This window comes from Chiloscyllium punctatum, chromosome 17 (assembly GCF_047496795.1).
Source record: "Chiloscyllium punctatum isolate Juve2018m chromosome 17, sChiPun1.3, whole genome shotgun sequence".
In the NCBI taxonomy this organism is placed as follows: domain Eukaryota; kingdom Metazoa; phylum Chordata; class Chondrichthyes; order Orectolobiformes; family Hemiscylliidae; genus Chiloscyllium; species Chiloscyllium punctatum.
In genome coordinates, this window is record NC_092755.1 from 45,697,004 (window position 1) to 45,769,092 (window position 72,089).

The 72,089-nt window shown below is 46.8% G+C and overlaps 1 protein-coding gene across 2 annotated transcripts; it reads right to left on the reverse strand.

The window, feature by feature from the left end:
- Positions 1 to 10,810: 10,810 nt before the first annotated feature.
- Positions 10,811 to 55,345, reverse strand: LOC140487786 (serine/threonine-protein phosphatase 4 catalytic subunit-like). Of its 2 annotated transcripts, none has more exons than XM_072587041.1 (10): positions 55,238 to 55,345; positions 50,610 to 50,669; positions 36,531 to 36,669; positions 33,860 to 33,911; positions 30,832 to 30,882; positions 29,089 to 29,190; positions 22,219 to 22,392; positions 19,797 to 19,923; positions 16,559 to 16,748; positions 10,811 to 13,820 (listed from the first exon to the last, which is right to left on the reverse strand). In XM_072587041.1, exons 3-10 carry the CDS (start codon positions 36,626 to 36,628, stop codon positions 13,691 to 13,693), a joined length of 924 nt encoding a protein of 307 aa, XP_072443142.1. In that variant the 5' UTR covers positions 36,629 to 36,669; positions 50,610 to 50,669; positions 55,238 to 55,345; the 3' UTR covers positions 10,811 to 13,690. The 2 variants fall into 2 exon arrangements, with proteins under 2 accessions (XP_072443142.1, XP_072443143.1); XM_072587042.1 differs by lacking the exon at positions 55,238 to 55,345 and adding an exon at positions 55,168 to 55,210.
- Between the last annotated feature and the right edge of the window lie 16,744 nt (positions 55,346 to 72,089).

Sequence of the window (72,089 nt, forward strand, 5' to 3'; positions counted from 1 at the left end):
GTAGTGTCTTGCAGTTCAGGGTAGAATAACTGTTGTGAGGCATCCAGATACGATGCATCTGTCCTCACAAGGCCCGCAATATTTCCTCAAACATTCCTGTGGAACAGTAATTACCGTGTCCTGTTTCAGTCTAATCAAAACCACCAAACCACAAGTTTATCAGCAAGGTTCAAGCCCAGGGGATGAAAAGAGAGGGCAGCAACATGGATATAAAATTAGTTGAGTGACAGGAAACGGAGGTTAACGGTTGACAGGGAAGGTTTAGATTGGAATTCCCCAGAGGTCACGGATAGGGATTCCTGCTCTTCCTGATGATTATTAATGATCCAGATTTTAGCGCAGAGGCCACCATTTACAAACCTCCAGATGATACTAAACATGTCCGCATTGTGAACAGTGACAAGGATGGTTTAGATAGAACATAGTACAGCACGGAACAGGCCCTTTGGCCCACAATGTTATGCTGAGGATTAATCCTAATCTAAAATAAAATAAAATAAAATAAAATAAAATAAAATAACTTAACCTACGCACCCCTCAACTCACTGCTTTCTATGTGCGTGTCCAGCAGTCACTTAAATGTCCCTAATGACTCTGCTTCCACCACCACTGCTGGGAACGCATTCCATGCATTCACAACTCTCTGTATAAAGAACCTACCTCTAACGTCTCCTCTATATCTTCCTCCTAATATCTTAAAACTATGACCCCTCGAGCCAGTCAATCCTGCCCTGGGGAAAAGTCTCTGGCTATTGACTCTATCCATGCCTCACATTACCTTGTATACCTCGATCGGGGTTCACCTCTCTTCCTCCTTCCCTCCAAAAGTCCAAGCTTAGTCAACCTCTTTTTGTCAGATTTTTGAGGGGTCATTGGCAGGTCAGGTAGATGCAGCAGGATCTGAATTATTGTCCGAAAAGGAAAAGGCAAGGGGAAGAGAGAAGAGATGACTAGCTCCTCCAGCACAAGTTTACCTGACTGCATGACCTCCTTCGGTGGTGTAACCATTCTGTCATTCTGCACTCACTGCTCACGTAACTTCAGCATCCTTCCACTCCCACCTCTTTGAGACAGGTATCTGGTTTCTTTCTCAAAGCCAATACTCCCCCATCTGGCCTTGCTCAACCAATCAACTCTTTCAGTCCTCTGCTCTTTCACAGTCCTTCCTGGCGTTCTCCCTCCGAACCCTTCCCGATTTCACTTCCTGGACACCTCTTCCACCTCAAACGTGTTCCGATTCTACTGTAACCTACCCCATCATAAACTCTGCCCCTCTCTCTGCCCAAACGCTTCCAGATCCGATGGGTAAGAGAGGGGAAGGAAACTCATAGTGAGCCCATCCAGCCTGTCTGTAAGGATCAGCTGATAGGTGCAGAAGAACCCCCTCCCTGGTGGTAATAATAACCTGCTGGTGGATTCACGGTGAGTGAATGGGCAAGTGCCAGGCAGATGCACTATAATGTGGACAAAGGTGAGGTTATCCACTTTGGGAGGAAAGACAGGAAGATGAATGGCGATAGATTGGGAAAGGGGAAGGTGCATTGAGACCTGGGTGTCCATATACACCAGTCACTCAAAGCCAGCACTGCCGGTGCACCTGGCGATGAAGAAGGCAAATGATATGTTGGCCCTCCTAGTGAGAGGATTCCAGTGTGAGAGTAAGGATGTCTTGCTGCAATTGTACAGGATCGAAAAGTGTGGCGCTGGAAAAGCACAGCAAGTCAGGCAACATGCGAGCAGCAGGAGAATCAACAATTCAGGCATAAGCCCTTCAGCAGCCCTCCACATTCCTGATGAAGGGCTTATGCCTGAAATGTCGATTCTCTGCTCCTCGGGTACTGCCTGACTGGCTGTGCCTTCCCAGTGCCATACCTTTCGACACTGACTCTCTGGTATCTGCCGTCCTCACTTTCTCTGCAATTGTACAAGGCCTTGGTGAGACCACACCTGGAGAATTGTGTGCAGTTGTGGTCTCTCTATCTGAGGAAGGGAATGGAGTGGCAATGAAAGGAGTGCAGCAGAGGCTGACCAGACTGACTCCTGGGATAGCAGGACTGATGTATAAAGAGAGACTGGATCGGTTGGGATTATACTCACCGGAGTTTGGAAGAATGAGGGGAACTCAGAGAAACATGAAATCTAATAGGACTGGACAGGGTAAACACAGGAAGGATGTTCCCGATGACCAGGTAATCCAGACTCAGGGTTCACGCGGGACTGAGCTGAGGAAAAATGTCTTCACTTAGAGAGTAGTGAGCCCATGGAATTCTCTGCCACAGAAGGCCACTGAGGACAAAACATTGGATGTTTTCAAGGAGAAATTTGATATCGTTCTTAGGGCTAAAGGGATCAACAAGAAAGTTGGAACAGGGGACTGAGTCAGCCATGATCAGATTGAGTAGCGGAGCAGGCTCAATGGGCCAAACGGCCTACTCCTGCTCCTATTTTCTAAGTACACCCCCACCCCTCAATGATTGGCAGAACCAGTGCCCAATAGCAAATGGAGGCAGGACTGTGGGCAAGCCCAGGAACAAGAGAAAGTAGTTGCCTTTATATGGGCCTGATTAGATATTAGGATGGGATCAGGTAGCCTCGGGATAAGGTAGGCGTGAGGGGGGGGGCAAGTTTGGGAGACAAGGTGAGGAAGACCAAGGAGGTAAAGAGTGGGCAAGTACTCCTGATGTGCAAAGGATACACTTCTCCTGCACATGTGCTTCCTTCCTACCTCACCCATGTCCCCACTGTATGAGGCATGTACATGGGTCAACCAGTTTGGTCATAAGCACAATTAACCAAAGATTCTGAGATTCCAGCAAGATTATCTCTGTAGCTATTTCCTTTAGATTAGATTAGATTAGATTAGATTAGATTAGATTACTTAGTGTGGAAACAGGCCCTTCGGCCCAACAAGTCCACACCGCCCCGCCGAAGCGCAACCCACCCATACCCCTACATCTACATCTACCCCTTCCCTAACACTACGGGCAATTTAGCAATGGCCAATTCACCTGACCTGCACATCTTTTGGACTGTGGGAGGAAACCGGAGCACCCGGAGGAAACCCACGCAGACACGGGGAGAACGTGCAAACTCCACACAGACAGTCACCTGAGGCGGGAATTGAACCCGGGTCTCTGGCGCTGTGAGGCAGCAGTGCTAACCACTGTGATAGCCCAGGATGCATCCCACCATGTCCAGGGGACTTATCAGTCTTGAGCCCGCTCGCACTTTCTCCTCTAGAGATACTTGTTGTATTTATTGCCTTTCTTCTTTCTGTTCCTTGATTATTTAGTAATTTTGGAAAGTTCTCAGTGTCTTCTAATGTGAAGACTAATTCAAAGTATTCATTCACCTCCACTGCCGTTTCCTCATTCCCCATTATTATTTCCCCAGCCTTGTTCTTCAGGGGACCTATGTTCACTTTGACTTCTCTTGTCCTTTTTATAAATTTAATGAAGATCTGGTTGAAAGTTATTCCTTGAAAAATTTCCCTCAAAGTTTATCTTCTGCTTTATCGAAAGTTGACTTTTCAAACTTTCCCTATTCTATAGTTTGCCACTGATCTTTACCTCATCTGATGCTATCCTTAACTTTTCTGGTTAATCATGGTCAGCGTGTTGCCTACCTACAATCCTCCTTCCTCACTGGGATAGGTCTTCACTGTGACCCATGGACTATTGTTTAAAGATCTGTCACTATCCCGCCGCCACCTTTGCTGCCAATCTCGTGTCCATCCCAGCTTGCTTTGACCTTACGCCTCTGCAATGGCCTTTATTCAAGTTTAGCACAGTTACCTCCATCCCAGCCTTCTCAAACTGAACGCTGTGTTCTACCAGGTTATGGTCACTGTTTCCTGGGGGATCTTACACTCTGGCATTATTTATTGAACCTGCCTCCCTCTAGATCACCAGATTCAAAATAGCCTGATCCCTGGTTGGATCCACCCAACTTGTTGTTCAGAAAAACTATCCTGATTTCTTCCTCATTGCTTCTATAAATCTGACTTCCCCAAGCTACAAGAAAATTAAAGTCACCCATGTTCTGCTCTCTTCTCTGTCCTACTGTATAGTTACTGGTTGGTTGGTTGGTTGGTTGGGGCCTATAGATCACTCCCACCAGTGTTTTCGTACCCTTCTTATTTCTCACCTCCACCTCCCCTACATCTTCTGCTACAGGCCCATTTATTGCTATTGTACTTATTTGACCCTGCTCTGAGGTTACTGTCCCCTCAAAAGATCTCAGACTGTTTAGTTCCAGCTTTGATCTCATTGTAACCGTGTCACTGTATGGACTGATTAACCTCGATTTCCTGCTGAGTACTGTGCACATTTAAGAGCCATTAATTTTACCTTTGAATCATTTTTCTCCATTGGAAACTATTTACTGTTTTTTTTACTATGAACACTCTCTCCTTCCCTGTTCTCCAAAAAGCAGCCCAGTAATGCTGCCATATTCTGTTGCTCTGTAAGTCCATGTTTCCCCTCTCCCAGACCCTCGATCCTGTGGTACGTTTAAAGACATGGCTATTTGATGCGCCAGCCTTAGAATTGAATTGAATTGATTGTCACATGTACTGAGGCACAGTGAACAGCTTTGTCTTGCAAGCAATACAGGCAGATCACAGAGTTAAGTAGCATAGGACAAGCAAAGGCCATTCCACCAGAATAGTTCCTTCTAGCCCAGTACTGATACCAGTGTCCCCTGAACTGAAATGGATTCCACCCACACCAATCTCCGAGCCATGCATTTAACTCCTTGCCTTTATATGCCCTATGCCAGTTTGTGCATTACCCAGGTAATGCCAGAGATTATTACCTTGGGTATTCTTTTTAACTTTAACTCCCAAATGTTCTAAATCCTGCAGCATAACCTTCTATTTAACACCAACGACATTGATAGGACAAATGTCAATGACATCTAGATCCCTCGCACCCCTCCCCCCTTCCTGTCCATGGTTTTCTGCCACCCTGAGGTAATGTCCCTAACCCTGGCACTGAGCAGGCAACAGAGTCCTTGGGACTCCAACTCACGGGTGCAGAGACTCCCCTAGTTACACCATCCCCGACCACAACTACATTCCCATATCCTCTCCACATTTGATGGACTCTGTGGGCCATGGTGCTGGGGTCAGATGGCTCGTTCTCCCACAGTCCCCACTCTCATCCACACAGCTTGTAACCGCTGGACAGGGCCCAAAAGCACCCCCACACACAGCCTCCGGCCCCTGAGCACAGACTCTCACAGGCACTGGTGCTAGTCGCAGGGTGTGTGCAATGGACCATTTGTTAAGTAATTTCTAATGGTTGAAGGTTCATGGGTGAAGATCCTATATTTCTGACACTTGAGTGAGTTCCAATAGGAGGTTGTGTTGGAATGAGATGGGATTTTACAGCAAACAGCACCACCATGTGGGAGATGTGTAAACAACACATCACCCTCCTCTCTCCTTCTCTATCAATCCCACTCACCCTCTGTCATTCTCCCCCTCTCCCTTTGTCACTCCCATCTTCCCACCCCCCCAATCACTCTCCAGTTCACTCTCCGCCACTCTATCAATGCCACTCTCCGTCTATCACTCTCCCCCTCTGCCGTTCCCATCTTCCCACCCTCCCTCCAATCACTCTCCAATTCGCTCTGTCACACTCTATATCAATCCCACCCTCCCTCTATCCCTCCAATCACTCTCCAGTTCACTGTCACACACTCTCCCTCCCTATCAATCCCACCCTCCCTCCATCACTCACTCTTCAGTTCCCTACTATGTCTCACCAACTCTCTCAACTTCCCCTTTGCTTCCCGACTTACAATATCAGGACATCTCCCACCCTGCACACCCCTAACTCCGGTACCCCAGCCATGGGAACACTGTGTGACAAAGTATCAATGGACTACTCCCCCCACCTCAACATGGTCAGAGCACGAGTACCCAGACCTCAGAATCATTTGAGACATTAACAATTGCCTCCCCAAGTATCTATGGTTGGTAACTGTGCACCCAGGATATTCCCAGGGGGTAATAAGCCTCCACCCCCACCCCAGTGGGTGATCAGAATGTCCTCCATCAAACCCGAACCTCCTGCTGTTCCTCAGGGTGAGTGTCTCCCTGCACCGCCCCTTGTGGTACCTGAGGGGTCAGACTGCCCAGGCTGGAGTCTAGCCATCTGTCCAAGGACCACCTCAAACACACGTTCCTCAGCATTTCAGCAAGCTTCACTTTCCAATGCTGCAGTCACTGGGGGACAACCCACACGGAGGACAGACACTGGGGGATCGTATAAGGCTCAGCAGCATTGTCCAAACTCGACCATTTGGTGATAGATTTGGGAAATTTGATTTGGAATGTCTACTTTCTATCAGACCTTATTTTAGTGATGCTCAGCGAGGTGCCAAGACAAGGTGTGTGGAACTGCAGTAGAATGGACACCTCTGACTGAAGATACTGGTATGACTCATTCATTATCATCCAAGTTGCACCATCTCCTTCCTCATTCTCCCTGCCCATGCTCTCATGGAGGCTGACAGCATGGAAACAGACCCTGCAGCCCAACTTGTCCACAGGGCCCATTTTCTCAATTTAACCAAGTTCCAATTGCCTGCATTTGGTCCTTATCTCTCCATAATTAAGCCATCCATGTATGTGCCTAAATGTTTCTTAAATGGAGAAAATTATACGCAACTACCACCAATACTTCTAGGAGCTTGTTCCAGATGCTCACCACCCTCTGGGGAAAAAAAAAATGCCCCTCTGCACCCTAAATCTCCTGGTATCTCTCCCCTCTTACCCTAAACCTGTGGCTTCTAGTTTTAGACTTCCCTACCATGGGGGAAAACTATTGGCTGTCTACCTCATCTTTGCCCCTCATGATTTTTACAGATCTCTATAAGGTCACCCCCTCAGTCTCCTACACTCCAAAGAAAATAGTACCAGCTGATCTAGCCTCTCCTTATAATTTGAACCTTCCAGTCCAGGTAGCATCTGAGTTAATCTTTTCTGCAGCCTTTCTAGTTTAATAATCTCCTATCTATAGTAGGGTGACCAGAACAGCACACAGTACTCCACATATGGCCTCACTAAGGTCTTGTACAGCTGCATTCTTCACCTGACTCCTATACTCAATCAAAACTGAAAGAACTAGCCATTTGGATACAGAACTGGCTCAAAAGGTAGGAGAGAGAGGGTGGTGGATAAGCTGCAGAGCTGGGCCGAGAGGTGGCAAATGGAGTTTAATGCAGAAAACTGGTGAGGTGATTCACTTTGGAAGGAGTAATAGGAATAAAGAGTACTGGGCTAATGGTAAGATTCTTGGTAACGTAGATGAGCAGAGAGATCTCTGTGTCCCATATGCATAGATCCCTGAAAGTTGCCACACAGATTGATAGGGTTGTTAAATGTGTCAGCATTTTATTGGTAGAAGGACTGAGTTTCAGTGCCAGGAGGTCATTTTGCAGCTGTACAAAACTCTGGTGCGGCCACATTTAGTATTATGTACAGAAAGGATATTAAAGCATTGGAAAGGGTGCAGAGGAGATTTCCTAGGATGTTGCCTGATACAGAGGGAAGGTCTTACGAGGAAACGCTGAGACACTTGAGGCTGTTTTCATTAGAGGATGATGAAAGGTGACTTAATAGAGGCATACAAGATAATCAGAAGGTTAGATAGGGTGGACAGTGAGAGCCTTTTCCCTCAGATGGTGAAGGACAACACAAGGGGACATAGCTTTAAATTGAGGGGTGATATTTGTAGGATGTCAGAGATAGTTTCCTTAATCAGTAGTAGGGGTGTGGAATGGCCTGCCTACAACAGTAGTAGACTTGCCAACATTAACGGCACTTAAATGGTCATTGAAAGATAATGGAATAACAAGTTATTTGGGCTTCAGATTGGTTTCACAGATTGGCACATCAAGAGCAAAAGGGCCTGTACTGTGCTGATGTGTTCTATGTTCTATTTTTAGCTGGTGTTGTGTGACTTTTTTTAAAGCCAGGATAGAGTAAACAGACAAAATCTTTTCAAGGGGGTGGGGGAATCCAAAACTAGAGGGCATAGGCTTAAGGTGAGAGGGGAATGATTTAAAAGGGACCTAAGGAGCAACTATCTCACGCAGAGGGTGGTGTGTGTATGGAATGAGCTGCCAGAGGAAGTGATGGAGGCTGGTACAATTATAACATTTAAAAGGCATCTGGATGGGTATATGAATAGGAAGGGTTGAGGGGGATATGGGCCAAGTGGGACTAACTTAGAATATCTGGTTGGACGAGTTCGGCTTAACAACCTGTTTCCATCGCTATGACTCCATACAATATAGAAATTTATTTCTAGCTGTCATTAATCTCAAATTTACATTTGTGCATTAGACGTACAAAGTGAGTGTGAGAGAGAGAGCGACAGAGCGAGAGCAAGAACACGTGTGTGCATAAGAGTGAGCGCAAACAAGCATTGAGGATGATTATGGGTTATTAGCATTGGGCTATGGAAAGGTATGAGTTGTTGGAAATCACTGACCATTTCAGGAAGTCCACCACTTCTACTCAAGTCTAAATGTTTGAGGATGGTAGATTTTCTGCATTTCAATGAAGTTCCCTTACTCCAGCACATCCTGTGCATCGTTCACTTATACTGCTTAAACATTTGCATTGAAATCTTAACCTGGCTCCTAAATAAAATTACTCACCTACATTTTTGAGGAGCCTCCTGACCTTTAAGTGCAGTCATCTGTGGCTCCAATCAGTGAAGGCAGGGGAATGTGTAGTTTGGGAGGGGCTATTATAGTGGGGTCCCGCTGTCTGAGCTGGGATGTCTGGGTTCAAGTTTCCCCACAGAGGGCTGATTAAAAAATCCATAAATTAATCAAGTTGATAAAAGTATTGCTGGAGGGGTAGCGATGCACATGATCAATATTGGTGGGAAAAGGGAGGACAATAATTGATTACCATTGGAAGAGTGGCTGTAAAATAAAAGAATCTGAGGAATTCTCCAGCCCTTGGGAGTTGGGCCTGTACTTGTTTCACTGCATCAGTGACAATGCTGACATAGCCTCTCAGATGTGAGGCAGTGTCTTTCCCTGTATCAACCAGTTATGGGGCAAGATGGAGGGAGGTGGAGGAGATGGCCTCAGAATCCCTGGGCTCGGGCCATGTCTGGAAGGTCCACACTTGCTCCACATCAGGCAGGAGCGAAGACCACTGGAGGGAGTAAATGCGGATTGGGATCTTTGTGCATCAGCATTGAGAGAGATCTTGCCCTACTTCAACGAGACAGAGAGAGAGACTCGCACAGACACAGAGAGAGAGAGAGAGAGAGAGACTTGCAGAGACAGAGAGAGAGAGAGACTCGCAGAGACAGACATCCCAGGTGGGTAATAAAGAACCAGAAGACCATTGTGGGGATAAAAGGTTCCTCCCTCAGACCACAGACTCAAAACATAAATTACCAGGAGCTTTCCACTGTAATGGAGCTGCTACATTTGACAAAATATCGACTCATCGCACATTACTTTATTTGGAGGAAGTGACTGAAAGTAACAGGATAAGGCTGCTCTACTTATTATAGTGGGGCCATTTTATTTAGCTACATACACTATGTAGCTAAGTGTGAAGTGATTCACTTTGGTAAGAGTAATAAAAAGATGGATTACTGGGCTAATGGTAGACTACTTGGTAGTGTGGAAGAGCAGAGGGATCTTGGTGTCCATGTACACAGATCTCTGAAAGTTGCCACCCAGGTAAATAGTGCAGTGAAGAAGGCATATGGCGTACTGGCTTTTATTGGTAGAGGAATTGAGTTCCGGAGTCCTGAGGTCATGCTGCAGTTGTAGAAGACTCTGGTGCGGCCGCATCTGGAATATTGTGTGCAGTTTTGGTCGCCATACTATAGGAAGGATGTGGAGGCACTGGAACGGGTGCAGAGGAAGTTTACCAGGATGTTGCCTGGTATGGTAGGAAAATCCTATGAGGAAAGGCTGAGGCACTTGGGGTTGTTTTCATTGGAGAAAAGAAGGTTTAGGGGTGACTTGATAGAGGTGTACAAGATGATTAGGGGGTTAGATCGGGTTGACAGTGAGAACCTTTTTCCACGTATGGAGTCAGCTATTACAAGGGGGCATAGCTTTAAATTAAGGGGGGGTAGATATAGGACTGATGTTAGGGGTAGGTTCTTCACTCAGCGAGTCGTAAGTTCATGGAATGCCCTGCCAGTAGCAGTAGTGGACTCTCCCTCTTTATGGGTATTTAAGCGGGCATTGGATAGGTATATGCAGGATAGTGGCTTAGTGTAGGTTAGGGGTGCTTTGATCGGCGCAACATCGAGGGCCGAAGGGCCTGTACTGCGCTGTAATGTTCTATGTTCTATGTTCTATGTTCTATGTACTTGGATGAGAGAAGGGAGCCTCATCGGTGTGAACGTTGATTTAAGATGCCACTTCAGATTGACAGGCCCGTGCCAACACTGAGACAATGCTGCAGAGTCTGAAATGCTGCTTTTTTTCAATCCCTCCCCATCCACAAATAAAATCAAGAGTAAACACATGAACAGAAAAAAAGATTTCAGTGTCATTGATCAATTAACTGGGAAACTCCCCTCCCCAGGACGCTGGTCAATAATTCTCTTCAAAAGTTAACTAATTATTTCTTCAAATACTCCACACAAACTCTGAAGGCACTCCAAAGACAATTCACGAGAATGCAAAACACTTTGGGAAATCAAGTCTGTGATAGATTCCTCACTGACAGAATGACTGGGGTATATTGCAATGATTGGGGACAGTGCAAGATCAGTTTTACAGCAGTGACTGAATACACCTTTGAAACCGATTGTCACAATATTAAAACTTTATTTAAAACAGTCTTGCTAAATCACAGACTGATTTAACAAAAGCTTACCCAGCAACTTCCAGTGGCTCAACAGATCTGACCAATTACAAAACGAGGCCCGTTTGTATTTGCCCAGGATCCTGGCTCTATATGGTACAGACATCCAGCATGTTGACTAGAAGTAAAATATCACATTTAGAAACAGAATACAAGTTCTTACAAAAATAACAGCATCTTCCCCCTTTGGAAAAACTGCTAATTTATGCAAAATTCTTCAAATGGATTAAAAAACTAAAAATTCTGGCCACTTCGGGAAAATGTTTCACTTGCGACTCCCATTAGGAATTCGAACTGATCTGCTTCACATTGGCAAGTTCATAGACAGCTTTTAATGAAGGGACTATAACCTCCAGCTGGGGCCACACACCCTATCACAGGCACAGCTTACACTTTCACCTCTAGGCTTGCTCCCAGCGCAACAAGATAACTGGTCAGGGGCAGTCTGACAGGGCCAGTATTACGGGATGTGCATTTAGCTATACAGCTGTACTGGCCAGCCCAGCCGGAGGGAGGGGAGACCCAGCATTCACTCCCTCTGGAAGGGGGGGGGGGGTCACTGAATGACAATCAGGAACCCTGGCCGATTCTATCCTCCTTCTTCCAGATCCCCACAGCCAATTGCAATCTCCAGCCTGAACACAATATGAAGATCCAACGAAGTCAGACAGAAACGAGTCTGAGTGTTCAGTTGGTAGCTGTTTGAGGTAATGCCTGCAGTTCAGCAGTAGCTATTGTCCACCCCATCCCCCTCAGGGCGACACTATCCCCTCCTGGGCCTGGTCTGAATTGTTCTTCCCAACCTATAGCATCTGGAAATGAAGGGCTTTCAGTGAATACATCAGACACTTTGGTCTTTCTGTTCAGTCCTAAGCTGTCACATCAACAGATCCAAGTCTGAAATACAGATAAGTGATGGTTACTTAAACTCCCCCTAGATTTTCGTGGGGGAGGGGTGCTCATGTGTGCGCAAGAGAGCCAGCGAGAACAAAGCGTGCAAGAACGAAGGTGTGAACGAAGTGGGTCAGCGCACGAGGGAGTGTCCGAGACAGAGACAGAAGGGAAGCTGGTGAAGGGCAGCTATGGAAGGGCTCACGTTTAAAGAGCTTTGAAAGCCACATCTAGCTGTATAGCTCAGATGATGCTGGAGATGAAACAGCAGCAAGAGCTGAGGACGCTTCGGTCAGTCTCTGATCAGTACAGCACAGCTTCCTGTCCTCACATTCCCAAGTTGTGAAATTCTTAAAGTGACAGCATTCAGGTTCAGATCCTTTCGAATCTTGTCTGCATTTCGTTCAGTGACAAACAGCAGTGGCTCAAGTTGCCTTACCAGAGGACACAGAGCTCAGGAGCTGCACAGGGCAGTGACAGACTTCAAACACATTTCAATAGTTTGGGTTAAGAGGTCAAAATGATTGGATACAGAATAATTCTGATTGGGACCTGAAGGGTTATTTCTGGGCAGCTCAGTTCCTGCTTGGCTAGTTTCTGGACACACAATTTCAGATTGGGAACTGGGTTTGGTGTCGAATGTAGCTTTAAGGGTGAAGGGGGAACAGGAGTGCTGATACGATGCATGGTTTTAACCTAGTGACAAACCAGCAATGTCCTGACCCAGCCTAGAGGAAGATCATCTCTGGCTGCTGCCTGGCTCCTACTCAAGCCCCCTGGAGGAAGCTGGATCAGGCAAACTAACTGCTCGTTAGGTCTGCCCCTCTCCTTCCCTCCCGCAAGGTTGATCGACTGAGTGTGGCTTTACAGGCAATGGAAACATCCTCGGAGGTCATACCCCTCACCAGGGCAAGAGTCCCAGCACTAACCAGCAGGGTCCAAACTGGAGCTGCACCTGGTTTCCACACAGTCACTAAGCACCCTGGTCTCTGCAGGAAGTAACCAGGCCATCAGATTGCAGGGCACCAGTCTCAAACGTTTTGTGCTTTAAATGCACCAGATGCAACTGGCCTTTCCCCCAGGGCAGGTTGTGCTAGGCTTGACCAGTCAGATGTCAAATACAGTTAAAACGCACACGATGTACAACAGGCAGGGGGGGGTCAGCATCACCACACATCATGCCAGGCTGCAGAGGGAGAAATATCTGATCAGGGTCAAATCACAGGCAGCCTCAGGTGACACGATGCCACTTGACCACTGCAGACAGTTTTGTACACAATCCAAAACTCTCCCATCACCATCAAACCAGGTGGAATCACAACACAAGCACATTAAGACCCTATGAGACTTCCCTACCCAGTTAAACAATTTCAGGCAGGCATTTCTGGACAAGGTTTAACTACTGTTCTTGTTAAAACTGGTTAGTCCTGACTGTAAAAATAAAACTCAGTTACTAATATCACGCGTGTACACATTGGGGGAGGCAGGGGTAAAAGTTCTAGGATCATGGCACACAAAGGAGTTCTCTTAGTGACATTTTTTTTTAAAAAAAAAAAGAAATCTTTTAAAAATTCTTGGTAACAAAAAGTGCCAATTCTGTTTTTATCCCAGCTGAACACATCCTTTCCACAGCACTGCTGTCAGCTCGAAGAGGCATACACATTCTTCAGGGAATAAAATTAAAAAAGACCATTCACGGGGGAGGGGGAGGGGGAGGAAGAGCTCATTGCTGTCCCATACAGATATGGCAATCCTTCAGAGTCGGGTCGGCGAGTGCATGCCTTCAGGAATGTACGCAGAGTTTGAAAATACCACGCACTCTCGTGGCCCTTCCCTCCACAGAATTCTTCGGCAGGCTCAGGGTTTACACAGAGGTTTCAGGCGGAGGTCTGGAATGGGTGGGGGTGGGGTGGTGGGAGGAGGGGCCTTCCTTCAGAGGAAGTAGTCAGCAACTGTCTTTTTGGCCGACACCCCTCGCGATTCTTGAGGGGCAGCTTCAAAAATTGTAAATTCCTTCTCCAAATGTTCGTCCAATTCAAGTATTGCTGCGACGTTTCCACACCTGGGCAAAGATAGGGGACAAGAATCAAAATCAGACACTGAGCAGCCTGGGAAATAGAACACTAGAGGATGTTCAATGTTAAACGCTTCATGGACTGTTCATTGAGCTCTCAGTATGGTGTACTTGCTCACTCTGAAGCTACATACAGCAATATACAGGGCAAAAAGGGAGGACTGCAGATTCTGGAAATCAGTCTAGATTAGAGTGGTGCTGGAAAAGCACAGCAGGGCAGGCATCATCCGAGGAGCAGGAAAATCGACATTTCGGGCAGAAGGGCTTTTGCTCGAAATGTCAACTTTCCTGCTCCTCAGATGCTGCCTGGCCTGCTGTGCTTTGCCAGCACCACTCTGATCTAGAAATATACAGGACTCTGCTCTTCACAGATGGAGAAAAAAAACATACCCTGTTTCAACTTAAGTTAACGAGTGACACCCATTTTTAGCTCGTTCCTCAGGGCAATGCCTTGACCAGAGTCCTTGTTTTAATTTTAAATTAAGATTGGCAGTTAACTGTCAGCCCTCATTAACTGATGCATTCACCAATGGCAACATCTCTACAATGCAACGTTCAACTGCCAACTAATCAGCACTTGCCTCTCAGTACAAACACGTCAGTTTTTCCCCTTAAAGAGAGCTGCCCTGCTGTGTATAAAAGCTTTGATAAACGTCTGCTTTTCTTCAACACAGATTCTGGACTGCAATATAACTTAGCACTCTGCTTAACTGGTGATAGCCCTCTGGTTTTTTAGCTTCTGAATCAGGAGAATCTACTCTCAGACTTAAAGTGACACCAAACTAGTTATTCTTAGCAGTAAGTGGTTAAAGAGGTAGCGATAACAAAACCAAAAAAAGACAGGTATATAAAAACATAGCACAAATGCTGGTGAATGGAAGAGATAGAAAGGACATTGGATGATAGATCAGATGATAGTAAGAGCGTCAAAGGCACAGTGACAAGTAACTCTGCAAGAGATATTAAAATCAAAAGGGTAAGTTTTACAACTGTATTCAGGATGAAACGTCACTCGTGGGTAATAAGTCTTTAAAAACTGAATGGTGAGGTTGTCAATTAAATAAGGAAAATGACAAGACACTGAAAACTTAGCATTTGTACTTAGAGCACAGGAAGGGGGAAACATGCTGGACTTTGAGATAACTAAACATTGGATCATTGACTGGAACTCACCAAAATTAACACAAGCAAAGATAAAAATGACACTGAGGAGTGACAATTCTTCAAGATGGATTCCACCTCTGGGTTTAAGAGATGAACAGGAAGGAACATTGCTAACTATAATCTCTCTTTCAATTCTGTAACTGTTCAGTTAGTTTTCAAAACTGCACGTGTCACTCTGCTATTTAACAATAGGGAGGAGGAAAATCAGGTAATTAAGGACCAGTTAGTTTAACATCAGTTACTGGAATAAGACTGGAGTTTCTAACTGAGGATAGAGTGACCGAAAAGCTCAGAGACAGCCAGTGTGGATTTGTAAACCAGTACGTCAAAGCCAATGAATTGGACTGCATCTCTCCAGGCAGTAGACAGGACCAGTAGCTAAGATGTGCCTGTCTGGGATGTGGGTAGGGTGAGGTACGATTACTGATCAGTATGTGCTCTACGAAACTGATGCTTCCAATGTTGCTCGCTGGCTGGGTCAAGGAACACTGTCAACCAGCACTGTTCAGGCAATCAGCCAAAGACATAGGTTCTAACCTTCACCATTCCTTTCTCAAAATACTATCCAACTGGCCTTATAGCTTGATCCCATTGTTTCGAAGTGTTTCAACTGCCTCAACTTCTTTGTCCCTTCTGACTGACAACCCCATATCCCCAATGAAGATCAACCTTTTGCAATCACATCAGATTAGATCAGATTAGATTACTTAGTGTGGAAACAGGCCCTTTGGCCCAACAAGTCCACCCCGCCCCGCCGAAGCGCAACCCACCCATACCCCTATATTTACCCCTTTACCTAACACTACTGGCAATTTAGCGTGGCCAATTCACCTGACCTGCACATCTTTGGACTGTGGGAGGAAACCGGAGCACCCGGAGGAAACCCACGCAGACACGGGGAGAATGACTGTGTGAAGTTTGCACAGTCGCCTGAGGCGGGAATTGAACCCGGGTCTCTGGCGCTGTGAGGCAGCAGTGCTAACCACTGTGCCACCGTGCCGCCCTACAGTGGGTTAATTACTTTCATTCTCTTCTTACCCAGGGGGTACAAGGAACTGTTGGTGGGTAGTCACCAGGGCAATGAAGGAATCGCAGACTAAATTTACATACAAAGGTCCCAAAAGCAATAGGACCATGTTAGTTGAGGGATAAAGTTTGGCCAGACCAGAGAGGGCTTAAAAATGTGTTGCTGGAAAAGCGCAGCAGGTCAGGCAGCATCAAAGGAGCAGGAGAATCGACATTTCGGCAGAGGGCCGCCCTGCTCATCAGAGACTGACAAGGGAACGCAGACAGCTACACGAGGGGGTTTGACTGAGCTTCAATTTAACATCCCATTTGAAAGACGATATCTAAATGTAGCCCTTGCTGTGGGTGCACAGTAGAACAGTACCCTGCTCGACACGGAGATAACCTCACGAGCAGGGAAATCAATAAATGGAAGCAGTTTCTGTTTGGTTCCATCAGGCAGCCAGTGCCTGCTGAATTGTTTTATTAAAAATAACTATAATCCAGAGAAGAGGAAACCATCAGACACCCGAACCGTGTATTTAGTGAGCACTCACCTGTAGCAGTAATTGGGGGCTGACCAAACAGTTAGCACGGTCTCGTTGAAGTGCCACTTATAACCCTCCATCACCAGCTGGTGGGCACGGCAAATCAGATCTATGCTGTTGGCAGCATTGAAGTGGGCAACAACATCACTGCCAAAGAGGTAGCCAGCTCCTCGAGGACTGATGCCCCAGCCGGTGGTATCTGGGAAAAAAAAACGTAAGACAAAGATCAGCTGTCGGCTTGACGATTCAAACAAAGGCAAGGCTATGCCCGAGGCTGGTCAAAGAGAAATACTGGGTTAAAGGCTGCAATGACCATTGGCAGCACCATACCATGGCAGAATGCCAAGTTCACTGCATTTTTGGAATAGAAAGATAGAAAGACAATCTCTGTAGGAAACTCAGGAGAAACTTCGTTACCCACAGAGTTTGAGGATGTGTAACTTGCTACAACAAGGAGCAGTTCAAATGAAGAGAATGGATGGACAGGAGGCCAAGTGCAAAAAGGGGAAAGGAGTAGCAGATAACAGTGATAGAGTGCGATGGTGTCAGGAGGTTTGTGCAGAGTCCCAATGCTGTTCATTCTGTGCAGTACCAAACAAAAACAACAGCAGTACAGAAGTCTGCTTTCTCACCCTCCACCCACCCAGCACCATCACATGGACTGACTGAAACAATTTGAGAGTTGATCAGTTGCTGTTTACACGTGGGATTGAGCAGAGGACCTGCCCGTGTTGCTTGGTCATGGGCATGTCCTCCAGTGACAGAGCAGGATTCAGAGAGAGGCCTTACAGCCTCCCCCAGGAGGGGCTGGGGACTGGTTTGTCACCATTAGGTAACGAGTGTGATTGGAAGCTGACAGCAGGCTCCTGTAAGAGTCCATCAATAGGCAGTCGCCTCAAAAATACACCCACTGTGCACACTTTGTGCATGTTCGTGTTCAGGATGTAATTAAACAGATGAAATCCAATGCAATGGAGTATAAAGCCTTAAAGCAGGCAGAAAAATCAAGGATGAAACTGAAAAAGTAGGAATCTTTAGACTCTGCTGCTCTCTATTGGTTAACCTGTTTAGCATAATCAAGATTTGGAGATGCCGGTGTTGGACTGGGGTGTACAAAGTTAAAAATCACAACACCAGATTATAATCCAACAGGTTTAATTGGAAGCACACTAGCTTTCGGAGCAATGCTCCTTCATCAGGTGATAGTCTATACAGCCAATTAAAATGTTGAAGTACAAATTGTGGAATGGTGGTCAGGAACTGATGATCAAACTGTCCACCCTCCCGACCTGGGAGAGCCAGAAAGGACAAACATTACCACTTGCTCAGCCCTGCTGTCAAGGGTTGGAATGAGACACTAAACTACTGAACCATGAACTGATTAACATTACCTTGATGGATGCTGCCTAACCTATCGTGCAGGTCAAGTGTCTATCCCTTCATTGATCAGGAGGCAAGTGACCTCAGCAAGGCACAGACACTTGGGCATTCAGGCAGACACCTGGCAGATACACCTTAACATGGAGAAGTATGGGGTGTTGCATATTTGACAAAAACAAGGACGAGAAGTACACACACGATGGAAAGATGCTGGCAAGTGTAGTTCAACAGAGAACCCCCAAGTTCAAGTCCATAATTTGATCAGAGGCACAAGCAAATCAGACTAATTCAGTTTAGATTAGATTAGATTCCCAATAGTGTGGAAACAGGCCCTTCGGCCCAACAAGTCCACGCTGACCCTCTGAAGAGTAACCCAATCCCATTTCTCCGACTAATGCACCCAACACCTGATTATTCAGGGAGAGTTAAATGAAGGGTCTGTTTCTGTGCTGTATGACTCTCTAATTTCATTTTAATTACAATGTTTTTTTTAAAAAGTTCATTCACCAGATGTGGACATCACTGGCGAGGCAGCATTTATTACCCATCCCTAATTGCCCAGAGAGCAGTTGAGAGTCAGCCACATTGCTGTGGGGCTGGTGTCACGTGGGCCAGACTAGGTAAGGATGGGAGATTTCCTTCCCGAAAGGGTACTGTTGAAACAGGAGTTTTTCTAACAATTGGTTTAATCTGAAAAGATCCTGGATTTTGTTTTAGCACAACTTGGATTCCAAATCTGCCATGACAGGATTGTAAACTGGGTCTCTGGATTAAGAATACTGTAGTGATAGTATAGGAGGCCATCACTTCCCCTTTAAAAACTGAAGAATTGGGCTGATTTTATACAAAGAACTTTGGTCACAGCACAATTGATTGAAAACTTGGCTTTAGAGAGGGTCATGGAGAGTTTACAGTGAAAACAGAACCAAGGTGATAGCAAGAGTGGGGAAAGTTTAGTAATGAGGGGGATAGGGTTAGTGATAGAGAGACAGAGTTGAAGCACAAGAGCGTGAGTGAAAGTTTTGATTTAAATATTGTGGGAACCATTGTAATCAAGTCTATTGCCTCCTTGTTGGAACAATGTTAACCTGGTATTCAGAGTAGGGTGGGGGGAGGGGGTTTCCTACAACTCTAGTGAAACACAGGGCAGCTGCAGCATAAACCATTTTACTCCAGGGAGTGGTTGAACTAAAGACCACAGCATTTTTTCAAGGCAGCATTGGGCAGGTGTTTGAAACAACAGAATGAACTATACATGACAAATGGATAGAAGATGGGAAGCAGAATGGTTTTGGATTTGCTCTCAAAAGATCCTTCAGAAGGTTGTGTACATGGTTAGGCAACAGAAGACTGGACACTGAAGACAGGAAACAGTGTGTACAGTTCCAGACAGCTGCACATGTGGGCGCTACACACACACACACACACACACACACACACACACACACACACAGAGTACAACATTGACACGGGAATCAGACAGGACTGGGGGGAAAGTGGGCCACTGATGGGGAGATGGGATGCAGGATGGATATCTCCCTTCAGTCCCCACCCCACATAGACACAATTTACCTGGAGAGATCAGCAGCTTCCGGCCTCACCTCACATCACCAATGTGATCAAAATAGACAGGAAGAGAACTTAAAGATCAACTTAGGCTTGAGCGCCCATTTACATTCCAATGACCCCGGCTCAGGAAAGGCTATACACTTGAGAGAGAGGGTCAAATCAGACAATGAATAGTCTCATTTAGACTCAACTCCATAGCCATTTGGTGGCTCTGTAACCGACCAGTAAGTACTCGCTTTCCAGGGCAGCGGGGGTAAAACTAGCTTTAACTTGATCGAAAAGCATTTCCAGGATTTACCTTCTGGGTCAGACCAGAGGAGATCACACATTGGACCATCATGGGGCACCTCCTGCTTCCTGTCAATTGTTCTGATCTGATCCAGAGTCTGGATAGATGGAGAGAGGCCACCATGAACACAGAAGATCTACAAGAGATGACAAGAAAACATATTGCTTAAAAGTGAAAGCAAACATTGAGAAGGGGGGGGGGGGAGAAAGCGGCAGGGGGAGAAGGGGGGGGGGGGAAGAAGAGAAGGGGGGGGAAGAGAAGAGAAGGGGGGGGAGAGAGAAGGGGGGGGGGGAAGGAGAGAAGGGGGGGGGGAAGGAGAGAAGGGGGGGGAGAGAAGGGGGGGGGAAGGAGAGAAGGTGGGGGGGGGGGGAGAGAAGGTGGGGGGAGGGAGAGAAGGTGGGGGGGGGGAGAGAGAGAAGGTGGGGGGGGGGGAGAGAAGGTGGGGGGGGGGGGGGAGAGAGAAGGTGGGGGGGGGGGGGAAGAGAGAAGGGCACAACAACGTCTCTTCTTCAGGAGGCTCAGGAAGTTTGGCATGTTCAGAAGGACACTAACAGCTTTTACAGATGCACCACTGAGAGCATATTATCTGAGTGCCTAATGGCTTGGTAGGGCAACTGCTCTGCCCAGCACCGTAAGAAACTACAGCCCAGACCATCATGGTGGCCAACCTTCCAAGCGTGGACTCCACTTACGTCTCATTGCTGCAAAAAGGCTGCCAAAGACAAAGACCCATCGCACCCTGGTAATTGCCTCCTACAACCTCTTCCACAGGCAGGAGATACAGAAGCTTGAACACAAGTACCAACAGGTTTAACAACAGCTTCTTCCCTGCCAGTATTAGACTGATGAATGGAGTCGAACTTCAAATAATGTAATGTCGCTTAGCCCACGTCCTGTGCAGTGTAACCTGCATGCCTTACTTTACGTTTGTTTCCACCCTATGATCTGTATCTCCTTGTTTACGATGATCTGCCTGTACTGTTCACAAACAAAGTTTTTCACTGTATTTCAGATTTGGAGATGCCGGTGTTGGACTGGGGTGGACAAAGTTAAAAATGACCACACCAGGTTATAGTCCAACAGGTTTAATTGGAAACACTAGCTTTCGGAACACTGCTCCTTCATCTCCAGAAGCTAGTACTTCCGATTAAACCTGTTGGACTATAACCTGGTGTTGAGAGATTTTTTTTTAAAACACTGTACTTAGGTACACATGACAATACATCAAACCAAATTGTGTCATGCACGGAGGGTTCAGAGGAGGTCGATAAAAAGATGGATGGGGTTACAAAGGGAAGTTTCAGAGCAAGGCTGAGCTGGGCCAAGCACCAGATCCTACAGACAGCCCTGGTCAGGAGGACTGAGGGGTACAAGGGCGGCACAGTGGCGCAGTGGTTAGCACTGCTGCCTCACAGCGCCAGAGACCTGGGTTCAATTCCCGCCTCAGGCAACTGTCTGTGTGGAGTTTGCACATTCTCCCAGTGTCTGTGTCGGTTTCCTCCGGGTGCTCCGGTTTCCTCCCACAGTCCAAAGATGTGCAGGTCAGGTGAATTGGCCATGCTAAATTGCCCGTAGTGTTAGGTAAGGGGTAAATGTAGGGGTATGGGTGGGTTGCGCTGCGCTTCGGCGGGTCGGTGTGGACTTGTTGGGCCGAAGGGCCTGTTTCCACACTAAGTAATCTAATCTAAGTAATCTAATCCAAAGATAGGGCAAAGGTAAAGTGGGGAGGTAGAGGAAACTGGGCACTGAGCTGAAACAGGGAAGAGATTTCCAAATCAATCTACTGGGGACAGAATGGAACCAGTGTCTCGGGTATTAAAGGTGAGAGTTAACGGAGAGGTCAGAATCAAGAATATGGCACGCATTGTTCACTTTGAAGTGAGGTGAGGCTCCCCTGGGATGTTGGGAAAAAGGATATTGGACAGATCAAATCTCAAGGTCACAAGAGAGGATGGGAAAGTATATGAAAGAGTTGATGGCACTGGACACCTATGCACATGGCAATGAACAGTCGGTCACCTCTTCACATTGGCTGCCAGACCAGCTGAGTTTATCCAGTCCTCTCTGTTTGTAATTCAGAGTGTCATTACTTTCCAAGCACACAATAGCACATCACAGACAGCAGCAAATTCACTCAAGACCTTGGAGGTTCAATAATTTGGTACCTGACCATCAAATATATGTGCTCGCAATTCTGATAACCTACTTACACCGACATTATCCAAGGCCTGTCTGTGTCGGCTCACAACTCAGACCAGACCAGCTCAGTTCATTTTTGCCATCAGATACCCCAGTTTGCAATCTCTTCAGAACTTTAATTCAGAGAATCATCCTTATCACTCCCATTCTATGATGAAAATGATAGAAGCAACACAGGGAGACAGAAACACACGATAAACAAATTGAACATGCAATGTCTTTCATGGGTTACCTTTCCATCCACAACAGCAGAGAGACTAAGGTAGTCGAAGATCTCCGTACAGTACCTCCACACTGTAATCGATCCATATTTACGCAGACATTCATCATAGAAGCCATAGACCTGAGTAATCTGCCTGCTTTCATGGTTACCCCGGATCAACGTGATCCTGTCTGGATAGCGAACCTGTCACAAAGAGAGCCAGCTTAGCCAAGAGAAATGAAAAGGGAAGGTTTTTTTTTGTAGCAAGATCATTTTTGCAGCAGCAGGATGGTGAGAGTGAGGACCAGGGGGCTGCTGGGAAGGTAAATAATCATTTATCTCGTGAATAGGTGGAGAGCACACTGAGCAGGAGTGGACACAGGACGGCCGGATAAGTGAGGTAATATATTTGGACTGTTGCTTTATCCAAAACACTACTATAGCGGTGTCTCCCACCCATCCTCCTCCTCCAAGCAAAAAAAAAATGGTTCTGTGCACCGATTCAGTAAGGTTTGTAATTTTCTCAACCGACTCGTTGGGAATTCAGAACAGTGGGAATGCATGTTAGGGCAGTTGAATGCTCCTCCTGTAGAATGTGGGAGGCAAGGATCCCCACTTGCTGACGTCATCCGCGGCAAGTGCACCCAACTCCAGCTCCTCAGAAACTGCGTTAAGTGAACTGGAGCTGGATGAACGCCAGGTCATTCAGGAGACGGAGGGAATATGAGTAGAGTTACAGGGAGGTAATCTCACCTCAGGTACAGGGTTACGGTCAGGAGATGGAAAGGGAACAGGCAGACAGTGCAGGGATCTCCTGTGGCCATTCCCCTTAATAATTTTGGATACTATTGTGGGGGGACAACTGATGAGAGGAAAGCCATATAGTGGCCAGGTGTCTGGCATGGAGCCTGGCTTTGCGGCTCAGAAGGGAAGGGGGAGGGGATAGAAAAGTGCTGGTGTTAGGGGGGCTCTATAGTTAGGAGGAATGGACAGGAGATTCTGTGGTCGCGAATGGGACTTCCAGAAGGTATATTGCCTCCCAGGTGCCAGAGTCTGGGATGTCTCTAACCGAGTCTATAGGATTCTGAAGGGGGAGGGTGAGCAGCCAGAAGTCGTAGTGTACATTGACACCAATGACAGAGCAAGGAAAAGGGGTGAGGAGCCACAAAGTGATTTCAGGGAGTTAGGGTGGAAGCTAAGAAGCAGGACGAGCAGAGTAGTAGTCTCAAGATTACTACCAGTGCTGTGTACTAGTGAGGTGAGGAACAGGGAGCGAGTGTAGCTAAACACATGGCTACAGGGTTGGTGCAGGAGGGAGGGCTTCAGATACGTAGATCATTGGGGCACCTTCTGGCAAGGTAGGACCTGTACGTGAAGGATGGGTTGCACCTAAACTGGAGGGGCACCAATGTCCTGGGTGGGGGATTTGCTAGAGCACTTTGGGAGGGTTTAGACTAGTTGGACAGGGGGATGGGAACCAGAGCCAGAGATCAGAGGAAAGGGCAGTTGTTGAATGGGCAGAAATAGAATGCAGAGAGTCTGTCAGGAAAGATACACAGTTGACAGGGCAAAGGGATGGGTTAAAGTGTGTCTGTTTCAATGCAAGGAGTGTCAGGAATAAGACTGATGAACTTAGAGCATGGATCAGTACTTGGAAATATGATGTTGTGGCCATAATGGAGACACTGATTTCACGGGGACAGGAATGGTTGCTGGATGTTCCAGGGTTTAGATCTTTTAAAAAGAACAGGGAGAGGGCTAAAAGAGGAGGGAGAGTAGCATTGTTAGTTAGAGAGTGCATCACAGCTGCAGAAAAGGAGGTAGTTGAGGAGGGTTTGTCTACTGAGTCAGTATGGGTGGAAGTCAGTATCAGGAAAGGGGCAGTCACTTTATTGGGTGCTTTCTATAGACCCCCCCCCCCCCCCCCCCCCCAGGGCCAAGCTAGATATATCCAAGGTTACTACAGGAAGCGAGGAATGAGATTGCTGCGTCTCTGGTGATGATCTTTGCATCCTCACTCTCCACGGGAGTAATACCAGATGATTGAAGGGAGGAAAATGTTGTTCCTCTGTTCAAGACAGAGAATAGGGAAACCCCTGGGAATTACACACCAGTTAGTCTTACGTCTGTGATAAGCGAGGTACTGGAAAGGATTCTGAGAGATAGGATTTATAACTATTTAGAAAAAAAGTTTGATTAAAAGGTAGCATGATTTTGAAGGGGACAGGTCATACTTCACAAGTCTTGAGTTCTTTGAGGTTGTGACAAGACAAGTTGACAAAGGTAGAGTAGTGGATGTGGTGTATATGGATTTCAGTACGGCATTTGGTAAGGTTCCATATGGTAGGTGCATGGAGAGTGAGGAGGTATGGGATACAGGGAAATTTAGCTGTCAGAATACAGAATTGGCTGCCTGAAAGAAGACCGTGAATAGTAGTGGATGGAAGATATTTCACCTGGAGGTCAGTGACCAGTGGTGTCCCGCAAGAATCTGTTTTTGGGCCTCTGCGCTTTGTAATTCTTATAAATTACTCGGATGAAGAAGTGGAAGATTAGATTAGATTACTTACAGTGTGGAAACAGGCCCTTCGGCCCAACAAGTCCACACCGCCCCGCCGAAGCGTAACCCACCCATACCCCTACATCTACATCTACCCCTTACCTAACACTACGGGCAATTTAGCATAGCCAATTCACCTGACCTGCACATTTTTGGACTGTGGGAGGAAACCGGAGCACCCGGAGCAAACCCACGCAGACACGGGGAGAACGTGCAAACTCCACACAGTCAGTCGCCTGAGGCGGGAAATGAACCCGGGTCTCCGGCGCTGCGAGGCAGCAGTGCTAACCACTGTGCCACCGTGCCGCGCAGTGGGTTAGAAAGTTTGCCGATGACACAAAGGTCGGTGTGGTGTTGCAGCTCGTGTCGAGGGCTGTTGCAGACTACAACACGACATTGACAGACTGGACTGAAGTGACAGATGGAGTTCAACTTGGATAAGTGTGATGTGATTCATTTTGGAAGGTCGATTTTGAATACCAAATACAGGGTTAAAGACAGGATTCTTGGCAGTGTGGATGAACAGTGGGATCTTGGGGTCCACGTACATCGATCCCTCAAAGTTGCCACCCAAGTTGATAGGGTTGTTAAAAAGGCCTTCATTAGCAGGGGGATTGAGTTTAAGAACCGCAAGGTTTCGCTGCAGCTCTATAAAACCCTGGTTAGACCACATTTGGAATTCTGGTTGCCTCATTATAGGAAGGATGTGGAAACTTTAGAGAGGGTGCAGAGGAGATTTACCAGGATGCTGCCTGAACTGGAGGGTTTAGCGTATAAAGAAAGGTTAAGTGAGCTAGGGCTTTTCACACTGGAAAGAAGGAAGAGAGGTGACTTGATAGAGGTGTACAAGGGAATGAGAGGCAGAGATAGAGTAGAGATGCCAGAGACTTTTCCCCAGGACAGAAATGGCTGTCACGAGGGGTCATAATTTTAAGCTGATTGGAGAAAGGTATAGGGGAGATGTCAGAGGTAGGTTCGTTATGCAAATGTGGGGTGGGTACGGTGGAATGCACTGCCAGAGGTGGTAGTAGCGTCAGAGGCTTTAGGGACATTTAAGTAAATGCTGGACCAAGTATATAGACAGCAGTAAATTAAGGGGTGTGTAGATTAGGTTGATCTTAGATACAAAATTGTGGGCCTGTGCTGTACAGTTCTACGTTCTAACTGGTTATGTCTCTGGATCAACAATCCCAAGGTTGGGTGGTTGACATCTTATGGCTAACTGAGAAACAAGGTAATAATTTTGATCACATGCCAACTGAGTAGGACAGCTCCCTCACGTTCTTACATTTGATTCTAAATGGTGAAGAGCATTTGAGTAATTAAAAAGATGGCTCTGAACGTTCCCATCCTCAGAAGACAAGGCCGAAGTCATCGCAAAGGTCTTCAGTTAAAATTATCACGTGGATGATTCAATTCAGCGTCTGTGGGAGATGCCCATTGTCACAGATACAAGTGTCCATTCAACATTGTTCACTTCACTACTGGCTAAAGGCAATGGGCACAGTGAGATTCACTGGTCATGGCAACAATCTAACAGCAAGGACAGTCTGTACAGCAGAGCTCTCCACTGTCTGAGTCATATTACAACTGTGCAGCAACATCACTGGCACCTACACAATGAGGAAGGCTTCTCAGTTACCAAAAAAAGGTGTAATAAATCTAACCTAGCTAATCAGGCTCTTTACAATTACCAATCAGGTGACAGAAGAAGCCACGAATTGTATCATTCCGCACCAATTACTCATCATGGATCATTCAGGGCACAGTACAAATACAAAAACAGCATCTCACCCAGAGATGGGGAACAAGCACATGGGCGATGCCAACATCTCACCATTCCCCTCCCCAGACCCCATGTATTGGCATCCTGACTTGGACATCCATCACCATGCCTTCAGTTACAAGTTGCAAAGGCTGGAACTCTAACAGCAATACTCTCAAATTTTCAGCCCAACTGGAGATTAGTCAAAAAAATATTTAATTGAATTAACATGTCAAACACTGACTTTTGTTGTGATTGGGCAAGACTCTGAAGTGTGAAGCTTTCAAATGTGAAGTGTCAGCAACAAGTCTGAAGAAAGTGGATAGTAGTAGAGAATGAACAATATCACCGATACACAATCCACAAAACACCACAGCTCGGCAGCAGAGGCAGTATTTCACACAGGTTAAGTATAGAACAATAGGCAGTAATTGCACATTCGATACAACCGAACAGAGGAAGAAATAAGGTAAAAGGTATATGTTAAGGGCTGGATAAAAGGGGGTGGGCTGGTGTAGATCTGTTGCTCCTATAATATTGAAACTAGCTTATCTGGAGGTGTAATGACTGCACTTACTCACTTAGGCCATTAAGTGGAGCACTTCGTGCTTCCCCACTAATTTTACTTTTAACTTTGAAGCACTGAATCCATGGGCATGTTCCCTGATGTCACAGACGCCAAAGACTTTCATTGTCTTGTACCATTAGGACAGAATGTACATGAGCAAGGCATCCAATCAGCAGGGCCATATCGAATGCTCACACAACCTGTACTCAGCTCGCGTTATTAAATGGACAATCGAAGGCAGAAACCTGGGATAATAAGCTCTCACTTCACACTGGGAGCCGGGACCAACTGCGACGTCTCTGATCACTAGCCAAGTGGTAATTAGACAAGGGATTGACACAGTCATCTTCAGTTATTTCATTACTGAGCCCACGGTATTGTCCCAGCGAGGGAACTCAGATTTAAAGATGCACCACAAAGAGAGTGTCCAAGAGGGCTGCTTCCTAAACCCCAACACCCTCAAACCTGAGCCAGAAAACCAGTTTTTCTCTCGGCTGCTGGATTGTTGGTGACGTAGTAGCAGGTCGCTAACTGCAGCCTGGATTAGTCCAGAATCAGGGACAGGAATGCACATTTTAATAGGATTGGAGTTTCCCTGTCAAAAGACAACTTCAGATTCAACAGTGATAATTTTAAAAAATATATATATATATATATATATATATATATATCATTCCTAGCTTATGGGATATGGGTGGCTCAGTGGTTAGCACTGCTGCCTTACAGCTCCAGGGGCCCAGGTTTGATTCCAGCCTTGACTGTGTGGAGTATGCATATTCTCCCAGTGTCTGCGTGGGTTTCCTTCGGGTGTTCCAGTTTCGTCCCACAGTCCAAACCTGTGCAGGTCAGTTGGTTAAGCCACTGTGAATGAAGGGTTACAGGGACAGGGCGTGGGGTTGGGTCAGGTTGGGATGTTCTTCGGAGGGGCGGTGTAGACTCAATAGGCCAAATGGCTCTTTTCTGCTCTGGAGGGATTCTATGATTCTATGTGGAGATCACCGGCTAGACCAGCATTTATTGTCCATCCCTAACTTTTTCCATGGAGCAGAGGATGCTGAGAGGGTTGAGATATACAAAATTATGAGGGGCACAGACAGGATAGATTGCGAAAATCCTTTTCCTGAGACACGTCAAAGACCAAAGGGTGCAAGTTTCAGGTAAGGAATAAGTGGGTCGGAGGAGATCGGAGAAATAAAATGGTTTGAAATATGGGACATACCACCTGAGAGGGTGGCAGAAGCAAGTATTCTCAACATTTATGAAGCATTAGAAAGAATTCTTAAAATGCCAGAGCATAGTAGACTAGGGACTAAGTATTGGTGAATGGGATTGGTGCATGTGGTCTGCACAGACATGGTGGGCTGAAGGGCCTGTTCCAATGCTGTATGACTTAACTGCGCTCGACAAGGTGGCGAGCTGCCTTGTTGAATTGCTGCAATCCTTGTGGTGTAGGAACAAGCACAAGTGCTGTTAGGAAGGAATGTGCAGCATTGATACTAAGTGAAGGATATTATGCATTTTCAATTCAGAATACAATGTCTGTCCAAGACATGGCCATTGTGGGTAAGATGGCATTTTGGAGGACAGTTACACGATATATGGAAGAAAATGAGAAGTCAGAAAGATTACAGCAAGTTAATAGAAGTAACCTGGTGAAAACTACACAGAAATAGTAGTTAAAGAGTATGCACAGAACGTGATCACATACAGAAATAAACTCCTAAAATGGCAGTAAGCCGACAGAAGTAGCTTGGGTGACAGAGGGGGACCCTAGTCCAGGTTCTCTATAGCAGTGCTCAGGGATGACTGGTGGAAATGATATGTGGACAAGTACAGTCTTAGCCACGATGCCCTTCAGCATCAACAACTTAGTCCAAAGACTGGCTGGCTGTTTTAAAGCAATTACCAGAGGGCAGTCTACATTTATAGGGCTTACTACTACCAGAGATGACACTAAGCTCAAGGGGCCAAGAAAGAGAGTAAATATCAAACCCAGTTCCATCTCACCTTCAGCGCCAGTAGCAGCAAGAATGTCTCCACACTGTAGAAACCTCGGTCAACAAAATCTCCCATGAACAAATAGTTGGTCTCAGGAATGTCACCTCCAACCTGCGAGGTCAAAGTGTAGATGACAGTGTCAGTGCAGACTGAGCAAAACATGTACACTCAAACTCAAACTCTACAATAGCCATAGCGACTTGACCACTCAGATCCAGAACTGGCTTGTCCATCGAAGGTAGAGGGGAGTGGTGGAGGGATGTTTCTCAGGCTGGAGGTCCATGACTAGTGACGTTTCACAGGGATCCATTCTGGTACCTCTGCCATTTGTAACGTTATAACTTGGAACAAAATGTAGACCGGTGGTTTCCTAAGTTCGCAGACGACACAAAAGTCAGGGCAGTTGTGGATCATGTCAAAGATTGTCAAATGATATAGCGGGATATTCAGAAATTCAAAAGAATGAGGGGCCATCTTATAGAAACAAAATTATGAAGGGAGTAGGTAAGATAGAAGTAGAGAGGATGTTTCCATTAACAGGTGAAACTAGGACAGGAGGGCACAGCCTCAAGAATTAGAGGGAGCAGATTCAGAACTGAATTGATAATTCCTTTGTTTGTTCAAAAAAGGAAGGGATACAGTGAGAGCACAGGTAAGTGGATTGGAGGCCATGAAGAGATCAGCCATGATCTTGTTGAGTGGTGGAGCAGGCTCGAAGGGCCAGATGGCTTACTCCTGCTCCTACTTATGTTATGTAGATGGGCAGACAAATGGCAGATGGAGTATAGTCTGGGTAAGTGTGAGGAGCTGCACTTTGAGAGGTCAAATGTTAAGGAAAAGTATACAGTTAATGGCAGGACCAAACAGCACTTGTGTACAGAGGGATCTTGGGGTTGAAGCTCCTTGAAAGTGACCACCCAAGTAGATCGGGTGGTCAAGTGGCATACAGCAAGCTGATGTTTACCGGTGGGGGAACTGAGTACAAGAGTCAGGATGTCGTGTTGCAGCTTTAAAAGACTTTGGTTGGGCCACATTTAGAGAATGGTGCTCAATTCTGGTCACCACATTACAGGAAGGATGTGGAGGTTTGGAGAAGGTGCAGAAGAGGTTTACCAGGCTGCTGTCTGGATTAGAGGGTACGACCTATAAAAGGAGTGGTGGAGGGGAGACTTGACAGAAGTCTATAAATTATGAGACGCATAGATAGGGTTGACGGTCAGAATAATTTTTCCTCAGAGTCAAAACATCTAATACTGGGGGGACATGCATTTAAGATGAGAGGGATAAAGTTCAAAGGAGATGGGGGGTGGGCGGGGGGGGAGGTGGAGTGGCCAAATCTTTTTAACAGAGTGCTAGAACTCTGGAATAAAACACCAAGGACTGTGGCGGTGGCAGATACGATAGGGGCGTTTAAGGGAATGAAATGCAAGGAATGGAAGGATATGGACCAAAGGCATTAGTTTGGTTGGTATCATGCTCAGCACAACACCATGGGCCCATTCCTGTGCTGTACTGTTCTATGTTCCACCTGCAAGATCCTACTGCAAAAGGTGTAGACAAGAGACAGTTACCAGCTCATGCAGCCTCACTCAGCCTGAGGCCTAGGAGAGTGAACAGATGCTCAGATACCCTGAGACACACTGGAGGTGAGCAGGATACACGCAAACTCAACACAGATGGACACAAGGTATTTTTGTGTTCTTAATATTGTAACAGATACAAATCACCACACTCAATACGTCATGAACATACCTTAAAGAGCTCTTTGAGATCATAGAACTGCCCGTGGATGTCCCCACAAACCTGCAAGGAGAAACAACCAGCTTAGAAAATAAATGCTTACAAACAGACTGTTTCAGGATAAACATCCAAGGGCTTTTTGCCTTCTTCATTCTTCAACGGGATATGGGCTGTGTTGGGCAAATTCAGTCCAGCCCAAGCCTAATTGCCCTTGAACTGAGAGGCTGGCTGGGTCATTTTAAGAGTCAGCCATATCGCTTTGTCCTGGAGTCAAACGTAGGCCAGATCAGGTAAGGATGGCAGATTTCTTCCCTAGAGATCATTAATGAATCAGATGAACTTTCATGACAACTGATGATTATACACCTTCATGGTCACCGTTAGAAAATCTGGAATTGAAAACAATTTAATCACCAATTTTTAATTCCGTCAGCTATAGTGGTGAGATTTGAACCTGGGCATATCCCTGGATTGTAAGTACACTGACACTATCGCACCAACCTCCCCAAAGAATCGAAACATTTGTCACTCAAAAAGAAACCACATTTAAGAGGAACAAACAAAAATTGTTGAAGAGCTCAGCAAGTGCGGCTGTACTGAGGAAGGGTCACTGGATCCAAGCCTCTAACTCTGATTTCGCTCCACAGATGCTGCCAGACCTGCTGAGCTTTTCCAGTATTTTCTGTTTTGTTTCAGATTTCTAACATCCGTTGTTTCAGTTTCTATTCCACATTGAAAGGGCTGTTTATCTAGCAAGGAAGTAACTTGTTTTTTAAATTTATCGTTAAGTAGTTCTGTTTCCCTGAAAACAAATTGGGAAGAACCACAAATACTGCATGATCTCTCAAACAATAGAGGCAGCCCCAATCTGGTGGGGCTCTCAATTTCCTGAGGGAGTTGGGGAGGAACTAATATTCTTTCTGAAACTGGTTACGGGTGTACTTCACACCTCACCTTACTCGCGACTGGCAGGAGTTAGATTAAGATCCCCAACAGCAAGGTAACAGGCCCTTGGACCCAACAAGTCCACACTGACTGTCCAAAGAGTATTCTGGATTAGTGGTGCTGGAAGAGCACAGCAGTTCAGGCAGCATCCAAGGAACTTCGAAATCGACGTTTCGGGCAAAAGCTCAATTTCGAAGCTACTTGAATGCTGCCTGAACTGCTGTGCTCTTCCAGCACCACTAATCCAGAATCTGGTTTCCAGCATCTGCAGTCATTGTTTTTACCCTGTCCAAAGAGTAACCCACCCAGACCCATTACTCTGCATTTAAGCCTAACTAATGCACCTAACCGACACATCCCTGAACACTATGGGACAATTGAGCATGGCCAATTCACTTAGCAGGCACATCTTTAGATTGTGGGAGGAAACCTGAGTACCCAGAGAGAATCCACACAGACAGTCGCCTGAGGCGGGAATCGAACCCGGGTCCCTGGTGCTGTGAGGCAGCAGTGCTAACCACTAACCAGTGCTCAGAGTTGGTTTTTGAAAAACTTTGGTGTTAGGACATAGGCATGTCCCCTCACCTCCACCCAAGGCCCCAAAGAGTCTTTTCACATCCAGAGATTTTCCTGCACATCCACCCATCACATTTACAGTACCCATCTCTTTTAATGAGGTCTCCTCGACATAAGGGAGGCAGGACACCAACTTGGGAAGCATTTCAGGGAATATCTCTGGGACGCGCACACAGCAAACATTCCCACCGCTCTGTGGCTGACCAGTTCAACACCCCCTCTCCACTTCCCTGAGAACATGCAAGCCCTGGGCCACATTCACCACCAAATCCAAGCCACCCACCAAGTGGAGAAAGAACACATCTTCCACCTCTGGACCCTACAACCATAGAGGATCAACATCAACTTCACCAGTTTCCAAATCTCCCCTCCCACCAACTCACCCCAGATCGAACCCTCCAACTCGACACCACCCTCTTGATCGGTCCATCTTCCTTCCAACCTCTCCACTCCCCCCTGGCCTATCATAATTACCCCCCACCTGCACCCACCAATCACCATCCCATTTACCTTACCCACAGCTCCCCCCCACCCCCTTATTTATCTCTCACCCCCTTCCTCCTGATGAAGGGTTTATGCCCAAAACATGAATTCTCCTGCTCCTCAGATGCTACCTGACCTGCTGTGCTTTTCCAGCACCACACTTTTACTTCAGGTTGCGTCATTGGCTTGTATTTATTCCCCATCGCTGGCTGATTTCAGGAAGCTGGGAGTTTCTCTCTTTTGGATGCCAGCAGTCCACGTAGTGAAGGAACTCTTGCTGACGTCAAGTATCACAAGTTCCAGACATCCTAGTCATTCACACAAACCTACGTAACATCCCATAGATCATCTCAGCTTAGCATCAGGACACCAGCACAAGTGCACACTACTGCCCACCGTTTGGATAATACATGGTTATAACATAAGACAACATATGCAATCCAATTTAACAGAGACAATGACAGGAAGAGGCCATTCAGCCCATTATATGAAGAGCAAGGATGGAGGGTCAGCTTAGGTTGGGAACGATTTGATCTGCAAACTCGATCATATTAATGCCAAGCACACAGTGGCATCAGACACACCACAGGCTTCTCACAACCCCAACTTCAACAGAATCCAAGATTGCCTCACTGAGGATTTTTTTTCCCCCCCATTTTTATGAAACAAATTTGTCAAAGTTGGGTCCACTTCAATTTGAGGGACTGGCCAAAAACTGCATCATCTCATTTCACTTCAGGGGGCTGAAGCAAGGGGGCTCAGAGAAAGTACCTTGAATCCACTAAAATCCCAGATGCTCCTAAGCCCCAAAGCTCTGATAGCAGACATGCCCCAGCTCTGCCTGACTGCCCTTCCCAGATGGGGGTTGCTCTCACTAACAGTGTAGCACCACCTCAAATGACTTCAAACAGAGAAGAACATCATGAACCTTTCTTCTGAAAAAAAAGAAAAAAAATCTTGCATCTTTACAACGAATGCAGTTAAAGGCACAGCATTAGCTCCAAGTCAATGTAAGAATTTAACCAAGTAAACTCACCGTGACTGGGGAATCTACTTGTTGAACGTTGCTCTCCTCAGCAAGAATTTCCCTGTTTAAGAAGAAGCAAGCTTTGAGATCTTGATAATGGTACAAGTGAACTTCAGTACTGAAACACCACTCAGTTTAGATCATGGAGGCTGTGATACCACATGCTTTTGAAAAACACAAGGAACAGACTGATCCCTCTGCTTGCTCCTTGTATGACCTCGAACTCCCCTCACACTGCAGAGTACCTGGGGAAATCACAATTGATTGCACAATTCCTTGATCTTTCTGAAAGGGTTCTTTATAAACAAAGACGTGCTTTGCTGGAGATTTTGCAGCATTTCTGGTTACACTGGTACAAAGATATTTTGGTACCTTGTATGGAAGAAAGGGTGCAACTAAATGGGATTCACTGATCAATCAAAGACTCATCTCCTGGACACAAGGGGTAGTTTTTTTTAGTAAACCTGCCACATTTCTTTAAAACAGAAAGAGGCACAGTGCTTGACTCAAAGAGAAACATCTCAAATACACCGCCATGTCAATCTGTCAAGTGAGACCATCTGAAAAAGTGTCCTGGTGGTTGGCAGGAGTAATAGCAAGATCATGTCATTTAAAGAGCAAAAAAAGTCTTCTTAATACTGCTTCCATCACGCTGCGGTATGATGGACAGCTGACATCGGGGGGAAAATGGGACATGAAAGTACCCCAAGATGAACTCTTATTTCTGGATAAATCGGCAGCAGCAAACAACTCAGCACGACTTTTTGCGCATCTTGGACAGGAGTTTTCTGAGTGTAGCAGTGGACCATCTAGAAATATTGGCACTCGTGCGCTTTTCAGCTTTGAGTCAGTTCCACCGTTCAACTGGATCATGGCTGTTGAACATCGGTCACATGCAAAAACATGCGATAGACGTTCAGCAGCCATGATCCAATTGAACAGTGGAACTGACTCAAAAGCTGAAAAAGCACAGGAGTACCTGAATCTCTTGGTAACTACAGCACAGCAGCATTTTCAATACTCTAGCAGGCATTACATTTTCCTCGGAGGTGTTTGTACAGGATTTTTTGTGGAGCTTTTGAAGCTGTATAAACAACTACTTATCTTTTTGATAAACTGTACCTTTAAACTATTGTTTTTAAACAAGTTTTAAGGGTCCAACGCCAAACTCTTGGTCCATATAGCCAAGTTCATGTGGCAGCCAGGAATATCAGTAGTTCTTTATTTAGATACTGGAACATTCGAGTCCCCTCCACCTTCGATTAAAATCCTGTGCCTGCTAGAATATTGAAAATGCTGCTGTGCTGTGGTTATCAAGAGATTCAGGGGACATGCTAAAGTCCTTTGCCCATCAAGGAACTTAGAGATGTACTGCAACTTCAAATGAGGGCCAATGTTAGAACAATGTGCATTGATATAGCACCTACGTGGTAAATGTGTCTTAAAAAAGGAAAAAAGTGAGGGAGAAGGAGGAGGAGAGTAATTCTAGCGATTTAGGCATAGGAAACCAAAGGGACGACCACATGGAATGTGGTGAAATGAAGGTCAGATTGAAGTACAGGAGAGATCTCAGTTGCAGGACTGAAAGTGCGAGCGAGAGTGCGAGCGAGAGTGCGAGCGAGAGTGCGAGCGAGAGTGCGAGCGAGAGTGCGAGCGAGAGTGCGAGCGAGAGTGCGAGCGAGAGTGCGAGCGAGAGTGCGAGCGAGAGTGCGAGCGAGAGTGCGAGCGAGAGTGCGAGCGAGAGTGCGAGCGAGAGTGCGAGCGAGAGTGCGAGCGAGAGTGCGAGCGAGAGTGCGAGCGAGAGTGCGAGCGAGAGTGCGAGCGAGAGTGCGAGCGAGAGTGCGAGCGAGAGTGCGAGCGAGAGTGCGAGCGAGAGTGGATATTGCAACTTCCAACTTTTGGAAAATGCAGGCATAAGAAACTGAACTCAAACATTTCCATTACCAGCAAAATAAAGTTGACAAGATCAATAGACAACGATTGGCTATTCAACTGTGAAAAACTAGAACAATCAAAACCCACCCGGTCTCTGCTGCCCTTCAGACATCATTCTGCACGAGTCAGTGAGGTGCAGGGACTGCCTCCATCAGACTGCAGGTGAAGGCTAACTGGAGCAGGCTTCTCCAAACTCCGATCAGCCCCCTCAGCATAGACGGGGAACAGGCCCAGCACCACGTGCTGGAGGTTGGAGGTTCCCTCAAAGTATCCAGGTCTGAAGAGCGAGTATGCTCATGGAAGTGAAAAATCTGAAACTCTCTCTCCCAGAAAGCTGACACAATGGGCAAGTGAAATTTCTAACTGCCAAGAATTTCGACAGACGAGGGTGTTAAAAGTTACAGAACAGAGCAGTGTGATCAAATAGACTGACAGAACTGGATTAAGGATCTGCACCTGTTCCTACACTCAGTGAATCCTTGCAGGCAGGTCTCTCAGAGATTAAGCTGACCACTAACTGCAAGTTTGAAAACAAACACACATCCTTGTATCCTTCACCAGGATGCCTTCCTAGATTTCAAAATCCACAAACATAGAACATTAATTTTAATTAGAAATGTTTCAAACTCCTGCAAGCAAAGGCAGATCCTTCTCCTTTACCACAATGGAGAATTTAAGTTGTGTATGAGTAATTCACTCTCCACCAACCTGCCAACAATGGGCTCGATTCCAGTTCATTTCATACCTGGCTTTGGCACACAGCACTTTCACTTCACTTTCTTTGATGAGTTCACAGCGCATTAGCTGCTCGATCTGATGGTCCAGGTCACTTGTGTCAGCCATGGTCACAGATGGAAATGGAGAGAGGTGGCTTCAAACACAGACTGAAAACAAAAACAGCTTCATCAGAAATCAATCCCCCCATCCCTCAGAAGGCTTTGTAATAAAATCTCTGATACAGTGGGATTAATCAAATCCTGACATCATACTCTGACTGAAGACCAAATAAATAAAAACAAAGTGCCAAAAAAGCATGTGATAAATAGATTAGGTTGCATCCATATCAATCCTGAACGTGCAGAGTTGTTGCCTCACAGCGCCAGGAACCCAGGTTCATTTCAATCCTCGGGGGAACTGTCTGTGTGGAGTTTGCACATTCTCCCAGTGTCTGCGTGGGTTTCCTCCGGGTGCTCCGGTTTCCTCCCACAGTCCAAAAGCTGTGCAGGTCAGGGTGAATTGGCCATGCTAAATTGCCAATAATGTTAGGTGCATTAGTCAGAGGGAAATGGGTCTGGGTGGGTTACCCTTCAGAGGGTCGGTGTGGACTGATTGGGCTGAAGGGCCCCGTTTCCACACTGTAGGGAATCTAATCAGTCTCCCTACACCTTCATATAAATTCAAGCATCGGGATGATAGAGGCACACACCAACATCCACCAAGGAGCAGATCTCCATTAAATAAGGAGAGAGTGACAAAGGCAAAGATACATTTTGGACCAGTCAGGGATTCAAGAGTTATGAGGAAAATACAGGAAAATGGATGGGAGGAATTTTGGTTCAGCCATGATCTTATTGAATGATGGAGCAGGCTTGAGGAGCTGAATGGCCTCTTCCCATTTCTCTATCTTATGACCTTATGACTGGGTTTGGTTAACTGAAGAACAGTTAATTTTACACCGACAGCAAGAAATCTAACACCTCAGGGCCACGATTACTGATGTTAGTGAGGACTTGAGATTTGAGAGAGTCAGCAGAGATTACTGAAGAGCAAGTTATGTCTGATTAATCAATTTATGGAAAGGACAGTGATTGTGTTTTACTGAGATTTTCCAAGTTCGTTAAGTGCTCACTTAGAGAAATAGTAGAGATATTTGAAGTGAAACAGGGTAAAGTAACAGCGTGGGGACAGAGTTGGGTTAGTGGATTGTTCTCAGACTGGCATAAAATCACCAGTGGAGTGCCCTGGGAACCTGCTGATGGCATCAGATTGAGAGACAACGAGCTGTGATGCAAAGTAGGGAAATGCTAACATAGTGGCAATGTCACAGGACAAATCATTCAAGTCCCAGATTATTGATCTGGGGACATTGGTACAAGCCCCACCGTGGCAGCTGGTGCAACTGAATTACATTCAATAAATCAGGAATATAAAGCTAGCTGTCACTGTAATATTCTTTGAACCTATCGCTGATTGCTGTAAAAACCCACCTGGTTCACTCATGCCCTTCAGAGAATTAAAAGCTGCCACCCTTACCTGGTCTAGTCTACATGTGATTCCAGACCCACATTAACTGCTCTGAAATGAAAATGGATGAGCAATAAACAGAGACCGAACCAGTGACCCCATAACCAATTCATTTCTTTTAAAAAGGGAGTAGCAAGCCACATTGTTCAAGGGAATATAGGGAGTGCTGGTGACACCTGTTAGGATCCCAGACCAGACAACCAAATTCATGCTACAATCTGGTTCGAGACCAGTAACAGTTTTTTTTAAAAATACATAGAGTAAGATATCCCAGGTAATTAGTATGACACCTTGCTCACAATCATTCAACCTACGCCTGCCACTTGTGCTTCGCCTTAAAACTTTGTGCAATTAACATTTACCCCCCACAGCAAGTTCAGACATAGAACATAGAAAAATACAGCACAGTATAGGCCCTTTGGCCCTCGATGTTGCGCGGACCGAAGCCTACCTAACCTACACTAACCCACTATCCTCCATATGCCTATCCAACGCCCACTTAAATGCCCATAAAGAGGGAGAGTCCACCACTGCTACTGGCAGGGCATTCCATGAACTCACAACTCGCTGAGTAAAGAATCTACCCCTAACATCTGTCCTATACCTACCACCCCTTAATTTAAAGCTGTGTCCCCTAGTAACAGCTGACTCCATACGCGGAAAAAGGTTCTCACTGTCAACCCTATCTAAACCCCGAATCATCTTGTACACCTCTATCAAGTCACCCCTAAACCTTCTTTTCTCCAATGAGAACAGCCCCAAGTGCCTCAGCCTTTCCTCATACGATCTTCCTACCATACCAGGCAACATCCTGGTAAACCTCCTCTGCACTCGTTCCAATGTCTCACATCCTTCCTATAATATGGTGACCAAAACTGCACACAATACTCCAGATAAGGCCGCACCAGAGTCTTATACAACTGCAACATGACCTCAGGACTCCGGAATTCAATTCCTCTACCAATAAAGCCCAGTACGCCATATGCCTTCTTCCCAGCACTATTTACCTGGGTGGCAACTTTCAGAGATCTGTGTACATGGACACCAAGATCCCTCTGCTCATCCACACTACCAAGTAGTCTACCATTAGCCCAGTAATCCATCTTCTTGTTACTCCTACCAAAGTGAATGACTTCACACTTAGCTACATTGAACTCCATTTGCCACCTTTCTGCCCAGCTCTGCAGCTTATCTATATCGCGCTGTAACCTGCCACATCCTTCTTCGCTGTCCACAACTCCACCGACTTTCGTGTCATCCGCAAACTTGCTCACCCAGCCTTCAAGCCCTCCTCCAGGTCATTTATAAAAATGACAAACAACAATGGTCCCAAAACAGATCCTTGTGGAACACCTCTAGTAACTGTGCTCCAAGATGAACCTATACCATCAACTACTACCCTCTGTCTCCTTCCAGCCAGCCAATTCCTAATCCAAACCTCTAATGCACCCTCAATGCCATACCTCCGTAGTTTTTGCATTAGCCTGCCATGGGGTACCTTATCGAACGCCTTGCTAAAATCCATATACACCACACCTACTGCTTTACCCTCGTCCACCTCCTTGGTCACCTTCTCAAAGAACTCAATAAGGTTTGTGAGGCATGACCTGCCCTTCACAAAACCATGCTGACTGTCCTTGATCACATTATTCCTATCCAGATGTTCATAAATCCTATCCCTTACAATTCTCTCTAAGACTTTGCCCACAACAGAAGTGAGACTCACTGGCCTATAGTTACTCGGGTTATCCCTGCTCCCCTTCTTGAACAAGGGGACCACATTCGCTATCCTCCAGTCCTCTGGCACTATTCCCGTAGACAACGACGACATAAAAATCAAGGCCAATGGCTCTGCTATCTCCTCCTTAGCTTCCCAGAGGATCCTCGGATAAATGCCATCAGGCCCAGGGGACTTACCTATTTTCATCCTGGAGAACTCTGTTTAACACTCTCAGAAATCCTGGCTTGTTGGGCAGTGTTTGTAGCAGGGAAATACAATGTGACACAGCCTCCAGAGAGCAAACAGGTTGCAAACAGAAGAGCTAAAAGAGCATATGCAGGATTTCACTAACTGAATCATGGCAACAAGTTACTGCTGATTGAAATACCCAGTTATAAAGGCAATTTTCCACTTTGTAGCGTGAAAAACAGCATAATTGCACCTCCAACTCTCCACCAGAACTCTCTCTCATAGGTCATTCTTCTGTCTGTTTCACTGGAGGTGGGGACATAGGGACTCTTCCTTCGCTCCATATAGTACTGCAGTCACCAACCAAGCTAGCCATGCCTCTGGTGGCTACTCCTTCACATCACTGACAACCATGCCCAAGCCTCCCCCTCATTTAAACTTGCTTTCTCTATTCCTACCAACTGGATCAGTCACTCCAACGCGACATGAATTTGTTAAAGGGACTGACAAATCTCAAATAGCAGACAAAGACAACTACATGAGCTCCCTAAAATACAATAAGGAGTCAATGAGTAGCAGATAATTTTAAAGATAGATTTAAATGTACAGTGCAACACAGCAAAGAGATACTCTCCACGATTGGTATTGGAATACCTACAGAAGACAAGCTTAGAGTGATAGCGCCATACAGCACAGAAACAGACCCTTCGGTCCAACTCGTCCATGCCGACCAGACATCCTAAATTAATCTAGTCCCATTTGCCAGCACTGGGCCCATATCCCTCCAAACCCTTCCTATTCATACACCATTCCAGATGCCTTTTAAAATTGTACCAGCCTCCACCACTTCCTCTGGCAGCTCATTCCATACACACACCAGCCTCTGTGTGAAAAAGATGTCCCTTAGGTCCCTTTTAAATCTTTTCCCCCCCTCACCCTAAACTTATACTCTCGAGTTCTGGACTGCCCCACCCCTAGGGAAAAACCTTGCCTAATTACCCTATCCACACCCATGATTATATGGTCACCCCTCAGCCCCTGACACTTCAGGGAAAACAGTCCCAGCTTATGGAGCCTTGCCCTGTAGCTCAAACCCTCCAACCCTGGCAACATCCTTGTAAATCTTTTCTGAGCCCTTTCCCTTTCAAAATCGGTGGGAGACCTGAATTGCATGCAGGATCCCAAAAGTGGCTTAACCAATGTCCTGTACAGCTGTAACATGACCTCCCAACTCCTACACTCAAAAGCTCTGACCAACTTTTGAACAGAATTCTCAAATGTTACTGTTGATCTCTCACTCTGCAGCTGTAACACTGTTCTGCACTCTTCTGCTACGATCTGCCTGCTGAGCACACAAAACACTTTGCATTGTTTCTCGCTATGTGACAACAATAAATCAAATCAGAGACTTAACACGCTATTGCCTGATGAACACAAACAAATCAGCTTCACAGCAACATTTAATTATGGCACACCTTTTAATGGAGTCACACATCCCAAGCTGCTAAGAGACATTAACAATGAAATGTCACTGAGATATTAGGTCAGATGGCCAAAGAGATAGATTTGAAGGAGTTTCCTGATTTCCCCTGGCCAATAAGGTCATGTATGGATGGACAGCAGTAATGTACTTGGAAACCCCAAGGAACGCTGAAGAGACTGATGCGTGCTCATAGCCAGCTCATAGTGTCCTCACTGGGTGAGCAGTGGGACCTAACACACTGTACTTACATAGCACTTTAACAAAGAATATAAAGGTCAGGCAAACATTTTTTTTTAAAAAGTAGTCTAGAAGGGAACAACCAAAAACAAACAAGTTTTTGGAAGGTTTACGAAGAACAATGTAGTGTTTTGGAGGGAGTTCTACAAGTAAGAGATAATGGTTTAAGAGTCTGTTGTGAATAAAGGGAAGAGGGGATGAGGCAAGAGAGATACTAAAAGAAACCCAAAACATTAGTGGGCATATTTTTAATGTGAGAGGGGATAGATTTAAAAGGGATCCACTACTTTCTTCAAACTGACGGTGGCTCCTAAGTGGTAGATGCATGTCTTTTAGATACATTTAAAAGACATTTGGTTAGGTACACAAATAAGAAAGTTTTAGAGGAATAGGGGCCAAATGCAGGCAAGTGGGACTAGTTAGCTTGGGAAACTTGGTCAGCATGGATTTACTGGACCAAAGATACTCCTAACACGCTGCATGGCTCAACAAAACAAATCTTTTGAGTGAAGGGAATAAGAAGGTACAGATGATGGCATGAACAGTCTTTAAAAGAGGACCAGAAAGGAGGAACCAATACAAGTCAGTGAGGATGGAGGAAATAGGCAAACAGTAGAATGTATGGAGTAGGTGCTTGCAGAAAGGGTGAATCTTCCAGCAAACCTTCAGCTACAATGGGAATCCTGGACAACGCTGGCCCGGTGAAAGCATGCAGCATTTGAAATGAAAAGGCAACAGCGACAGACTGGAGAAACCAGAACACGGAGAGGGAAAGCATCATTCATTGAAGCAGTTTATCACTATTGTCAGAGTCATCAACAAAGCAGATGGGATCTCGAGCTGTACAACAGCAGGGAACGCATGCTGAACCGTATAAAGCTCTGATTCAGCCACAGCTAGAATACTGCGAGCAGGTCTGGACACCAGACGTTAGGAGGGCCTTTGAGAACAGATTTACTAGAACGGTTCTGGGACAGGAGGTACAGTGGAAAGTTGTGAGGGGTGTGACTCAAATGGCAGAAGATCTTCTTTGCTCAGTGAGTGATAAGGACATGAAATCCACTGCCAACATGAAGACAATAAACCATTTTAAAAAAAGGAAAGTCAATGGACACACAAGGGAAATAAATGCCAAGCTACAGAAAGACAGCAGGGTAATAAGGCTGGCTCAGTCACCCTAACAGCTAACATGGAGTCAATGTGGCTGAGTGGCCTCCTCCTGTGCAAGGATAATTCTAAATTATCTGTAATTTTATTCAAGATTTTTCCAGTGCTGTGACATGGCTAGGAGGCTGAATGGAAACAAAGAGGAGGAATAAATAGGCCTTTTCTCTGAATGACACACAGTGGCTAGCGGGATACCACAGGGGTCAGTACTAGGACCCCAGCTATTCACAACATATGTTAATGATTTAGATGAGGGAACTAAAATTTGCAGATGACAAAAAGCTGAGTGCGAGAGTGAATTGTAAGGAGGATGCGGAGATGTTGCAGTGTGACTTAAGACAGGCTGACTGAGTGGGCAAATGCATAATAAATGTGGGTAAATGCGAGGTTACCCACTTTGGTAGTAAAAACATGAAGGCAGAACATTCAACGGCCATAGATTAGAGAGGGAAATGTTCAGTCAGACCTGGGGTACCCTCGTGCACAGCTTGCTGAAGGTAAGTGTATAGGTGCAGCAGACAGTAAAGGAGGCAAATTGTATGTCGACTTTCATAGTGAGAGAGGATTAGAGTAAGGAAGCCAAATCTTGCTGCAATTATACAGGGATTAGTGAGATCATACCTGGCGTATTGTGCGCAGTTTTGGTTTCATTATCTGAGGAAGGATTTGCTTGCTATATAAGAATAAAGCTGAGGTTTACCAACTTGATTCCTGGGATGGCAGGATTGGTGTATGATGAGAGGTGGAGTCAGTTAGGATTGTATTCAAGTTTAGAAGAATTGGGGAGTGGGGTCTCAGAAACTGATAAATTCCCAACAGGATTAGACAGGTTAGATGCAGGATTGATGTCGCCAACGGTGAACAAGTCCAAAACCAGGAGTCGTAGTGACGAGGAGAGATAGCGGTGAGCCTGTGAACTTCACTAGCAGAGACGGTGGCTGAGGCCAAAACTTGTGTTTTATAGCTCTCGTGGCTAAAGGGATCAAGGGATATGGGCTCAGGCTTGAGCTTCAGTGACTAACCACAGTCATCCTGAATGTCAGATCATTCTCGAGGGGTTGAATGGCCTACTCCTGCTACTGTCTTCAATATTTTTGATAGAAGAGAGTGGAGAAATTCAAACATACAGAGTGCAATTAGACACAGAGAGGAGGTAACAGACACTGTCAAGGATCTGAACGAGGAAAGGAAGCAGAGGGTGTACCTGAAAAAAGGTAAGATTTTTAAGGGTGAAAATAGCAGGTTTGATAGCAATACACACTGTTTCCCCAACTTTTAGACTAATAACAAGCAGAGGATGGATTATGAAAGGCTCGTTTACAGGCTGGCAGGATGCAAATTATTTATGATCAATCTGACTTGGATGACAGGACCTGGTACACGCTTGTTAAATTCACTGATGACACAAAGATAGGTATCAGTAAGCTTTGAAAAGGTCATAAGGAGTTTGCAAAGGGGTAGTATTAGGTTACTTAAATGGGCAAAAAACGTGAGGAGAAAGTGAGGACTTCAGATGCTGAAGATCAGAGGCGAGTGTGTCTGCTGCTGGAAAAGCGCAGTAGCATCTGAGGAGCAGCAGAGTCGATGTTTCAGACATAAACCACACTCTCGACCCTGGGCAAAAAAACTGCCAGATGAACAATCATGTGAGAATTTGTCCAATTTGGCAGGAAGATTTAAATAAAAGGCATATGGAGTGAAAGTGCAAAACTAACAGAGGAATCGGTGTCCTGCTACATGAATCACAAAGTGAGTACACTGGTATTCAACAAGGCTAAATAAATGCCAAGATTTTGTTTAAGTGGAATGAAATATAAAAGAAGGGACAGGACATTGGTGACACCATAGTTGAAGTACTGTGTACACTTTTGATTGCTTTTAAGAAAGATGTAAATGCATCACAGGTAGTTGGGAGAAGATTCACTCTATCAGGGGATTATCTGGAGGAGGATTGGACCTCCCAGCCCTGCATCCAGGGTTTAGGAGAATGAGAGGTGATTTTATTGAAATGTATATGATGCTGAAGGAAACTGACACGGTAGATGCTAAAAGGATGTTCCCCCTTGTGGGAGAGAGGAGAATTAAGATTAGTTTAAAAAAAACTGAAAATGCCTTTCAATTAAGACTGAAACACAATAGATTTTTTTTTTCCCCCTCGCTCCTCGAAGGTGCATGAGTCTTTGGAACTCTTTCCCAGGTGTAGCGGAGACAGGATCATTAAATATGTTTAGGCATCCATTGGAGAGTTAAGATGTTGGTTGCCATTAAAGTACAGCAGCCCTGTTTGGATAGTGCTAGGGCTGGGTTCCCAACTCCCACAGCAATCATTTCAAAGCCAACTCGCCTTCAGAGATGGTACTCTAATACCTGCTTCTCCTATCCCTAACATAAATTCACCATCAACTCAAACATGGTTTTGAACCTTGGCAGTTCCTCACAGTAAGACCTCATTTCAGTATGTGAGCAACAAGAACATTCCAAGAATCTGCCAAACCATAACTGCCCACAAAATGCTGGCCTTTCCAGTGACATCTCGTGAGAGAATAGAGGAGGAACACTAAGCTGGCATCTACTGCTTTTTGAAAAATATCCACACTTGAAGCATTCTTTGTTTAAACAAGTAATTTCTTCATTTCCCTCTGGATGAGGCAGGCGCTGATTTTCAAGATGATAATCCCTTATCCTGCATCTCCCCAGCCACAGAAAAAACTCTCCCCACCCCTCATCAAAACACACAATCTCAACTAAAATTAAAAACTTTACATCACAGAGAATACAAGCCAAACTAAAATGCATCCTTTCCCAGATATGGGACCTGGAACTGTACAAAATATTCCAGACATTCTCTAACCAGGGTTTTATACAGCTGGATTAATCTTCCTCCCATTTAGATTCTTGCTCTCCAGTTATAAAACAAAATCTGCCTTTTTTGACAAATCCTTTGCTCCAGACAACTACATTTCAGTTATCTCAATCTCTCTGGGTCTCCACCCTTCCTAGCATTCTATTTAAACGAGATACATTAATAAATCCTTTCCATCCAAAATGGATGGCTTCATGCTTACTTTATAACCCACCCCCCAGTTTCTGTCACACTCAATCCATCGCATTATGCTCTTTCTAAATCCCAGTCCAGACCCTCACTACACTAGGAGGGTTCTTGTGATGCAGTCCGTACCTCGGAGCCAGAATCTCAGTTTCAAATCCCACTTGTGCAGAGATGAACAGTTTAATTAAAAACTCTGTTGTCGATGTTGGTTGCTGGAAGAACCCTGGCTCAGAGTTGTTGAGCTGGAGTCTGAGCTTCAAGCATTGCGACACATCAGGGGAGAGGGAGAGTTACCCAAATGCTGTGTTTCAGGAGACAATCACACTCCTGAGACGAACTAACCCGAATTCAGCCAGTGGTCAGGGTGTGACTGTGAGTGAGGCAGGTAAGGGGATCCGGGGGTAGAGTTGCACAAGTCTCAGCCTTGTCCAGCAAGTTCAAGAGTTTTGCTCCCTGAATGGACACTGCAAGGAGGATGAGCTGACTGACCGCAACATTATGGTGCAGAGAGCCATTCAAGTGAGGGCAGGAAGGGGAACGGCGTGGGTATTGTCATTATAATTGGGGATAGTATTGTTAGGGGCATAGATACTGTCCTGTGACCAGGATCGAAAGTCCTTAAGGTTGTGTTGCCTATCTGGTGCTCGCGTTGAGGATCTCTCCTGTTGGCCGGAACAGGAACTTGGGAGTGAGAGGGTAAAGATCCAGTGGTTGTGGTCCACATTAGGTACCAACGACATCGATAAACCTGGGGCAGAGGTTTTGCTACGGGAGTGTGAACAGCTAGGAGCTAAATTAAAAGGCATAACTAAAAAAAGGTAATCATCTCTGAATTACTACCTGTGCCATGAGCTACTTGGCATAGGGTCAAAATAAGGTTTAGCAGGTAAATGCGTGGATCAAAGATTGGTGTGGGAGAAATGGGTTTGAATTCATGGGATATTGGGATAAATACTGGGGAAGAAAGGACCTGTTCCAACGGGACAGTCTTCAACTGCATCATGCTGGGACCAGAATCCTAGCAAATCACAACTCCAGCTGGCAACAGGGCTTTAAACTTAATGGGGGGGGGGGGGGGTTCAGTTATATGGGAAATTAGACAACCCAAATTAAAGGAGGAATTAAGAATGCAGGTGAGCAATGTGGCAGATGGTTACCAGACAATAAAAGTTGAGACACAGAACAGGCAAGTATCTTTATGCACCAAGGAATTATAAAAAGGTAGGGACATTTATCAGTGGAACAAATTAAAATGCGTGTCGAAATGCACAAAGCATTCAATATCAAGTGAATGAGCTAATCGGACAGATCGATGTAAATTGGTACAATACAATTGAGATTACAGAGACATGGCTGCAAGGTGACGAGGGAAGGGAATTGATTGTCCCAGGGTATTCAACATTTATAGGAAAAGGAAAAGATGGCGCAGTGGCATTGCTGGTTAAAGGGGAAATTAACACAACAATGAGAAAGGATATTAGCTCTGACAACGTGGACTCTGTATGGGGAGAGTTGAGAAATACCAAAGGGGCAAAAATCCTTAGTGGGTGTCATATTTCGACCCCCAAACTGCAGTGGTGGTGTTGGGAATGGCACGGAACAGGAAATTAAGTGATGCATGTGATGAGGGAATATCAATGATCATGGGTGATTTTAATCTGCACATAAATTGGGCAAATCAAATTAGCTACAATGCCATGGAGGAAGAATTTTTGACAGCGTTTACAGGATGGTTTCCTTGACCAACATGTGGAGGAACCAACAAGAGAGCAGGCCATCTTAGACCAGGTACTGTGTAATGAGAAAGGAATCATTGCCAATCTAGCTGCGAGAGACCCTTTGGGGATAAGTGACCTTAACAAGATGGATTTTTTTTTAAATCAAGGTGTAGAGTGAGATAGTTGATTTGGAGACTAGGGTGCTGAATCTTAAAGGAAACTATAAAGACAGGAGGCATGAGTTGGCCTTGATAGATTGGGTAGAGTTACTTAAAGGGATGACAGTTGATAAGAAATGGCAAACATTCAAGAAATGCATAGGAGAACTGCAACAACTGCTTACCCCTGTCCAGTACAAAAGCAAAATGGGTAACAGGGTCAGTCCATGGATTACAAAGGAAATTAGAGATAGGAAGAAGCAAACAGATTGGCCAAGAAAACCAATAGGTCTGAGGATTGGGAGCAGCTTAAAATTCAAAGGACCAAGAGATTGCTGTATGAAAATAAGCTTGTAGGGAACAAAGACTGACAGTAAGAGTTTCTATAGGTACGTGAAGAGGAAGAGATTAGTGAAAGCAAATGTAGGTCCCCTACAGACAGAAACAGGGCAATGTGTAAGAGGGGACAAAAATGGCTGAGCAACTGAATATTGTGGTTCTGTACCCACAAACGAGGTCAGAAATCCGATACCAGAAACGTTGGAAAATGCAAGATTTAGTGAGGGGGAAGAACTGAGGGAGATCAATATTAGTTTAAAAAATGGTGCTGGGAAATTTGAGGGGATTGAAGGTGGATAAATCCCCACAGCCTGATAATCTACATCCCAAAGTACTTAAGGAAGTGGCTCTAGAAATATTGGATGCACTGGTCATCTTTCAGATTCTATAAACTCTGGAAGAGTCCCTGCAGATTGAAGGGTTGCTAACGTCACTGCAATGTTCAAAATGGGAGTTCGAGAGAAACCAAGGAACAACAGACCAGTAAGCCTAACATTGGTAGTGGGGAGAATTCTCAAATCCATTATCAAGGACTTTACAGCGGAGCATTTAGAAAGCAGTGGCAAATTCAGTCAGCATGGATTTATGAAGGGGAAATCATGCTTGACAAATCTGTTGGAAGTCTATGAAGATGTAACTAGTAGACTTGACAAGGGGGAAACCAGTCGACACAGTAAATTTGGACTTTCAGAAAATGTTTGACAAAAGTCCCGCATAAGAGATTATTGTGCAAGATTAAGAGGGGGGGGGTGAAGAGGAGGCGGTATATTGAAATGGATAGAAAACTGGTTGGCAAAGAGGAAACAGAGTAGGAATTAATAGGTCCTTTTCAAATTGACAGCCGGTAACTAGTTGGGTGCCACAGGAATCTCATAATATATAATGATTTAAATGAGGGAACAAAATGTAACGCTTCAAAGTTTACATATGATACCAAGTTGGGTGGGAGGGTGAACTATGACGAGGATGCAGAGATTCTTCAGTATGATCTGGACAGATGGGTGAGTGGGCAAATCAATGGCAGAGCACTGGATAAATGCTCGGTTATTCACTTCAGAATTATGCACCAAGGAATTATACACCAAAAAAACAAGGCGGCTAATTACTACCAGAATGGCTGTAAATTGGAGAGCTGAGGGCACAGGGGGACCTGGGTGTCCTTATATACCAGTTGCTGAAAGTAGGTATGCAGGTGCAGCAGGCAATAAAGGAGGCAAATGGTATGTTGGCCTTCATTGCGAGGGGTTGGGAGTACAGGAGCAAGGATGTGTTGTTGCGGTTATACCAGGGCCTTGGTGAGGCCACATCTAGAATATAGTGTGCAGTTTTGGTCTCCTTTTCCGAGGAAGGATGCTCTTGTTCTCAAGGGAATGCAGCATAGGTTTACCAGGCTGATTCCGGGGATGGCGGGATTGACGCATGAGGGGAGATTTCATACAGACTTAGAAAATTCTAACAGGACTAGACAGGGTAAATGCAAGGAGGATGTTCCTGATGGTGGGTACGTCCAGAACCAGAGGTCACAGTCTAAGGATTCAGGGGTGGACTATTTAGGACTAAGATGAGGAGACATTTCTTCACCCAAAGTGTGGTGAGCCTGTAGGATTCATGACCACAGGAAGTAGTTGATGCCAAATGTAACAAGGGGTGGCTTGATATAGCACTTAGGGCAAATAGGACCAAAGATTATAGGGAGAAAGCAGGATTAGGCTTGGAGTTGGACAAACAGCCATGACTGTGATGAATGGCACAGCAGGCTTGAAAGGCTGAATGGCCTCCCCCTTACTCCTACCTTCTACGTATCTATGTTACCACTATTCACTTCCTTGCAATATGAATATATACTCATTATCCCCACACTATCTCCTAGAATTGGTCCAACCAACTCTCAAACTAGGTAAATAATTTTATTAGCCTCTTATGAGGAACCTTGTTAAATGCTTTCTGGAATCCAAATATAATGATATTTACTGATATTCCCTAGGTCACAACTCAGTCACTTTATTCAAAGCTCCAATTAGACTAACAACAATGTCTACTTTTCAAATCCATGTTGGGGTCTCTTCAATCTGGTCAAGTTTCACAGTCACCCGGTCCTTAATTGTAGATCCCAGTAATTTCTCCACAGCTTATGTTGGGCTAGGTTGTCTGTGTGTTTGGCACGAACTGTCTCAGGTTCTCAGTCACATCAGTTTAGTCTACAGCCTTTTATCTAACCAAGTTGCCTGTTCATCAAAACAAGAAGAGCTCACACACGAACGAAAGTCCTTCAATAGCAGGACAAGAAAATGCCGACCACCAGGACAGTGGCTCAGAGGAATACCTCGAGACATGGACTAATGTTACAGGGGTGTGGGTTAAAATCCTACCACAACAGATGGTAGAATTTAAATTCAATTAATGACCCAATAAATGAAAACTAGCTTCACGGTCACCATGACTGAGAATAATCATTGCGCTTTTTTCGTCTCTTAATCTGGCTCACCAATCACCTTTGGCAAAGATATGTGTCATCCTTACCTGGTTTGGCCTGTTAGAGGTGACAGACCCAGGGCAAGGTTGTTGACATTTAAGTGCACTCTGAAATGACAAAGCAAAGCACTCAGTTCAAGGACAATTTGGTTAGGGTAAGAAACAGTGGCCTTGCCACAATGCCATTAAAAGAATAAATAAGCACATATTCCGAGACTGCATGAAATGAGGAATTATCAACCTCACATACACATGACCCACCAGTTATTGCCATTTCACACTCAGCCATCTCACCTACCCTGCCAGCCAACTGACACACACTCCTGCCTCCACCCACCCCTCAATAGTTAAACTCTCAGTACCACATCCTCACCACAAACCCTCCCCTCCAAGAGCCCTCTAAGATGCTCCATACCCAGAGCAACAACCTATTTCGATTCATACTCATTCCTTCGATTTCCTCCCTGGTCACCTCCCCCTCCTCTTCTTCCCTGGTCACTTCTCCCTCGACTTCTCCCACATCTTTCTCCGTCGGTCCTATTTTGGGCCGCCCTCCCCACCGACGTGTGGAGACGTCCCCCTTACGTCTGCCCTATCCATACCACGTTCCCACACATTTTCTCCTCCTCCTCCTCCTCCTCCTCCTCCTCCTCCTCCTCCTCCTCCTCCTCCTCCTCCTCCTCCTCCTCCCCCACCCTCCCCAATACCGTAACCCCTCCACACCCAAAACAGGACCCCTCCCTCTCCCTCTCCCCCACCCCCCTTCCTCACCCAAAACAGGACCCCTCCCTCTCCCTCTCCCCCACCCCCCTTCCTCACCCAAAACAGGACCCCCTCCTCTCCCTCTCCCCCACCCCCCTTCCTCACCCAAAACAGGACCCCCTCCTCTCCCCCCTCCCCATCTCCCAAACAGGACACCCCCCCAATCCCCATCTCCCAAACAGGACCCCCTCCTCTCCCCCCCCACCCATCACCCAAACAGGACCCCCTCCTCTTCCCCCCCCCCCATCTCCCAAACAGGACCCCCTCCTCTTCCACCCCCCCCCCATCTCCCAAACAGGACCCCCTCCTCTTCCACCCCCCCCCCCATCTCCCAAACAGGACCCCCTCCTCTTCCACCCCCCCCCCCATCTCCCAAACAGGACCCCCCCCCCACATCTCCCAAACAGAATCCCCCCCCCCCACCCCATCTCCCAAACAGCACTCCCCCCCACCCCCATCTCCCAAACAGGACCCCCCCCCCATCTCCCAAACAGCACTCCCCCCCCATCTCCCAAACAGCACCCCCCTCCTCTCCCCCCCCCCCATCTCCCAAACAGGACCCCCTCCTCTCCCCCCCCCCCCATCTCCCAAACAGGACCCCCTCCTCTACCCCCCCCCCCATCTCCCAAACGGGACCCCCCCGCCCCCCCATCTCCCAAACGGGACCCCCCCCGCCCCCCCATCTCCCAAACAGGACCCCCCCCGCCCCCCCATCTCCCAAACAGGACCCCCCCCGCCCCCCCATCTCCCAAACAGGACCCCCCCCGCCCCCCCATCTCCCAAACAGGACCCCCCCCGCCCCCCCATCTCCCAAACAGGACCCCCCCCCGCCCCCCCATCTCCCAAACAGGACCCCCCCCGCCCCCCCATCTCCCAAACAGGACCCCCCCCGCACCCCCATCTCCCAAACAGGACCCCCCCCCCCCCCATCTCCCAAACAGGACCCCCTCCTCTACCCTCCCCCCCCCTTCTCCCAAACAGGACCCCCCCGCCCCCCCATCTCCCAAACAGGACCCCCCCCCCCCCATCTCCCAAACAGGACCCCCCCACCCCCCCATCTCCCAAACAGGACCCCCCCACCCCCCCATCTCCCGAACAGGACCCCCCTCCTCGACCCCCCCCCCCCCCATCTCCCAAACAGGACCCCCCTCCTCGACCCCCCCCCCCCATCTCCCAAACAGGACCCCCCTCCTCGACCCCCCCCCCCATCTCCCAAACAGGACCCCCCTCCTCAAACCCCCCCCCCTACTCCCAAACAGGACCCCCCTCCTCTTTCCCCCCCCCATCTCCCAAACAGGACCCCCCCCATCTCCCAAACAGGACCCCCCCCCACCATCTCCCGAACAGGACCCCCCTCCTCGACCCCCCCCCCATCTCCCAAACAGGACCCCCCTCCTCGACCCCCCCCCCCCATCTCCCAAACAGGACCCCCCTCCTCGACCCCCCCCCCCCCCATCTCCCAAACAGGACCCCCCTCCTCGACCCCCCCCCCCGCCATCTCCCAAACAGGACCCCCCTCCTCGACCCCCCCCCCCGCCATCTCCCAAACAGGACCCCCCTCCTCGACCCCCCCCCCCGCCATCTCCCAAACAGGACCCCCCTCCTCGACCCCCCCCCCCCATCTCCCAAACAGGACCCCCCTCCTCTTCCCCCCCCCCCATCTCCCAAACAGGACTCCCCCCCCCCATCTCCCAAACAGGACCCCCCCCCCATCTCCCAAACAGGACCCCCCTCCTCAACCCCCCCCCCCCATCTCCCAAACAGGACCCCCCTCCTCTCCCCCCCCCCCCATCTCCCAAACAGGACCCCCCTCCTCTCCCCCCCCCCCATCTCCCAAACAGGACCCCCCTCCTCTCCCCCCCCCCCCCCCATCTCCCAAACAGGACCCCCCTCCTCTCTCCCCCCCCCCCCCCATCTCCCAAACAGGACCCCCCTCCTCTCTCCCACCCCCCCATCTCCCAAACAGGACCCCCCTCCTCTCCCCCCCCCCCATCTCCCAAACAGGACCCACCCCCCACCTCCCAAACAGGACCCCCCTCCTCTTCCCCCCCCCCCCATATCTCCCAAACAGGACCCCCCTCCTCTTCCCCCCCCCCCATATCTCCCAAACAGGACCCCCCCCCCCCCATATCTCCCAAACAGGACCCCCCCCCCATCTCCCAAACAGCACCCCCCGCCCCCATCTCCCAAACAGCACCCCCCCCCCCCATCTCCCAAACAGCACCCCCCCCCCATCTCCCAAACAGCACCCCCCCCCCATCTCCCAAACAGCACCCCCCCCCCCCATCTCCCAAACAGCACCCCCCTCCTCTCTCCCCCCCCCCCCATCTCCCAAACAGGACCCCCCTCCTCTCTCCCCCCCCCCATCTCCCAAACAGGACCCCCCTCCTCTCCCCCCCCCATCTCCCAAACAGGACCCACCCCCCACCTCCCAAACAGGACCCCCCTCCTCTTCCCCCCCCCCATATCTCCCAAACAGGACCCCCCTCCTCTTCCCCCCCCCCATATCTCCCAAACAGGACCCCCCCCCCCCATATCTCCCAAACAGGACCCCCCCCATCTCCCAAACAGCACCCCCCGCCCCCATCTCCCAAACAGCACCCCCCCCCCCATCTCCCAAACAGCACCCCCCTCCTCTCTCCCCCCCCCCATCTCCCAAACAGGACCCCCCTCCTCTCTCCCCCCCCCCCCATCTCCCAAACAGGACCCCCCTCCTCTCTCCCCCCCCCCCCATCTCCCAAACAGGACCCCCCTCCTCTCTCCCCCCCCCCCCCCATCTCCCAAACAGGACCCCCCTCCTCTCTCTCCCCCCCCCCCCCCATCTCCCAAACAGGACCCCCCTCCTCTCTCTCCCCCCCCCCCCCATCTCCCAAACAGGACCCCCCTCCTCTCTCTCCCCCCCCCCCATCTCCCAAACAGGACCCCCCTCCTCTCTCTCCCCCCCCCCCATCTCCCAAACAGGACCCCCCTCCTCTCTCTCCCCCCCCCCCCCCCCATCTCCCAAACAGGACCCCCCTCCTCTCTTCCCCCCCCCCCATCTCCCAAACAGGACCCCCCTCCTCTCTCCCCCCCCCCCCCCCATCTCCCAAACAGGACCCCCCCTCCTCTCTCCCCCCCCCCCATCTCCCAAACAGGACCCCCCTCCTCTTCCCCCCCCCCATATCTCCCAAACAGGAACCCCCCCCCATATCTCCCAAACAGGACCCCCCCCCATATCTCCCAAACAGGACCCCCCCCCCATATCCCAAACAGCACCCCCCCCCCCCATATCCCAAACAGCACCCCCCCCCATCTCCCAAACAGCACCCCCCCATCTCCCAAACAGCACCCCCCCCATCTCCCAAACAGCACCCCCCCCATCTCCCAAACAGCACCCCCCCCCCCATCTCCCAAACAGCACCCCCCCCCCCATCTCCCAAACAGCACCCCCCCCCCATCTCCCAAACAGCACCCCCCCATCTCCCAAACAGCACCCCCCCATCTCCCAAACAGCACCCCCCCATCTCCCAAACAGCACCCCCCCCCCATCTCCCAAACAGCACCCCCCTCCTCGACCCCCCCCCCATCTCCCAAACAGGACCCCCCTCCTCGACCCCCCCCCCCATCTCCCAAACAGGACCCCCCCCCCCCCCATCTCCCAAACAGGACCCCCCCCCCCCCATCTCCCAAACAGGACCCCCCTCCCCCAAACAGGACCCCCCTCCCCCAAACAGGACCCCCCTCCCCCATCTCCCAAACAGGACCCCCCTCCTCGACCCCCCCCCCATCTCCCTGACGCCGGGGTTACCTCTCCCCCCCTCCAGCCCCGATATTCCTCCCTCCCCTTTCCCGGCCCTCCCCCTACCACCCGACTGTTGACACCGTTTCCCCGCGGTACTCGGGCTCGGGCCCCGCCGCCACCGGCGGCTCATTACCGGAATCCCGTGGAGACTCGGAACCGGCAGCGGCCTAGAGGCCAGCGGAGAGTCGCATGCGCGGTGGAGCGGGCCCGCGGCCTGTCGGGAGTTGTAGTCCCGAATGACCATCAGACCGGAAATGACGCAAGGGGAGGGCTTTATTTACTCCTTGCCTCCTGGACCCACTGGGTTTAAAGGGACCTCTCCCCCCCGGATCCACTGGGTTTCAAGGGACCCCACCCCCCCCGATCCACTGGGTTTAAAGGGACCTCTCCCCCCCGGATCCACTGGGTTTCAAGGGACCCCACCCCCCCCGATCCACTGGGTTTAAAGGGACCTCTCCCCCCCGGATCCACTGGGTTTCAAGGGACCCCACCCCCCCCGATCCACTGGGTTTAAAGGGACCCCACCCCCCCCCGATCCACTGGGTTTCAAGGGACCCCACCCCCCGATCCACTGGGTTTCAAGGGACCCCCCCCCCATACATTGGTTTTAAAGGGACCTCACGCCTCTGGACCCACTGGATTTAAAGGGACCTCACCCCCTGGATCCACTGGGTTTAAAGGGACCTCATCCTTCTGGACCCACTGGGTTTAAAGGAACCTCACCCCCCGGACTCAATGGGTATAAAGGGACCTCATTCTGGATTAGTGGTGCTGGAAGAGCACAGCAGTTCAGGCAGCATCCGAGGAGCAGTAAAATCGATGTTTCGGGCAAAAGCCCTTCAGCAGGAATCAATGGACATCCCTCCTCCTGGACCCACTGGGTTTAAAGGGACTGCTCCCTCCTGGACCCACTGGGTTTAAAGGGACTGCTCCCTCCTGGATCCACTGGATTTAAAGGGACTTCTCCCTCCTGGATCCACTGGGTTTAAAGGGAATTCTCCCTCCTAGACCCACTGGGTTTAAAGGGACCACACCCTCCTGCATCCACTGGGTTTAAAGGGACCTCACCCTCCTGGACCCACTGGGTTTAAAGGGACTTTCTCCCTCCTAGACCCACTTCGTTTAAAGGGACTTCTCCCTCCTGAATGACTGGGTTTAAAGGAAGCTCTGTGTCCTGGACCCACTGGGTGAAAAGGGACCTCTCCCTTTTGGACCCATTGCGCTTCAAGGGACTGCACACTCTTCTGGACGCCCCCAAGTCAGCATATATTTCTAAAGGTCAAACCATGTTTTGACACACTTGCTGAGGTTTATTGAAGACGTAACAGAAGGCTTGACAAGATAAATGCTGTTGACGTGGTGTTCATGGATTTGCAGAAAGTATTTGGTACACAAAAGGACAGGGGGGAATATGGATACAAAATTGGATACTTTGCATTTATGCTGAAAATGTGTTGCTGGAAAAGCGCAGCATGCCCGAAACGTCGATTCTCCTGCTCCTTGGATGCTGCCTGACCTGCTGCGCTTTTCCAGCAACACATTTTCAGCTCTGATCGCCAGCATCTGCAGTCCTCACTTTCCCCTACTTTCCCTTACTGGGTGATTGCTCATAGTGTTCAGGGAAGTGTAAGTTAGGTGCATTAGTCTGGGGTAAATGTAGTGTAATAGGATATGGGAATGCGTCAGAGGGTCAGTGTGGACATGTTGGGCTGAATGGCCTGTTTTCACACTGTAGGGATCAAAGTAAATTCTTAGGGTAACAATAAAAATCTTTGAAATCAAAGACTATGCAGTGGCCACTCTTACCAATACCAATCTGTTGGTAGATTGGTGAGGATGAGGTCACGTATGTTTGTCGCTCACCACCTGCCGCAGACCCAGCTATGTCCTTTAAGACATGACCAACTCAATCAGTAGGGCTGTTGCTGAGCCACTTGTTGGTGGGCATTGTCATCCCCCACCCAGAGTGCATTCATTCTGTGCCCATGCCATCCTCTGTGCTTCCTCTAAGCATTGTTCAGCATGGTGGAGTACTGATTCAGCAGCCAAGGGAGAATGGTACACGGTAATCAGCAGGAGGTTAGCTTGCCAATATTTAACATGAAGTCTTGAGACTTGGAAGAGTCTGGATTCCGGGATGAGGGCTCCATTCACGGGGATAGGAAGGGTGAGAGTCAAGGTGGCAGTGAAGGTCGGTGGGACGCGGGTGAGGGGCAGGGTTTAGGGTGTGATGGTGAGGATTGTGGTTAAAAGTGAGGTTGGGCATGGTGAGCAGAGTGGAGAGTGCGTGTAGCAGTGAGAGAGATTGGCAGTCAGAATAGAGTAGAAAATGAGGTGCTGGTAAAGCGCAGCTGGTCAGGCAGCATCCGAGGAGCAAGAGAGTCAACGTTTCAGGTGGCACGGTGACTCAGCAGTTAGCACTGCTGCCACACAGCTCCGGGGATGAAGGTTCAATTCCTGCTGTCTGTGTGGAGTTTGTACATTCTCCCTGTGTCTGCGTGGGTTTCCTCCGGGTGCTCCGGTTTCCTCCCACAATCCAAAGTTGTGCAGGTCAGGTGAACTGGTCAAGCTAAATTGCTCATAGTGTGAGGTGCATTAGTCAGGGGTAAATATAGGGTTGGGGAATGGGTCTGAGTGGACTAGTTGGGCCGAAAGGCCTGTTTCCATACTGTAGGGAATCTAATCTCGCTCCTGATGAAGGGCTTATGCTTGAAACGTTGACTCTCCTGCGCCTCAGATGCTGCCTGACAGGCTGTGCTTTTCCAGCACCACACTTTTCGACTCTGACTCTCCAGCCTTTGCAGTCCTCACTTTCTCCTGGCAGTCGGAAAAGAGGTGAGGTTGGGAATAGGGACGGGAATGGCGTGAGGGTGGGGGGTGGGAGCGAGACTGTTCCAGTTGGTGTCAATTTGAGCAGACAGGATCCCTCAGTGCTGCCCAGTCGGCTCCATGGTCAGTGAGGTAAAAACAATGACTGCAGATGCTGGAAAGCAAATACTGGATTAGTGGTGCTGGAAGAGCACAGCAGTTCAGACAGCATCCAACGAGCAGCAAAATCGACGTTTCGGGCAAAAGCCCTTCATCAGTGAGTTCTGCTGCTAATGGATGAAGATCAGGAGAGTGAAGGATCAAAACTGATATTGATGACTTCATCAGCAAATAGCATTGAGTTATTGGGCTGCGGTTAAACATTGGGACCTGGGAGGTGTGAGGAAGCCAAACATCACACAAGGCACCCAGCGGAACCTCCTCAAAATCCCCCTGTAATTTCACACCCATAGTCCTTCTCAGTGCCCTCACAAATATTATTCTCCACACTGAGACTTGGGGATGACTCCTTTCCCTTCTTACACGTACAAAGAGAATCAGAGAACCAGAGACATTTCCATGCTGATTTTTTAATCATCAGTGTTTCCTCATCAGTTCCTGCAGGTCCGACTATCAAAGATGGAGAGTGGGCGTCTCCCAGTTGCTGGTGAATATGAATCAGGAACAGGAGCATTCCACTCCCTCCTTGAACCTGTTTTGCCATACTTTAAGGTCATGGCTGATCTGATCACTCCATCATTCCTGCCTGGGTAATTCTGCAGCTCCATCCCTGGCTGTGCTTTCCTTTCTGTTTTCCAGCCAACCTGTTCTGAGATGTTATCGAAGGTGGGACTTGAACCTGGCTCTCCTGGCTCAGAGATCTGGGTCTGCTTAAGGGCTCAGGTGATGAGTTCCAGGCCAATACCTGGCACCAAGGGAACTCATTCTCAATGATCTCCACAGGGAGATTAATTAGTGATTCCCCATGTGATAATCTTTCACCCCGTTCTCAAGAATCTATGTATAAAAATATTCAAGGACTCTGCTGTTATTGTGTTGTTTGGAAGAGCTTTCCAAAGCTTCAAAATCCTTTGTGAAGAAAAGGAATTCTGTTTTAAATGGATAATACTTTATTCTGAAATAGGACTAGATCTTTCTACAATAGCAAACATCCTTTCCATCTCCACCCTGATAAGATCCTTTAGGAATAAATGTGGTTCAATCAAGTCAAATTTCACTCCTCTAAACTCCAGTGAATACAAACCCTTAGCCTATTCAACCTTTCCACATAAAACAACAAGTGCATTCTAGCTACTAGTTTCATAGATAATCTCTGAACTGCCTCCAATGCATTTACATCGTTCCTTAACTAAGGAGACCAGTACTGCACACAATGTTCCAGACGTGATCTCACCAGGGTCCTGTATAGCATAGAAACATAGACAATAAGAGCTGGAGTGGGACATTCGGCCCTCAGTCCTGTCCTGTGTGATCATGGCTGATCATTCAACTGAGTACACTGTTCTTGCTTTCTCCACATACCCTTTTAAAAAGGTAAGTAAACCCTGTCAGTTCCAGAAATACACCAAACATAAGGAATGTCCATCACTGTGACAGTGTATAGATAGAACATTACAGCGCAGTACAGGCCCTTCGGCCCTCGAAGTTGCGCCCTGTCATATCAATCTGAAGCCCATCTAACCTACACTATTCCATGTTCGTCCAGATGCTTGTCCAATGATGACCTAAAAGTACTTAAAGTTGGCGAATCTACTATCGTTGCAGGCAAAGCATTCCATACCCTTACTACTCTCTGAGTAAAGAAACTACCTCTGACATCTGTCCTATATCTATCACCCTCAATTTAAAGCTATGCCCCCTCATGCTTGCCGTCACCATACTTGGAAAAAGGCTCTCCCTGTTCACTCTATCGAACCCTCTGATTATCTTATACGTCTCTATTAAGTCACCTCTCAGCCTTCTTCTCTCTAACGAAAACAGCCTCAAGTCCCTCAACCTTTCCTCATAAGACCTTCCCTCCATACCAGGCAACATCCTAGTAAATCTCCTCTGCACCCTTTCCAAAGTTTCCAAAGTTTGCTAGTTTTTGAGAACAAACTACGACAAGCAGACCAAACACAGCCAGAAACCCTAACCATCTTACCATATATCAAAGAAGTTTCAGAAGTGACAGCCAGACTACTAAGACCCCTCGGAATCCTAGTAGCACACAAACTCACCAACACTCTCAAACAAAAACTAACAAACTTAAAAGACCCAGTACAACCCATGGACAAAACCAACGTCATCTACAAAATTCCATGCAAGGACTGCCACAAACACTACGTAAGACAAACAGGAAGAAAGTTAGCCACCAGGATACATGAACACCAGCTAGCCACAAAAAGACACGACCCACTCTCCCTCGTAGCCCTACACATGGATGAAAAAAACCATCATTTCGACTGGGACAACACATCTATCCTGGGACAGGCTAAGCAAAGACATGCCAGAGAATTCCTAGAGGCCTGGCACTCCACCCACAACGCCATAAACAAACACATAGATCTAAATGCCATCTATCAACCCCTCAGAAAACGAACAGGAAATGACATCACCACAAACCCCAGGAACCCCATCCAGGAGAAAGATATAAATAGAAAGCAGGAGACAACAGCTTCGCTTTACTTGGAGGTCACCACTGATGATGTTACCAAGCCAGGTAATGAAACGTCTGGATATCAAACCTACAGCTCAGCGAGCAAACCTACACCCTAAACTTATTGATTCTCGCTATTTTACAAGAAATTACAACTTGTTTTAGAGGTTTTTGTACGTTAACATCTATTTGAAGGACTCTGCACATTTGAAGGACTCAGCCACCAACACATTAACCACTGGGCTGAAACTTCTTGTGGCCAAGACAATGCATTCTCTTTGATTTGTGTCTTAAATTTCTTCCTCCAAATCTGGTTTCACATTTGGTTTTGACAACTTAGTCACAGAATTTAAGACAATTCATGCCGTTGTAGTACTTTCAATCTCACCTGATTGACAGCACTGAACATTTCCGCGGTTCTCTCACTTATTGTAAGTCCCAGATTATTTTCGCTTCTTAAAATTATCAACAGCATTTCTGCTCTCATTTCTATCTATTACAATCTCCTTTCATACTGCCATTTGCAACCTGTATTTAGATAGTCTCGTTGCTATGGTAATATTGCGTCCTCCATTTTCTGTCAGATCACCGATTTCCCTCTTGTTGCTACGAATGCTGCTGGGAAGGAATGCTTTCCCAGAAATTTTTTTAGTCCCCCCAACATTTGTTCCGACATGGAGGTGCCAGTGTTGGACTGGGCTGGACAAAGTCACATGACACCAGGTTATGGTCCTACAGGTTTATTTGTTCTGACATGGAGGTGCCAGTGTTGGACTGGGCTGGACAAAGTCACATGACACCAGGTTATGGTCCTACAGGTTTATTTGAAATCACAAGCTTTCAGAGCGCTGCTTCTTCATCAGGTGAAATGATGAACCTGACACAAGAGGAGCGCTCTGAAAGCTTGTGATTTCAAATAAACCTGTAGGACTATAACCTGGTGTCATGTGATTTCTAACATTTGTTCTCACAGTGCATGTTTATCTCTGAATTTAACTTGCATCAAAATTAGAACATGTCCATAACAGATGTAATGAAATTCTGCTGTCTGGCATTCAACCTTCTGAACTCCATTATGTACTTTTCTACAGTAGTCTTTGGTCTTTCTATATGTATCTAATTCTGACAATACCACACAAGAAGTCAATAATTCATCTTTTTGATCAATTTTAACCTTGAAAATAAACAATCTGTCCAGATCTTCATCTGTGTTCACTTCATCTGGCTTCAATTCCAGAAAAACCTCCCTTTTTTGCTTTTGTGCGATAATGAAAGTATTAAGACCATACCTTGATTCATCTTTGGTGAAGAATTAAACAAATTCACATTGGAACTCATTCTTCCACTGGTCACAAGGTTGATTTTCAGAAAACAGGGGGGTGTAATCAAACCCTGACACAGCCACCCTCAGCGAGTCTGCAACAAATGCTATACTCCAAAAGATAACTATATTTAGAGTCATAGAGATGTACAGCACGGAAACAGACCCTTTGGTCCAACCCATCCATGCCAACCAGATATCCCACAGCCCAGTCTAGTCACACCTGGCCCATATCCCTGCAAACCCTTCCTATTCATATGCCCATCCAGATGCCTTTTAAATGTTGTAATTGTACCAGCCTCCACCACATCCTCTGGCAGCTCAGTCCATACACATACCACCCTCTGCATGAAAATGTTGCCGCTTAGATCTCTTTTATATCTTTCCCCTCTCACCCTAAACCTATGCCCTCTAGTTCTAGACTCCCTGACCCCAGGGAAGGGACTTCACCTGTTTATCCTATCCATGCCCCTCATGATTTTGTAAACCTCAATAAGGTCACCCCTCAGCCTCTGATAATCCAGAGAAAACAGCCCTAGCCTATTCAACCTCTCCCTAGAGGTCAAATCTTTGAACCATGCCAACATCCTTGTAAATCTTTTCTGAACCCTTTCAAGTTTCACAACATCTTTCCAATAAGAAGGAGAACCAGGATTGCACGCAATATTCCAACAGCGACCTAACCAATGTCCTGTACAGCCGCAACATGACCTCCCAACTCCTGTACTCAATACTCTGACCAATAAAGGAAAGCATACCAAATGCCTTCTTCACTTTCCTATCTACCTGCGACTCCACTTTCAAGGAGCTATGAACCTGCACTGCAAAGTCTCTTTGTTCAGCAACACTCCCTAGGACCTTACCATTAAGTGTATAAGTCCTGCGAAGATTTGCTTTCCCAAAATGCAGCACCTCGCATTAATCAGAATTAAACTCCAACTACCAGTCCTCAGCCCATTGGCCCATCTGGTCAAGATCGCGTTGTAATCCAAGGTAACCTTCTTTGCTGTCCACTACACCTCCAATTTTGGTGTCATCTGCAAACTCACTAACTATACCTCTTATGCTCGCATCCAAATCATTTATATAAATGACAAAAAGTATAGGACCCAGCACCGATCCTTGTGGCACTCCACTGGTCACAGGCCTCCAGTCTGAAAAACAACCCTCCACCACCACCCTCTGTCTTCTACCTTTGAGCCAGTTCTGTATCCAAATGGCTAGTTCTGCCTGTATTCCGTGAGATCTAACCTTGCTAACCAGTCTCCCATGGGGAACCTTGTCAAACGCCTTACTGAAGTCCATATAGATCACGTTTACTGCTCTGCCCTCGTTGATCCTCATTGTTACTTCTTCAAAAAACTCAATCAAGTTTGTGAGACATGATTTCCCATGCACAAAGCCATGTTGGCTATCCCGAATCAGTCCTTGCCTTTCCAAATACATGTACATCCTGTCCCTCAGGATTCCCTCCAACAACTTGCCCACCACCGAGGTCAGGCTCACCGATCTATAGTTCCCTGGCTTGTCCTTACCGCCCTTCTTAAACAGTGGCACCACGTTTGCCAACCTCCAGTCTTCCGGCACCTCACCTGTGACTATCGATGATACAAATATCTCAGCAAGAGGCCCAGAAATCACTTCTCTAGCTTCCCACAGATTTCTAGGGTATACCTGATCAGGTCCTGGGAATTTATCCACTTTTATGCATTTCAAGACATCCAGCACTTCCTCCTCTGTAATATGGACATTTTTTCAAGCTGTCACCATCTACTTCTGTATGTTCTATATCATCCATGTCCTTTTCCACAATAAACACTGATGCAAAATACGTGTTTAACATCTCCCCCATCTCCTGTGGCTCCACACAAAGGCCACCTTGCTGATCTTTGAGGGGCCCTATTCTCTCCCTAGTTACGCTTTTGTCCTTAATATATTTGTAAAAACCTTTTGGATTCTCCATAACTCCATTTGCCAAAGCTATCTCATGTCCCCTTTATGCCCTCCTTATCTCCCTCTTAAATATACTCTTACTGTCTTTATATCTTTCTAAGGATTCACTCGATCTATAGTCTAGATTAGAGTGGTGCTGGAAAAGCACAGCAGGTCAAGCAGCATCTGAGCAGTAGGAAAATTGAAGTTTTGGGCAAAAGCCCTTCATCAGGAAGTATCCATTCCTGCCTATCCTGTCTATACCTTACATATGCTTCCTTCTTTTTCTTAACCAAACCCTCTATTTCTTTAGTCATCCAGCATTCCCTATACCTACCAGCCTTTCCTTTCACCCTAACAGGAATATACTTTCTCTGGATTCTTGTTATTTCATTTCTGAAGGCTTCCCATTTTCCAGCTGTTCCTTTACCTGTGAACATTTGCCCCCAGTCAGCTTTTGAAAGTTCTTGCCTAATATTGTCAAAATTGGCCTTTCATCAACTTTTACATCTGGTCTATCATTTTCCATCACGATTTTAAAATGAATAGAATTATGGTCACTGGCCTCAAAGTGCTCCCCCACTGACACCTCAGTCACCTGCCCTGCCTTAGTTCCCAAGAATAGGTCAAGGTTTGCACCTTCTCTAGGTACATCCACATACTGAATCAGAAAGTTTTCTTGTACATGCTTAACAAATTCCTCTTCATCTAAACTCTTCACACTATAGCAGTCCCAATCTACATTTGGAAAGTTAAAAACCCCTACCATAACCACCCTATTATTCTTACACTTAACTGAGATCTCCTTACAAATTCGTTTGTCAATTTTTTGCGGACTATTATAGGGTCTATCAGCCCATCGAGACTGCCCTGACAATAACTACCACTTAAGGTGTGCTAATTCCAAATGTCTGTACTTGTCCCATATCCTTGAATGTTGTGATATTTGAAGTACTCATCCAAGTTTTTTTTCAAGTTTGTAAGGTTTCTGGTGTCCATTACTTTGCCAGGCAGTGCATTCCAGACTCTCACCACCCACTGACTGAAAAGGTTTGTTCCCAAATCTTCTCTGAATTTCCTGATCCTTATCCTAAAACTATACCCCCTTGTGATTGACTCTCAACCATGGGAACCAGTTGCTCTCCATTCACCCTGTCCATACCCCTCATAATCTTATACACCTCAATCACGTCCCCCTTCAGTCTTCTCTGCTCGAAAGAAAACAATCCAAACCTATCTCGTCTCTCAATATAGCTCAATTTCTCCATCCCAGGCAACATTTTGATGAACCTCCTCTGTACCCCCTCTAGTGCTATCATATCCTTCCTGTATGAAGTGATCAGAAGTGAACGCAGTACTCCAGCTGTGGCCTGACCAACTCTGTACAACTCCAACTTTGTCTCCTTGCTCTTATACTCTGTGCAATGACTAATGAAAGCAAGTGTTCTATATGACTTCTTAACCATCCTCTTCACATACTCTGCCAGCTTCAGGGATCTGTGAATAAGTCCAGCAATGTCCCTCTGTTCCTCTAAGCTACCCAGTGTCCTGCCATTCATTAAGCCCCACCCCCTCCTCCCTCATCTTGTTTCTTCTTCCCCCATCTCACACTTATCAGGGTTAAATACCATCTTTCATAGGTCTGCCCATCTGACAAACCCACCTATATCTTGCTGTCTTAACCATCTTAAGACCATAAGACCATACGACATAGGAGTGGAAGTAAGGCCATTCGGCCCATCGAGTCCACTCCTCCATTCAATCATGGCTGATGGGCATTTCAACCCTACTTACCCACATTCTCCCTGTAGCCCTTAATTCCTCAAGACAACAAGAATCTATCAATCTCTGCCTTGAAGACATTTAGCGTCCCGGCCTCCACTGCACTCTGCGGCAATGAATTCCACAGGCCCACCACTCTCTGGCTGAAGAAATGTCTCCGCATTTCTGTTCTGAATTGACCCCCTCTAATTCTAAGGCTGTGTCCACGGGTCCTAGTCTCCTCACCTAACGGAAACAATTTCCAAGCGTCCACCCTTTCCAAGCCATGTATTATCTTGTACGTCTCTATTAAGTCTCCTCTTAATCTTCTAAACTCCAATGAATACAATCCCAGGATCCTCAGCTGTTCCTCGTATGTTAGACCTACCATTCCAGGGATCATCCGTGTGAATCTCCGCTGGACACGTTCCAGTGCCAGTATGTCCTTCCCGAGGGGTGGGGACCAAAACTGGACACAGTACTCCAAATGGGACCTAACCAGAGCTTTATAAAGTCTCAGTAGCACAACGGTGCTTTTATATTCCAACCCTCTTGAGATAAGTGACAACATTGCATTCGCTTTCTTAATCACAGACTCAACCTTTAGAGAATCCTCGACTAGCACTCCCAGATCCCTTTGTACTTTGGCTTTATGAATTTTCTCACCGTTTAGAAAGTAATCTGTGCTTTTATTCTTTTTGCCAAAGTGCAAGACCTCGCATTTGTTCATGTTGAATTCTATCAGCCATTTCCTGGACCACTCTCCCAAACTGTCTAGATCCTTCTGCAGCCTCCCCACTTCCTCAGTACTACCTGCCTGTCCACCTAACTTCGTATCATCTGCAAACTTCGCTAGAATGCCCCCAGTCCCTTCACCCAGATCATTAATATATAACGTGAACGGCTGTGGTCCCAACACTGAACCCTGCGGGACACCGCTCGTCACCGGCTGCCATTCTGTAAAAGAACCTTTTATCCCAACTCTCTGCCTTCTGTCAGAGAGCCAATCCTCAATCCATCCCAGTAGCTCACCTCGAACACCATCTTCTTCACTTGTAGCCATTTTAATATTCTTGGTATAATTTGAAAATTTGCTTAACATTTCCCCCACATTTTCATCTGTATCATTTATGCATATAACAAACAATAAGGATCCAACTACTGATCCTTGTGGTATACCACTGGACACCGGCCTTCAATCAGTCAACCACTACCCTTTGTGTCCACCTTTTGATCCATCTCAGCAAGTTCTCCTCAGTTCCATGTGCTTTAACCTTCTCAGTCAGTCCCCCATGTGGGATCTTGTCAAAAGCTTTGCTAAACTCCACATCAACTACATCAACTGAGCTTTCCTCATCCACACACTTGATCGCATTTTTTCAAAAATGTAAAGTGGAGGTTGACTCCCCCCATCTGAGAACTAAAGCTGAAACACCCAAAGAGGAACACTTCATTCTATAATCTGTAAAAGGAGTGTGAAAAGTAGTGTAACCTGCTTTTCAGCAACTTCTAGTGGTCAATTGAAATAAATCCCTGACACTCACTCTAAAATCAACAAGTAACAATTTATTTATCTAACTAACAGGGAATAAATTAACTAAATTATTAACAAACCAAATTAACCCTCTCTAACTACTAACTATTCCCGAAAACAACAAGATTCTAATGGTGTGCTGTTCCAATAAATACAAGTCCCACTCATACAAAGTTAAGAACAGAATTTAGTCTCTCGTATTACAACGAGTTCCCGAATGTTCTGTGCCTTCTCCTCTCGAGTCTTCTGTCAGAAATGACTTCTTCTCCAATTCTTCATCATTGGTACCATTATTATTTAGATAGTGCTTTCTCCAATTCAGAGATGACTATGAAAGCCAATTTCTCTCTCAGGGGCTGAGGGCTTGTTAGCTCCAGTATCTTTTTCCAACTGCCCCCTTCTTTTATACCTGTGATGACTTATCAATATTTCTTACATAGGATTGGTCTTATGTTGTCGAAATGATCAGATTTAATTTTAATAGGTTTTTGGTATTTAAGTACTTGGTTCAAGTTGATTGGCTAAATTCAAAAACCTGTTTTCGGGAGTTTACTAAAGAAAGAAATCAGGAGGGCAAAAAGGGGGCATGCAATAGTCTTGGCTGAGAAGATTAGGGTGAATCCAAAGAGGTTCTTTAAGTATCTTAAAGGAAAAAGAATAACTAGAGACAGAATAGGACTCATCAAGGACAAGAGTGGACATGTTGGTCTGGATGCGCAGGACATGGGTAAAGTTCCCAATGAATATTTCTCCTCTGTGTTTACCATGGAGAAAGACATGTGAACTTGGGGAGGTTAGTGATCATATCTTGGGGACAGTCCATATCACTGTAGAGGAGGTGTTGGATGGATTAGAATGTATGAAGCAGATAAATTTCCAGGTCCTGACCAGATACATCCAAGAACCCCGTAAGAGGGACAGAGAAGAAATTGCAGGAGTCCTGGCTGATATTTTTGCATCATTGTTAAGTCCTGGAAGACTGGAGTGTAGTGAATGATGTGCCCTTATTCAAGAAGGGCTGCAAAGAAAAACCTGTGAACTATAGACCAGTAAACCTAACACCTGTAGTCAGCAGGTTACTTGAGAAGATCCTGCGTGGGAGATCATGCCTCACAAATTTGTTAGAGTTCTATGATGAAGAGACCAGGATGGTCGATGAGGGCAGGGCGGTAGACGTAGTCGATATGGATTTCAGTAAGACCTTTGACAAGACTCCACATGGTAGGCTGTTTTGGAAGGTGAGATTGCATGGAATCCAGGGGGAGTTCACAAATTGGATACACAACTGGCTTGTGATAGAAAGCAGAGGGTAATAGTGGAAGGATGCTTGGAGACCTCAGGGGTCGATGCCGGGTCCATTGCTGTTTGTTATCTCTATCAATGATTTAGATGAGAATGTACAAGGCAATGATTAGTAAAGTTTGCAGATGACACTAAATTAGGAAGTATCGTGGACAGTGAGAAAGGTTATCAGAAATTGCAACAGGACCTTAATCAGCTGGGGATGTGGGCCAAACAATGGGAAATGGAATTTCATGTAGATAAGTGTGAAGTCTTGTATTTTGGAAAGCCAAATCAAGGTAGGAATTTCATGGTGAATGGTAGGGCCTTAAGGAGTGTAGTGGAACAGAGGGACCTTGAAGTTCAGGAGCACGGTTCTCTGAAAGTGGAGTCCCAGGTAGACAGGGCAGTGAAGAAGGCTTTTGGCACACTGGTCTTCATCAGTCAGGGCACTGAGTATAGAAGTTGGGAAGTTATGTTGCAGTTGTACAGGACATTGGTGAGGCCATACTTGGAGTATTGTGTTCAGTTTTGGTCACCTTGCTATAGGAAGGATGTTATTAAACTGGAAAGAGTGCAGAAGAAATTTACAAAGATGTTGCCAGGACTCAAAGCTTGGGCTTTTTACTTTAGAGCATAGGAGACTGAGGTGTTGGGGGGTGGGGGGGGGAATCTTATAGATCACGAGAGGCATGGATTGGGTGAATGTACTAAGTCCTTTTCCCAGAGTTTGGGAATTGAGGACTAGAGGGCATCAGTTTAAGGTTAGAGGGGAAAGAATAAAAGGGAACCTGAGGGTCAACCTTTTTACATAGAGGGTGGTACGCATATGGAATGAGCTGCCAGTGAAAGGGGTTGAGGTGGGTACATTAACAACATTTAAAAGGCATTTGGACAAATACATGAATAGGAAAGGTTTAGAAGGAGATGGGCCAAGTACAGGGAAGTGGGGTTTGCATGGATGGACATTTTGATCGGCATGGACCAGTTTGGGCCAAAGGGCCTGTCGCCATGCTGTAGGCCTCTATGATTGTTGCCTTGGTAAAGGCTGCTGCTTGGTTTGCTAACCTTACAGCCTTTCGGTACAAGTGTTTCAGTTCGGCCTCTTGATATACTTGCCTTTGAGATTAGATTCCCTACAGTGTGGAAACAGGCCCTTTGGCCCAACAAGTCCACACTGATCCTCCGAACAGCAACCCACCCAAACCCCTTTTCCCTCTGATTAAAGCACCTAACCCTATGGGGCAATTTAGCATGGCCAATTCACCTGACCTGCACATCTTTGGACTGTGGGAGGAAACCAGAGCAGCCGGAGAAAACCCACGCAGACACGGGGAGAACTTGCATATTCCAAACAGCCAGTTGCCCGAGGTTGGAATTGAACCTGGGACCCTGGTGCTGTGAGGCAGCAGTGCTAACCACTGAGCCACTGTCTCTAACCACAGAAAAAAATGCTATCTTTTAAAGGGACTACGCAATACTTTTCCCATTTTACAATTCTACAATTTCACAAACACCAAATTCTAGCTTCCTGTCTCCCAATCTACAACTACTTTACCCAACTTTGCAACATTAGGCATGACCACCCTCTGAGAAAGCCATGTTGACTCTGCCTAATTAACCCATGCCTTTCCAAGTGAGTATTAATTCGCTCTTTCAGAATCATTTCCAATAGTTCCCCTAACACTGATGTGAGACTCACTAGTCTATAATTTCCAGGTTCATCTCTATCACTCTTCTTAAAAAAGTGGAACTATTTTAGCCATCCTTCAGTCCTCTGGCACTTCCCTCATGGCCAGAGAGAAATTAAAGGTTTGTGTCAGAGCCCCTGTAACTTCCTGCCTCACCTCCCACCACAGCCTGGGATGTAATTCATCTGAGCCAGGGGATTTGCCTGTTTTTTAAAAGCCTGACAAAGCTCCAAACCTCCCCATTTTCCATGTCAAACTGTGCAAATTCCTCACAGTCCCTTTCCCTGAATTCCATACCCTTCACTCTCCTCTTCCAGGATGAGACTGAAGAGCACTATTCATTATCCTTCCAATATCCTCTGGCCGCACACACAGGTTCCTAATGGGCCCTGCTCTTTCCCTGATTCACCTCTTCCCTTCAATGTAGTTATAAAACATCTTGGGATTTTCCCTAATCCTGTTCGCAAGTTCATGCCCCCTTTTTGCTCTTCCAATTGCTTTCTTAAGTTCTCTCCTGCACTTCCTGTATTCCTCGAGGGCCACAGCTGAATTGCTCCCTTTGGACTCGTGAAGAGCCCTGCTCTTCTTCTTTATCCAGTCCTGAATTGTCCGAAGCTTCCAGGGTTCCCTGAAAGTTTTGCGCCAGGATTTCTCTCTCAAAGGTCCATGCTGGACCTGTACTCTCCTCAGCTCCTTTCTCAATGCCTTCCATTGTAGACTTACCCGCAAGGAGCTGTGCACTGTCCACTGTAGCCAGATTCTGCTTTATTTTAATAAAACCTGTTTTCCCCCAGTCTAAAACTATCGCTTACAGGCCAACCTTTTCCTTGTTGGGAACAAATTTGAACCAAACTGTGCTGTGCTCACTATCTCCTAAATGTTCCCCCAATGCCACATCGAACACTTGCCTGGCTTCTTTCCCCAGAACCAGACCCAACACTGCAATGTCTCTTGTTGGGCTTTCTGTGAATTGATACCAAGGACTCCTCTGGAGACAATTCAAGAAATCTGTCCCTTCTAAATCTTTAACACTATGAATGTCCCAATTTATGTTGGCACAGTTGAAATCCCCAAGTATAATTACCCATTTATTCCTCTTACACACCTCTGTAAGCAGCCTACATATTTGCTCCTCTATTTCCTGCTGACTCTTTGGGGGCCTATAATACATTCCCAATAAAATAACTGCCCCCTTACCACTCCCAAGTTCTACCCACAAAGCCTCATTTGAGAAGCCTTCCATGATATCAACTCTCCTTATTGCAGTAATTGACTCCTTAGGTGAACACTTCTATGTGAGAGCTTTCAGTCAGTTAGCTGCATTCTGGGCGGCACGGTGGCACAGTGGTTGGCATTGCTGCCTCACGCCGCCAGAGACCCGGGTTCAATTCCCGCCTCAGGCGACTGACTGTGTGGAGTTTGCACATTCTCCCCGTGTCTGCGTGGGTTTCCTCTGGGTGCTCCGGTTTCCTTCCAAAGATGTGCAGGTTCAGGTGAATTGGCCATGCTAAATTGCCCATAGTGTTAGGTAAGGGGTAAATGTAGGGGTATGGGTGGGTTGCGCTTCGGCGGGTCGGCGTGGACTTGTTGGGCCGAAGGGCCTGTTTCCACACTGTAAGTAATCTAATCTAAATTCGATAAAACGCACATACCCCTCACACCATACCGAGTACTATCTTCTCATACTTATCCAACCAATTCAAATCCCACTAACACTTCATTAATATACACATCATTAGTTCCTTCACTCCACTAGGTCAGGCTGTGAGAAACATTATAATAGTTTAATATTGAGTGTGTCAATTATTATGAGATCAATTGTGTAGTGGGTGTGACAGTCATTATAACAGTGAGTGTGATAAACAGTGTAATAACAATGGAATGGTATTGGATCCAACAATCAGTTCAACAGTCAGCATGACATTTGGTGCGGTAAAAACAATGACTGCAGATACTGGAGACCAGATTCTGGATTAGTGGTGCTGGAAGAGCACAGCA

Bases quoted from the DNA above. Each gene is read 5' to 3' on its own strand.
- LOC140487786 (XM_072587041.1), bottom strand. From the start codon at position 36,628: ATGGCTGACACAAGTGACCTGGACCATCAGATCGAGCAGCTAATGCGC. The intron at 29,191-30,831 runs GTATGTTCATGA...TTGACCTCGCAG, and splicing joins ATCTCAAAGAGCTCTTTAAG to GTTGGAGGTGACATTCCTGA. The intron at 16,749-19,796 runs GTAAATCCTGGA...TTTTTTTCCCAG, and splicing joins CCTCTGGTCTGACCCAGAAG to ATACCACCGGCTGGGGCATC.